General features: G+C 38.7%; 1 protein-coding gene across 2 annotated transcripts; it reads left to right on the top strand.

The window, feature by feature from the left end:
- Positions 1-3098: 3098 nt before the first annotated feature.
- On the top strand, positions 3099-48308 carry Dmtf1l2 (cyclin D binding myb like transcription factor 1 like 2). 2 transcript variants are annotated; one of them, XM_039100382.2, is made up of 3 exons: positions 3099-3253; positions 3515-3594; positions 45819-48308. In XM_039100382.2, exon 3 carries the CDS (start codon positions 46141-46143, stop codon positions 47596-47598), a length of 1458 nt encoding a protein of 485 aa, XP_038956310.1. In that variant the 5' UTR covers positions 3099-3253; positions 3515-3594; positions 45819-46140; the 3' UTR covers positions 47599-48308. The 2 variants fall into 2 exon arrangements, with proteins under 2 accessions (XP_038956310.1, XP_063136488.1); XM_063280418.1 differs by having other exon boundaries at positions 3118-3253; positions 3545-3594.
- The last annotated feature ends 23781 nt before the right edge of the window (positions 48309-72089 follow it).

Consider the following 72089-nt stretch of genomic DNA (forward strand, 5'->3'; position numbering starts at 1 on the left):
ATGTGTCCAGTTTGCATAACCAATAGTGAAGGAAACTGGAGCCAGAAGAAGTCACATGATAACAAGAACCTCAGAATACCACTGCAGACTGCTAGAATTCAGTCTTCAAATCTGCCAAGGAAAGCAGTTAGACCATCCAACTGCACTGACAACAATGTGAACAGAATTCCCTTTTTACACCGCTTTTCCTGAGCTCAGATTACCTCTTACGCCCCTGCCTGGGAAATTGCTATGATCAGGAAAATGTGGAATGGTAGTAAGCTCATCAGCTGTCAGTTGAAAGATGTCGACAACATATGAGAGTGTGATGTACGGACAGCCGATTGCATAACAATATTTCAGCAGATAAATGGATTGTCCATCTGCCAAAGGGACTTAAGATATGACCCACTGCCTTAGCCAGGTTCTTACACTACAGGCTTTTAAGACTTAATACACTTAAATGTCAAGCAGAAAGAAATATCCAGACCTACTAGACTGCCTGATTTTAAATTGGAAACCAACCTCTAAATATCATAAGATATTTCTAAATTAACATTCCTTAAAGAAAACAATTTCCTAACCCATTCAGAATGCAAGAAAAACATAATGCCTTAAAACGCACCTATAACTTACTTTGCGATGCATGACAAGCTTGGCGATCTACATATTTCTATCTACTGGTTTCACCTTATCTTGCCTCTTGCAAGTAAGAACTCAATAATATCAGATCTTATATCATGACATTCTTAATTCTTTTCAGTTATTTTTTAATTGCATAGTCTTCCTTTTTCTTCACATTATGGTACATCTGAGTTGACAGAATCTTGAGTAATTAATTAACCAAATTAATCAAGATGCCAGATGCTTAAATAAAAAAATACTGGATATTAGATACTGTTTTTGACAGTCACCAAAAATAGATTACAATGATCATATGGGAAACATGTTATTTATTTTCTTCCATAGTTTGGAGGCTATTTTAGATTACTTTATGTACAACTTCAGATGAGTTGGACAAGGAGAAATTATTAAGTTCAGCTATTGAAACCATGACTTTTAGCCAAGAAGTCTTGTGACAAAGACATTCTAGCTGTTTGATGCCTGGTCTGTGGTTATGGAGCCTGTGTCATTAAGGTTTTTCAGTGACACTTAGTATCACTGTTAAACATTTAAAATAACATCAAATGTCCTAGTTTATCTTGTTACTTTAATGAATTCAATAAAATATTGATTTGCAGTTTTGTGCCTGAGATTCCAAAGGCTCCTTAGGGTAAAGATCTATGCCAGAGAAATCAAGTCAGTGCTGCTTTTCCATTGTATAGTAAGAAATTGCCTCATACACATCACCATTTGCTTCAAACATGGTCATGGGAGATATTGATCATTGGTGATGGTAAAAGTCAGCCTTAGGAAAAATTTGAGTTCATGAAAATTTTCAAAATACACTTGTGTAGATGAATGCTGCTCTTTGTTTCTGTATTGAAATATGTTTCTAAAACACATTTACAAGAAACTTAGATTTGAGTCTTGTTGCAATCAAATCATCAAACAAAACTACTTGCAAGGTCAGAAAAACCAGTCACCCGAGTAGCCTGTTTCTTTCCAAGTACAGCACATGTTCATTTATGCAATGCCATTAATAAAAGCTATAAGAATCAACTATGACAGACAATTCAGACATCACTCTCATTTATCTATCAAATGGTATATTTTCATGTTCTCTTTGGAATAGAGACATAAATAGAGTTCTTTCATGTTACACTCTTCTATACATCCATATCATACGATTTTCCTCTTGATAACAGAATAATTACCAAGCCATAATGGTGGTTGTCAAAATACTATTTTCTTTCTAAAATTAGCAGGCATGAATTATGGATTATGAAAGGCAATCTTCTTCAAATGTAGGCTATGATATTCAAGGGTAAATAGATCCCACAGGAAAACTTTAAGGAAGTGGTGTTGTTTAGTTTGGCAAGGAAGAGACTAAAGGCTGCTCTGAGACTTGTGTTTGGAATATGATGATCTATTAAACAGAGGACAGGTGCCAGCTGCTCCTCATCTCCAGTGAGGATAGAGCAGGAGACAATTTCCATAGAAGTGAATCCAGTTAAAAGTACACATCTCTAATTAACCCGTTTTGTTTTTCTGAATGTTACTTTATTACTATTTCATCACAGCCCAGAGGCTTAGCATATAGCATAAGGTTTAATACCTAATGCACTTGATGCTTCCAAAGCATTTTGATATTTATCTCTCAAGAAACCAAAGCAATTTTGCTATGAGCTAAACTTGGTGTTGAAAATTTATTTTAAACTCTCAGCCAACAAAGAATGTAAAATGCTTTTTCCTGGTACTAGGGAGTGAACCCAAGACCTTCTACACGCTCTGACAAACACTCTACAAGTTTAGTTACATTTCTTTTTTTCCCATCTTTATTAAATTGGGTAATTCTTATTTACATTTCAAATGTTATTACCTTTCCCGGTTTCCAGGCCAACATTCCCCTAACCCCTCCCCCTCTCCTTCTATGTGGGTGTTCCCCTCCCCATCCTCCCCCCATTACCGTCCTTCCCCCAAGAATCCTGTTCACTGGGGGTCCAGTCTTAGCAGGACCAAGGGCTTCCCCTTCCACTGGTGCTCTTACTAGGCTATTCATTGCTACCTATGCAGTTGGACCCCAGGGTCAGTCCATGTATAGTCTTTGGGTAGTGGCTTAGTCCCGGGAAGCTCTTTCTTTTATTAATTTTCCTGTAGATGATAGGGATCTCATCTATATCTTAAATATATTTAACTTAAATTACAAAGAACTAATTTTCAGTTTTTTTATTATATCAAGTAATAATTGTATCACTAAATGGTTAAACTTATTCTATCATAATGGTATACTCTTTAAAAATTTAATTTATCAGGAATTTATTGCCATATATACATTATATATATGTATATATATATATATATATATATATATATATATATATATGTGTGTGTGTGTGTGTGTGTGTGTGTGTGTGTGTGTGTGTGGTTTCAATATCTATGCCCTAGACTTTGAGGAACTGGTGTAGAAAAAGAAATGGCCATCTGTATTGTCTACTGAACTATGACCTCAGGATTCTGTTGTCATGATAACCATGTTGTCTGAGTAAGGCCTAGCACAAGCTACTCTGATACTTTAGTCTTTATAGATCACAGGTTATTTAGACATCTACATCTCTTCATTAGAAAGTAACATTTCTGTGACTTGAAAGTTGCAGGGTATTAACGTTTTGAGGTAATTTTTCATTTCTTCTGAAAATATTTCCTTCTTCATTCCACTGTAAATATAATGACCTTTTATCAGCTCTCCTTTGTGTACTTTTCATTATATTATTGCTCTTTCAAACGATTTTCCTTATATTGTTAATATCAATGTAATCTACATGTAAATAGAAAATAAATTCTTTTTTAGTTTGGCTTTAATATTAATATCTTAGTCAATGGCCCATTCTAAAACTTGATTATAACTAATTAGATTTTCTTTTTCTTTGTGAAGTGAGAACTTACCTGAAAATTTACATTTTAGCTGTTCACCTTCCTGGGAACAGGGTATCAGTGATATCTGAGACTATTCTGGTAAGTCCCTTTCCATATTATATTACTCCTTTTTGGGGATTTTTAGATGATTTATTTTGTTACTATTGGTCAAATATTGATTTATTTCTTTTAATATTCTATTAATGATCTATTTATTTGACACATGCCTTCTAGTATAAAAATGTGTAAACCAATTTCAGTCAAGCTGCAATTAATTTATTTAAAAATATTCCTTTATGAATCTCATTTGACTGTCATGACTTTGAAAATGTAGTTTGTTTTCTGTAATTAAATTACCTTTTATATCCTATTATATGTCTTTGGTTTATTCTATTAGGGTTCTTAAAATGCATATTCTTTAGTTGCATATGTTTTGCTCCATTTTTAAGTCAAATCTAGCTTACTGCTAGTACTCTTATGTATATTGAGTGGTTAATAGCCATTAATACTATAAAGTTAATTTTATCCTTGTAAAACATGAAGACTTATTTGATTTTTTCTTCCTGTGATAAACACCGTTATCAAAAGTTACTTGGAAAAAGAAAATGTTAGTGTCCAATTACACTATCAGGTAATAGTCCATCACTGAGGGAATTGGGAAAAGAATCTCAAGACTGACACCTGGACCAGAATCAATTGAGGAATATTGCTTACTAGATTGCCATCAGGCTCACATTCAGGACACTTGCTATGTTTACCTCTATCTATCATCTATCTATCTATCTATCTATCTATCTATCTATCTATCTATCTATCATCTATCTCTCCATCCCTCCATCTCTATCATCTATCTTTGAATATTTTGCCCAATGTTCTGATTTACCAACTTTACACCAACCATGCCATATATACCCTCTTCCCTATTGACCCAAATTTGTATCCATTAAAAAGTCCATTCAAATCTAATTTCCATTGCCTAAATATTCCTGGATGTTTGTTGGTGTTCTAGTCATTATTCTAGAAGTAGTAGTACCTGGGAGAATGGAGATAATAAATAAAGTGGTCTAAAGTTTCATGCAAAAGCCAACTTTATTAGAGTATCTCAGACAATGCATACCCTGATGTTTAAGAAAGGTCACATGAGTAAAGTAATGATGAGAACAAGCTTTATACAATCTCAAGAAAAAACTGTATGTGGTAAAAATATGTTTTTCCCCCATAGAGCAATAGTTGAGTGAGCATAGCAAGTAAAAATGAGTAATCTGAAGTAAATTCAACCTTATCCACTAAATCTAGGAGTAGCAAAAAACACATTATAAAAAATATTAATATATTTTCAAGAAACGGAGATGACAAGGTCCTGTTTTCTTGAAGTGTTTTTACAAGTACTTAGAATATTCTTCACAAAACTCAATTCCTGGACAGTGTTTTGACAGATGTGTGATATTCTACTGGATGTTAGTCAACTTACTGGGGACACATTTTTAAGATGACTGTCTTCTTCTCCTAACAGCTAACAGTTGCAAAGAGGTCCAAGGTAGAATTGTGTGCCTAAACCCTCTACAAGCTGGAATTTGGTCTAGCTTGAACTGGTACATATTTTGTACATGCTAGTATAAAACCTGTAAGTTAACATGTGTAGGTTTTCTGTGTCCAGCAGATAATAATTGTCTTGGTTAGGATTTTACTGCTGTGAACAGATACCATGAACAAGGTGATTCTTATAAGGACAGCATTTCAAGTAGGACAGGCAAGAGCATGGCAGCATCTAGATAAGCATGGTACAGGCAGAGCTGGTGAGAGTTCTACATCTTCACCTCAAGGCTGCGAGTGGAAGGCTGACTTCCAGGCAGCAAGGATAAGGGTCTTAAGACCACACCCACAGTGACACACCTAATCTAAGAAGGTCACACCTCGTAATAGTGTCACTACCTGGGACAAGCATATATAAACCATCACATTCCACTTCCTGGCCCCCACAGGATTGTTTAAAACATGTGTCTATAGGGGCCATACCTGGATATACCATAATAAAAAAGGATATTTAGTCCAACTTCCAAAGTCTCTATAGTTTATAGCAGTCTCAACAATGTTAAAAGTTCGAAGTTCAAAGTCTCTTCTGAGATTTATCCAAATCCCCAAAGCAAAACAGGGAAGCACCTGGGAAAACTGCAAACTCTGCATCTTCATTCTGATGTCAAGGCAGTCTTCAGATTTGCACTCTTTTTTTCATCTTTGTTGACTCCAACAAGCTTCTTTTCGCCTGGGCTGATTTACTCTCTCCCTTTTAGCAGCTGTCCCTAGCAGGTATCCCACATCACTGGCACCATTAACATCTTTGTGTCTCCAACTCACTTTTAACTTCACAGCTTCTTGTTCCTAAGTCTGGGATTCACAAATTATTTTCTGGGTTCCTCCAAAGGGCTTGGGTCACTTCTCTAGCTCTGTCCTCTGTAGCACTCTAGGCTCTGTTTGACTCAACTCCCCTGCTGCTTTGGGTGACCATCCTGTGGTAGAGGCATCACTAATACCCTGGGGTCTTCAAATGCAACTAGGCCTCACCAATAGCCTGTCATAGACTTTATTCATACAGCTAAGCCTGAAATTCTTTTCATGACCCCTTCAGTCCTGGGCTGTTTGCTGCAACTGAGGATGCACTTTCATCAATGACCTTCTGTGGCCTCTACAGTGTCATGACAGTTCTCTATGGCCACTTCATACCTTCAAAACCAGTACCACCTGGGTGACTCTTACACATTACCAAGTTCAGTTGCAAGTTGAGATACAACCTTGACTACCACTGGAACACATCTTACTCCTCCCACTTCTCCTCCTCCTCTCCTCCTCTTCTTTCTTTCTTTCTTTCTTTCTTTCTTTCTTTCTTTCTTTCTTTCTTTCTTTCTCTTCCTCCTCCTCCTCCTCCTCCTCCTCCTCCTCCTCCTCCTCCTCCTCTTCTTCTTCTTCTTCTTCTTCTTCTTCTTCTTCTTCTTCTTCTTCTTCTTCTTCGTTTCCTTTTCTTTTATTGGATATTTTCTTTATTTACATTTCAAATGTTATCTCCTTTGCCAGTTTCTCTTCTGGAAATCCCCCATCCTATCCCCCCATCTCCATGAGAGTGCTCTCCACCATCTACCCACTCCCTCCCACCACCACTCCCTTCCACCACCCCTCCCTGGCATTCCCCTACACTGTTGTATTAAGCCTTCACAGGACCAAGAGATAGCTTCTTGGTGCTCCCAGAGAACACCTTCCCAGAAGATTTCACCTCAGTGATGCTGTCTCTTCTTTTATTTTTTGAAGATTTATTTATTTATTTATTTATTTATTTATTTATTCATTTATTTTTATTGTAAGTACACTGTAGCTTTCTTCATACACATCAGAAGAGGTCATCAGATCACATTATAGATGGTCATGAGCCACCACGTGGTTGCTGGGATTTGAACTCAGGACCTATGGAAGAGAAATCAGTGCTCTTAAGCACCGGTCTCTTCTTAATCACTGCTACAATATCCTTGGCTCTAGCTAAGCAGCATCAATTTTTCCAGTTGTACCTTCTGGTTTTGACTCTAAAGCCAGAGACACATGGCCAAAGATGCTCAGTTCTGCTGCATGCTGGGGCTGGAACATGGGTCCCTTTTTCTATAACATTGTCACCAACTTTCTGTTTTCCAACTCCTTCACTGCCTAAGCTTGCTTGTCCTGGTACTTGCTCTGAAGATTGACCTTGAACTCAGAGATCTGCATGGTTCTATCTCTTGTAATGTTAGGTTAAAGGCATGTTCCACCATGCCAGGGTTTAAGTTTTTGTTCACCTGGAACCTGCTCTTTCCCAGGCTGACATTGAAGTCAGAGATTTGATTGGATTGCTCTCCTGGGATTAAAAGTATATATGACCATACATGGATCTAAATTTAGCTGGGTGGTATCTTGCCTCAAGGTCATTACTTCCTTATTTCAATTTAATATCCTTGAACACAGGATTTCACTTCATGGTGCCTCTTTAACACTAGATCAATATAGTTTATATTTTCCTTTCTTAGCTTCCTATACTTGTTCAAAACATTCTTTAAGAGACTTAACAAAGTCTATGTTGGGCCTTTTTGAGATTTCCTTTGTCAGTGCAATTAATATAAATCTCTTTACATTATCCTCAGGTAGATTCTTCAGGCAAGGGCAAAAAGCAGTTACATTCTTCATTAAAATACCACAAATCAGTCTCTAGGCCATCTATTGAAATTCTCCACTGAAGCCTCTTAGGCCAGGTTTGCACAGTTCAAATCACTCTCAGCAATGAAGTTTTCCATATTCCTACTATGATGGCCCATGAAGCCCCAGTTAAAGCTTTCCACTCCTTTCCAAATCCACATTCTTCTAAATAAAACCCTGGTCAGAGAGGCTTTTTAGTGCAAAATCTCTGTCCCTAATACCAACCTCTGTCTTAACTAGGGTTTTACTGCTGTAAACACACCATGACCAAGGCTACTCTTTTAAGAACAACGTTTAATTAGGGCTGGCTTACAGTCTCAGAGGTTCAATCCATCAAGGAGGGAGCATAGCAGAGTTCAAGCAGATGTGGTGCAGGATGAGCTGAGTGTTGTAATTTAGGTCCAGGTGTGTTCAGAATGATAATTTCCAGTTGGGATTCTACCCAGTTATCTTATTATCTGTGCTTGTGCTTGCTATCTCTTTCTAAGAATCAGGGAGTTAGGGTTATGGGATGCTGATTCATGAGACTATCAAAACGGAACATGGGGTAATAACTGAATTGATATTTTAAAAGAAAACAAAACAAGAAAAAAAAACAAAGCAAAACTGGGCTTTGATCTGCAAGAGATGAGGGAATAAGAGCATTTTTTTAGTTTCTATTTCCATGATCTGTTCATCAATGAGAGTGGGGTGTTAATATCTCCTACTGATATTGTGTGAGGTTCGATGTGTGCTTTGAGCTTTAGTAAGGATTCTTTTATGAATGTGGGTGCGTTTGCATTTGGAGCATACATATATAGATAGAGATTTCATGTTGGTGGATTTTTCCTTTGATAAATATGAAGTGTCTTTCCATATCATTTTTGATAACTTTTGTTTGAAATTGCTTTTATTTGCTATTTAAAAGGCTACTACATCTTGTTTCTTCAGACCATTTGTTTGGAAAACTGTTTTCCTGTGTTTTACACTGAGGTAGTGCCTGTCTTTGCCTCTGAGGTATGTTTCATGTATGCAGCAAAATGCTGGGTCCTCTTTATATATCCAGTCTGTTAGTCTATGTGTTTTTATTGGGGAATTGAGTCCACTGATATTAAGAGCTATTAAGGAATAGTGACTGTTGTTTCCTGTTATTTTTGTTGTAGGGTGGAATTGTGTTTGTATAGCTCTCTTCTTTTGGTTTCATTGCAAGGAGATTACTTTTTTGGTTTTTCTAGGGTGTACTTTCCCTCCTCGTGTTGGAGGTTTCGATCTATTATCATTTGTAGAGCTGGATTTGTAGAAAGATATTGTGTACATTTGGTTTTGTCATGAAATTTCTTGTTTTCTCAATTTATTTTAATTGAGAGTTTTGCTGTATGTAGTAGCCTGGGCTGGCAGTTGTGTTCTCTCTGCGTCTGTATGACATTTGCCCAGGATCTTTTGCCTTTCATAATCTCTGGTGAGAAGTTTGGTGTAAATCTGAAAGGTCTCCCTTTATACATTTCATAACCTTTTCTCCTTATTGCTTTTAATATACTTTCTTTCTATTCTGCTTTTGGAGTTTTGACTATTGAGTGATGGGAGGAATTTCTTTTCTGTTCCAATCTATTTCATGTTCTGTATTGTTCTTGTATGTTTATGGGCATCTCTGTCTTTCAGTTAGGGAAGTTTTCTTCTATAATTTTTATTAAGATATATACCGGCCCTTTAAGTTGGGAGTCTTTACACTCTTCTATACCTATTATCCTTAGGTTTCATCTTCTCATTTTGTCTTGGATTTCCTGGATGTTTTGGGTTAGGAGCTTTTTGCATTTTACTTTATCTTTGACTGTTGTGTATATGTTTCCTATGGTGTTTTCTGCCCCGACATTCTTTCTCCTATCTCTTGTATTCTGTTGTTGATGCTTGCATCTATGACTCCTAGTTTCTTTCCTAGGTTTTATATCTCCAGGGCTGTCTCACTTTGGGATTTCTTTATTTTTTTCTATTTTAATTTTTAAATCCTAGACACTTTTGTTCAATTCCTTCATTGATTGTTTGTGTTTTCCTGTAATTCTTTTTGGAATTTTTGTGTTTCCTATTTAAGTCCTTCAACTTGTTTACTTATGTTATCTGTATTTCTCAGAGGGAGTTATTTATGTCTCTTAAAGTCCTCTATCATTGTCATGAGATTTTTTTTATCTTTATTAACATGAGTATTTCTTATATACATTTAGATTGTCATTCCCTTTCCCGGTTTCCCGGCCAACATCCCCTTAACCATCTCCCACTATTGCTCTGTAATATTGCTTGAGTTCAGGGATAGTGATTGCCCCTGAAGTCCTTTTATTGTTGAGAATAGTTTTAGCTATCCTAGGTTTTTTGTTATTCTAGATGAATTTGCAAATTGTTCTGTCTAACTCTCTGAAGAATTGCATTGGTATTTTGATGGGATTGCATTGAATCTGTAGATTGCTTTTGGTAAAATGGCCATTTTTACTATATTATTCCTGCCAATCCATGAGCATGGGAGATCTTTCCATCTTCTGAGGTCTTCTACAATTTCTTTCTTCAGAGGCTTAAAGTTCTTATCATAAAGATCTTTCACTTACTTGGTTAAAGTCACACTGAGGTATTTTATTTATCTGGGACTATTATGGAGGGTGTCGTTTCCCTAATTTCTTTCTCGGCTTGTTTCTCTTTTGTGTAGAGGAAGGCTACTGATTTATTTGAGTTAATTTTATACCAAGCCAATTTGCTGAAGGTGTTCATCAGGTTTAGTAGTTCTCTGGTGGAACTTTTGGGATCACTTAAATATACTCTCATATCATCTGCAAATAGTGATATTTTGACTTCTTCTTTTCCAATCTGTTTCCCCTTGATCTCCTTTTGTTGTCTGATTGCTCTGGCTAGAACTTCAAGAACTATATTGAATAAGTAGGGAGAGAGTGGGCAGCCTTGTCTAATCCCTGATTTTAGTGGGATTGCTTCAAGTTTCTCTCCATTTACTTTAATGTTAGCGACTGGTTTGCTGTATATGGCTTTTACTATGTTTAGGTATGGGCCTTGAATTCCACTTCTTTCCAGGACTTTTATCATGAAGGGGTGTTGAATTTTGTCAAATGCTTTCTCAGCATCTAATGAAATGATTATGTGTTTTTTATCTTTCACTTTTTTATATAATAGATTACATTGATTTTTATTTCCCATATATTAAATGATCCCAGCCTGCCTGGGATGAAGCCTACTTGAGCATGATTGATGATTGTTTTGATGTGCTCTTGGATTTGGTTTGCCAGAATTTTTTTTCCTGGTTGGTGAACATTATTTCTTTTTTCTTTTTCTTTTTTTTATTAATTTGAGTATTTCTTATTTACATTTCGAGTGTTATTCCCTTTCCCGGTTTACGGGCCAACATCCCCCTAACTCCTCCCCCTCCCCTTCCTTATGGGTGTTCCCCTCCCCATCCTCCCCCCATTGCCGCCCTCCCCACAACAATCTAGTTCACTGGGGGTTCAGCCTTAGCAGGACCCAGGGCTTCCCCTTCCACTGGTGCTTGTACAAGGATATTCACTGCTACCTATGAGGTCAGAGTCCAGGGTCAGTCCACGTTTAGTCTTTAGGAAGTGGCTTAGTCCCTGGAAGCTCTGGTTGCTTGGCATTGTTGTTCATATGGGGTCTCAAACCCTTCAAGCTTTCCAGTTCTTTCTCTGATTCCTTCAACGGGGGTCCTATTCTCAGTTCAGTGGTTTGCTGCTGGCATTCGCCTCTGTATTTGCTGTATTCTGGTTTGCCAGAATTTTATTGAGTATTTTGTTTCTATATTCATAAGGGAAATTGTTCTGAAGTTCTCTTTCTTTGTTGGGTCTTTGTGTGGATAACATATAAGAGTAATTGTGGCTTCATAGAAGGAATTCGGTAGCACGCCATATGTTTCACTTTTGTGGAGTAGTTTGGATAGTATTGTTATGAGATCTTCTATGAATGACTGATAGAATTCTGCACTGAACCCATCTGGACCTGGGTTCCTTTTGGTTGCAAGACGTCTAATGAGTGCTTCTATTTTGTTAGGAGTTATGGGGTTGTTTAAATGGTTTATCTGTTCCTGATTTAACTTTGGTACCTGGTATCTGTCTAGGAAATTGTCCATTTCCTGCACATTTTCAAGTTTGTTGAATATAGGCATTTGTAGTAGGATCTGATGATTTTTTGAATTTCCTCTGAATCTGTAGTTATGTCTCCCTTTTCATTTCTGATTTTGTTAATTTGGACACACTCTCTCTGTCCTCTCATTAGTCTGGCTAAGGGTTTATCTATCTTGTTGACTTTCTCAAAGAACCAACTTTTGGTTCTGTTGATTCTTTGTACGGTCCTTTTTGTTTCTACTTGGTTGATTTGAGCTCTGCGTTTGATTATTTCCTCCCTTCTACTCCTCCTGGGTGTATTTGCTTCTTTTTGTTCTAGAGCTTTTAGGTGTGCTGTCAAGCTGGTGACATATGCCCTTTCCTGTTTCTTTCTGCAGGCACTCAGAGCTATGAGGTTTCCTCTTAGCACAGCTTTCATTGGGTCCCATAAGTTTGGGTATGTTGTACCTTCATTTTCATTGAATTCTAAGAAGTCTTTAATTTCTTTCTTTATTTCTTCCTTGACCAGGTTATCATTGAGTAGAGCATTGTTCAATTTCCATGTATATGTTGGTGTTCTTCCCTTATTGTTATTAAAGACCAGCTTTAGTCACTGGTGGTCTGAAGGACGCATGGGATTATTTCTGTCTTTCTGTATCTGTTTAGGCCTCTTTTATAACCAATTATATTGTCAATTTTGGAGAAAGTACCATGAGGTGGTGAGAAGAATGTATATCCCTTTGCTTTAGGATAGAATGTTCTATAAATATCTGTTAAGTCCATTTGGTTCATGACTTCTCTTAGTCTGCCTATGTCTCTGTTTAATTTCTGTTTCCATGATCTGTCCATTGATGAGAGTGGGGTGTTGAAATCTACTACTATTATTGTGAGTTGCAATGTGGGTTTTGAGCTTTAGTAACGTTTCTTTTATGTATGTAGTTGCCCTTGTATTTGGAGCATAGATATTTAGGTTTGAGAGTTCATCTTGGTGGATTTTTCCTTTGATGAATATAAAGTGTCCTTCCTTATCTTCTTTTATGACTTTTAGTAGGAAATCAATTTTATTCGATATTAGAATGGCTACTTCAGCTTGGTTTTTCTGACCATTTGCAGGAAAAGTTGTTTTCCAGCCTTTCACTCTGAGGTAGTGTCTGTCTTTGTCTCTGAGGTGTTTTTCCTGTAGGCAGCAGAATGCAGGGTCCTCATTGCATATCCATTTTGTTAATCTATGTCTTTTTATTGGGGAGTTGAGACCATTGATGTTGAGAGATATTAAGGATTAGTGATTATTGCTTCTATTTCCATTTTTAATTCCTTCAACTGTTTGATTGTGTTTTCCTGCAATTCTTTCAGGGATTTTTGTCATTCCTTTCTACAGGCTTCTATTGTTTATTTATGTTTTCCTGCATTTCTGTAAGGGGTTTCCTCTTAGCACAGCTTTCATTGGGTCCCATAAGTTTGGGTATGTTGTACCTTCATTTTCATTGAATTCTAAGAAGTCTTTAATTTCTTTCTTTATTTCTTCCTTGACCAGGTTATCATTGAGTAGAGCATTGTTCAATTTCCATGTATATGTTTGGTGTTCTTCCCTTATTGTTATTAAAGACCCAGCTTTAGTCACTGGTGGTCTGAAGGACGCATGGGATTATTTCTGTCTTTCTGTATCTGTTTAGGCCTCTTTTATAACCAATTATATTGTCAATTTTGGAGAAAGTACCATGAGGTGGTGAGAAGAATGTATATCCCTTTGCTTTAGGATAGAATGTTCTATAAATATCTGTTAAGTCCATTTGGGGTCATGACTTCTCTTAGTCTGCCTATGTCTCTGTTAATTTCTGTTTCCATGATCTGTCCATTGGATGAGAGTGGGGTGTTGAAATCTACTACTATTATTGTGAGTTGCAATGTGGGTTTTGAGCTTTAGTAACGTTTCTTTTATGTATGTAGTTGCCCTTGTATTTGGAGCATAGATATTTTAGGTTTGAGAGTTCATCTTGGTGGATTTTTCCTTTGATGAATATAAAGTGTCCCTTCCTTATCTTCTTTTATGACTTTTAGTAGGAAATCAATTTTATTCGATATTAGAATGGCTACTTCAGCTTGGTTTTTCTGACCATTTGCAGGAAAAGTTGTTTTCCAGCCTTTCACTCTGAGGTAGTGTCTGTCTTTGTCTCTGAGGTGTTTTTCCTGTAGGCAGCAGAATGCAGGGTCCTCATTGCATATCCATTTTGTTAATCTATGTCTTTTTATTGGGGAGTTGAGACCATTGATGTTGAGAGATATTAAGGATTAGTGATTATTGCTTCTATTTCCATTTTTAATTCCTTCAACTGTTTGATTGTGTTTTCCTGCAATTCTTTCAGGGATTTTTGTCATTCCTTTCTACAGGCTTCTATTGTTTATTTATGTTTTCCTGCATTTCTGTAAGGGAGCTCTTCATTTCTTTCTTGAAATCTTCCAGCATCATGATCAAATATGATTTTAAATCTAGATATTGCTTTTCTGGTGTGTTTGGATGTTCAGTGTTTGCTTTGGTGGGAGAATTGGGCTCCAATGATGCCATGTAGTCTTGGTTTCTGTTGCTTGGGTTCCTGCGCTTGCCTCTCGCCATCAGATTATCTCTGGTGTTACTTTGTTCTGCTATTTCTGACAGTGGCTAGAATGTCCTATAGGCCTGTGTGTCAGGAATGCTGTAGACCTGTTTCTCTGTTTTCTTTCAGCCAGTTATGGGAACAGAGTGTTCTGCTTTCAGGTGTGTAGTCTTTCCTGTTTACTGGTCTTCAGTAGTTACTGTGGGCCCGTGTCCTGAGTCCACCAGGCAGGTCGCTTGGAGCAGAAAAGTTGGTCTTACCTGTGGTCCTATGGCTCAAGTTGCTCATGGGGGACTGCTTTTGCGCTCTCTCTGAGGGCAGCAACCAGGAGGGCCTGCGCCTTCTTTTCCGGGAGCCCCTGTGTACCGGGTTCCCAGATAGAGTTAGGTGTTTTCCTCTGGAGTCAGAAATGTGGGCAGAGTGTAGTCTCTTCTGGGTTCCCAGGTATGTCTGCCTCTCTGAAGGTTTAGCTCTCCCTCCCATGGGATTTTTGTGCAGAGAACTGTTAATCCAGTCCCTTCAGGTCCGGGAGGTGTGTGGAGCACAGGGGACCTGCAGCTCCAGTGCCCCTATCTTCCGGTTCCCAGAGGCCTTACACAGTTTCCTCTTGGGCCAGGGATATGGGCAGGGGTAGGCAGTATTGGTGGTCTCTCCTGCTCTGCAGTCTCAGGAGTGCCCACGTGCCCGGGCTGTGAGCTCTCTCTCCCAAGGTATTTGGGAGCAGTGAGCTGATGGCCGGGATCAACGAGGTTGGGGCTCCAGCTAAAAACTGGAAGTGTCTGGTCCCAGAGGAATTTTGCCTCTGAATGTCATGAGACCACCAGGCAGGTCGCTTGGAGCAGAAAAGTTGGTCTTACCTGTGGTCCTGAGGCTCGAGTTTGCTCGTGGGGGGTTGCTTTTGAGCTCTCTGTGAGGGCAGCAACCAGGAGGGCCTGCTTCACCTTTTCTGGGATTTCCCGTGCACCGGGATCCCTGATGGTGTTAGGTGTTTTCCTCTGGAGTCAGAAATGTGGGCAGAGTGTAGTCTCTTGTGGTTTCACAGGTGTGTCTCATGAGATATGATTTTAAATCCCAATCTTGCTTTTCCATTGTGTTTGGATATTCAGTATGTGCTTTGTTTGGGACTGGGCTCTTATGGTGCCAAATAGAGTTGGTTACTGTTGCTTAGGTTCCTGTACTTGCCTCTTGCCATCAGGTTGTCTCTGGTGTTAGCTTGTCTTCCTGTCTCTGTTGCTTGATCCTCCTGTAGTCTTGCATGTCAGCACTCCTATAGACCTGTTTTCTTTCAGCCAGATCTAGGAACAGATTGCTTCCCCTGGGTTTGTATGACCTGAAACCTCCAGGTGAATTGGTTGGGTTGCTTGACACAGAAGCATTCAACTTAACTTTGCTCTCTGGTGTGTAGGTCCTCCTGGTTACTTGCTTTCAGGGTTACTGGGAGGATATCGAAATATCCTGCCCCTGACTGCTCCTAGATCCCTGTGCTCAGAAGGCACAGATGGCACTAGTCATGACCCTTTTGGGTCAGGAATGCGGACAGAACTAGTTTTCTTCTCTGAGCTCTCAGGATTGTCACCACTTCTGAGTGTCCAGCTTTCTCCTCCATAGGATTTGGGTACAGGGAGCTGTGGGACCTGTTCAGTTCAGTTCTGGGTACAGGCAGAACCAGCTGGTTCCTGCCACTGACTGCTCCTATATTCTTGTATTCAGAGTCCACTAAGCAGGTGCCTCTTATGCCTGGAATGTGAGCAGATGTGGAGGTGTCCCCTGAGCTCTCAGGATTGTCCGCACTTCTGAGGGTCCAGCTCTCTCCTCCACAAGATTTGAATTTGGAGAGTAGGTTTCCTTTGGACTTTTTCTAGGAATCCTTTTTGTTACTTATTCCCTGTACTTCTTATCTTATTTATTATGCTTAGGTGGGGACTCAACACATTAATATGATCCTATGTGTTCTATTTATTTCCTGTGAACTTCTTATAATACTACCTCTTCCTTCTCAATTGAAAGTCGTTTCCCACGGCTTTAATAATTTGGTCATAATTACACATATGTGAAAATTGAAACAATTTCAGTCCATTTATATATATATATATATATATATATATATATATATATATATATCATATAAAAAAGACACGTGCTCCACTATGTTCATCGCAGCCTTATTCATAATAGCCAGAAGCTGGAAAGAACCCAGATGCCCTTCAACAGAATAATGGATACAGAAAATGTGGTACATCTAAAACAATGGAATATTACTCAGCTATCAAAAACAATGACTTTATGAAATTCGTAGGCAAATGGTTGGAACTGGAAAATATCATCCTGAGTGAGCTAACCCAAACACAGAAGGACATACATGGTATGCACTCACTGATAAGTGGCTATTAGCCCAAATGCTTGAATTACCCTAGAAGCCTAGAACAAATGAAACTCAAGACGGATGATCAAAATGTGAATGCTTCACTCCTTCTCTAAAAGGGGAACAAGAATACCCTTGGCAGGGAAGAGAGAGGCAAAGATTAAAACAGAGACTGAAGGAACACCCATTCAGAGCCTGCCCCACATGTGGCCCATACATATACAGCCACCCAATTAGACAAGATGGATGAAGCAAAGAAGTGCAGACCGACAGGAGCCGGATGTAGATCTCTCCTGAGAGACACAGCCAGAATACAGCAAATACAGAGGCGAATACCAGCAGCATACCACTGAACTGAGAATAGGACCCCCGTTGAAGGAATCAGAGAAAGAACTGGAAGAGCTTGAAGGGGCTCGAGATCCCATATGTACAACAATGCCAAGCAACCAGAGCTTCCAGGGACTAAGCCACTACCTAAAGACTATGCATGGACTGACCCTGGACTCTGACCTCATAGGTAGCAATGAATATCCTAGTAAGAGCACCAGTGGAAGGGGAAGCCCTGGGTCCTGCTAAGACTGAACCCCCAGTGAACTAGACTAGGGGGGGAGGGCGGCAATGGGGGGAGGGTTGGGAGGGGAACACCCATAAGGAAGGGGAGGGGGGAGGGGGATATTTGCCAGGAAACCAAAGAATTATTTTTAATTATTAAATAAATTAAAAAAAATAAAAAAAGAAAAAAATAATTTGGTCATAATTACACATATGTGAAAATTGAAACAATTTCAGTCCATTATTATTATAGCAGGAAGTATAGCATCGAGGCAGGCATAGCACGGGAGGAGCAGAGAGCTCTACCTCTTGCTCCCAAGACAGCTAGAAAAATACTGGCTCCTACATTAAGGGAAAAGTTTCAATGTCCAACCTCACAGTGACCCAGTTCCACCAACAAGGCCACACCTACTCCCATAAGGCCATACCTCCTAATAGTGGAACTCCCTGGGTCAAGCATCAAACAACTACAGTACCTTCATTCACTGACTTGTCAATTTCATGGCTTTACTTTTCTTAAAATGGAATAAAATCCCATTGAGTAAATATGCCACAATTTGCTTAGCAATTAATTTCTTTGGTGGAAATCTAGGCCACTTATATTTCCTGGATATTGTGAATAAATGAGTAATGGACACAAATGAGTATCCATCTCTAAAGTACAATCTAGAATAGTTTTAGTATATACTCAATAGCAGTATAGCTGTATCATATGTGAGATCTACTTATACCTTTTTGAGTATTCTCTGTCCTGCTTTCCATAGTAGCTGAACCAGTTTTCAATCTCACTAGCAATGAATTAGTGTTCATTCAGGAGTCATTTTACTAAATTCTTGCCATAATTTGATACTAATTGTTTTCTTAATTAAATGGAGGAGTTACAGAAGTGAAGGAGCTGAAGGGTTTTGCAACCCCATAGGAAGAACAACATCAAACAACAATCCTCCCCCCACCCAATGCTCCCCAGGACTTAAGCACCAACCAGAGTACACATGGAGGTATCCATAGCTGCTGCTGCATATGTAGCAGAGGTTGCCATTGTCTGGCTTCAATAGGAGGAGAAGCCCTTGGTCCTTTAATGGCTTGTTTTCCCATTGTAAGGGTATACCATGATGTTGAGGTGGGAGTGGGTGGGTGGGAGTTGCAGCATAGAAACAGGGGGAGGGAGATGGAAGAGGGTGATAGTGGGTGGCATTTGAAATGTAAATACATAAAATATCTAATAAAAAATTAAATGATGATCTAGTTTTATTTTTTATATGTACCTTTCAACTTTGACCAACACTGTCTGTTGAAAACGCTGTGTTTCTCTAATATGTGGACTTGGCTTCTTTGTCAAATATCAGATAGCTGAAGTGGCGTGGTCCCTAAATTCTGCTTCATTGGTCAACAAGTTTGTTTTTATGACACAACTCTGCTTGCTTTATTATTATATCTCTGCTGTGTAATTTGAAGTCTGGAATAGGTGATAATAATTCTATCTGTATATCTATTTGCTCAGGATTTTTTTTTTACATTTGGTCTTTTGTATTTTCAAAGTAAATTTAATATTCTTTTTCATTTGCTTTGAATTTTTGTGGATATTGTGATATATCTATATGTTGGATTTGGTTAGATGGCCAGTTTTCCTCATTATTAATTCTTTCAGTCCATGAGTAGAAGAGATCCTTCTTTCTTCTAGTATCTTCTTCATTTTCTTTCTTTGTCTTAAAGTTTTAACATTAGAAGTCTTTCAGTTCATTGATTAGATTTATTTCAGGAATTTTTTTGAGGTGATTGTAAATGATATGGTTGCCTTGATTTCTTTCTAAAGTGTACTTTCCAGTTGTATACATGCATTAATTTCTATCATGCTGCTTTGACGGATGTGTTTATCAGCTATAGGAATTTTGTGGTGGAATTTTTAGGGTATTTATTATATCATTTCCACATAAAGACAATTTGACTTCCCTTTCCAATTTGTATCACCTTTTTTGTCTTGATATTCTACCAAAGACTTTAAACACCATGTTGAACTGAAAGTGGGGAATGAAGACAAGCTTTTATTGTTCTTGATTTCAAAGGAAATGCTTTGAATTTTTCTCTTTTGGATGGCTTTAGCTGCGGGTTTGTTGGAAATTTCATTATTTTTTTGGTGTAAGTTAATTATTTCTAGCCTCTGAAGGAATTTTATAATAAAACAATGTTGGAGTTTTGTTCAAAAACATGTTCTCCTTCTAAGAGATAATGATCACATGGTTAGTATCCCTTATTGCATTTTCGGTGGGTTACAATATCAATTTATATATGTTGAATTATTCTTGCTTCTGGGAAGCAAGCCAACTAGGGCATGATAGACAATCTTTTAGTGTATTCTTGAATTCAGTTTTCAAATGTTTGTTGTTGTTGCTTTTTTGTTGTTTTGTTTTGTTTTGTCTGAGAAATTTTTATTCTATGGCTGTCAAAGTTATTGGCCTATAATTTCCTTTTTCCGACTACCATCTAGTATTGATACAAGTATAATACTGGCTCCATAAAAGTAATTTTATTATATTCCTTTTCTATTTTGGAAGATAGTGTAAGGATATTAATGTAAGTTCTTCTTGGAATGTCTAGAAGAATTCCACACTGAACTCATTTGGGCATCTGTCTCTTTTTTTTTTTTTTCCTTTTATTGGATTTTTTTAAATTTACATTTCAAATGTTATTCCCTTTCCCAGTTTCCTGGACATAAGCCCCCTATCCCATCCCTCTACCCTTCTTTTTTCTTTTTTTTATTAACTTGAGTATTTCTTATATACATTTCAAGTGTATACATTCCCTTTCCCGGTATCCGGGCAAACATTCCCCTCCCCCGTCCCCTTCCTTATGGGTGTTCCCCTCCCAACCCTCCCCCCATTGCCGCCCTCCCCCCACCAGTCTAGTTCACTGGGGGTTCAGTCTTAGCAGGACCCAGGGCTTCCCCTTCCACTGGTGCTCTTACTAGGATATTCATTGCTACCTATGAGGTCAGAGTCCAGGGTCAGTCCATGTATAGTCTTTAGTTAGTGGCTTAGTCCCTGGAAGCTCTGGTTGCTTGGCATTGTTGTACATATGGGGTATCGAGCCCCTTCAAGCTCTTCCAGTTCTTTCTCTGATTTCTTCAACGGGGGTCCTATTCTCAGTTCAGTGGTATGCTGCTGGTATTCGCCTCTGTATTTGCTGTATTCTGGCTGTGTCTCTCAGGAGCGATCTACATCCGGCTCCTGTCGGTCTGCACTTCTTTGCTTCATCCATCTTGTCTAATTGGGTGGCTGTATATGTATGGGCCAAATGTGGGGCAGGCTCTGAATGGGTGTTCCTTCAGTCTTTGTTTTAATCTTTGCCTCTCTCTTCCCTGCCAAGGGTATTCTTTTTTTTATTATTATTATTAACTTGAGTATTTCTTATATACATTTCGAGTGTTATTCCCTTTCCCAGTTTCCGGGCAAACATCCCCCTCCCCCCTCCCCTTTCTTATCTGTGTTCCCCTCCCCACCCTCCCCCCATTGTCCCCATCCCCCCAACAGTCTAGTTCACTGGGAGTTCAGTCTTAGCAGAACCCAGGGCTTCCCCTTCCACTGGTGCTCTTACTAGGATATTCATTGCTACCTATGAGGTCAGAGTCCAGGGTCAGTCCATGTATAGTCTTTAGGTAGTGGCTTAGTCCCTGGAAGCTCTGGTTGCTTGGCGTTGTTGTACATATGGGGTCTCGAGCCCCTTCAAACTCTTCCAGTTCTTTCTCTGATTCCTTCAACGGGGGTCCTCTTCTCAGTTCAGTGGTATGCTGCTGGTATTCGCCTCTGTATTTGCTGTATTCTGGCTGTGTCTCTCAGGAGCGATCTACATCCGGCTCCTGTCGGTCTGCACTTCTTTGCTTCATCCATCTTGTCTAATTGGGTGGCTGTATATGTATGGGCCACATGTGGGGCAGGCTCTGAATGGGAGTTCCTTCAGTCTCTGTTTTAATCTTTGCCTCTCTCTTCCCTGCCAAGGGCATTCTTGTTCCCCTTTTAAAGAAGGAGTGAAGCATTCACGTTTTGATCATCCGTCTTGAGTTTCATTTGTTCTAGGCATCTAGGGTAATTCAAGCATTTGGGCTAATAGCCACTTATCAATGAGTGCATACAATGTATGTCTTTCTGTGTTTGGGTTAGCTCACTCAGGATGATGTTTTCCAGTTCCAACCATTTGCCTACGAATTTCATAAAGTCGTTGTTTTTGATAGCTGAGTAATATTCCATTGTGTAGATGTACCACATTTTCTGTATCCATTCCTCTGTTGAAGGGCATCTGGGTTCTTTCCAGCTTCTGGCTATTATAAATAAGGATGCAATGAACATAGTGGAGCACGTGTCTTTTTTATATGTTGGGGCATCTTTTGGGTATATGCCCAAGAGAGGTATAGCTGGATCCTCACGCAGTTCAATGTCCAATTTTCTGAGGAACCTCTAGACTGATTTCCAGAATGGTTGTACCAGTTTGCAATCCCACCAACAATGGAGGAATGTTCCTCTTTCTCCACATCCTCGCCAGCATCTGCTGTCCCCTGAGTTTTTGATCTTAGCCATTCTCACTGGTATGAGGTGAAATCTCAGGGTTGTTTTGATTTGCATTTCCCTTATGACTAAAGATGTTGAACATTTCTTTAGGTGTTTCTCAGCCATTCGGCATTCCTCAGCTGTGAATTCTTTGTTTAGCTCTGAGCCCCATTTTTTAATAGGGTTATTTGTTTCCCTGCGGTCGAACTTCTTGAGTTCTTTGTATATTATGGATATAAGGCCTCTATCTCTTGTAGGATTGGTAAAGATCTTTTCCCAATCTGTTGGTTGCCATTTTGTCCTAACCACAGTGTCCTTTGCCTTACAGAAGCTTTGCAGTTTTATGAGATCCCATTTGTCGATTCTTGATCTTAGAGCATAAGCCATTGGTGTTTTGTTCAGGAAATTTTTTCCAGTGCCCATGTGTTCCAGATGCTTCCCTAGTTTTTCTTCTATTAGTTTGAGTGTGTCTGGTTTGATGTGGAGGTCCTTGATCCACTTGGACTTAAGCTTTGTACAGGGTGATAAGCATGTATCGATCTGCATTCTTCTACATGTTGACCTTCAGTTGAACGAGCACCATTTGCTGAAAATGCTATCTTTTTTCCATTGGATGGTTTTGGCTCCTTTGTCAAAAATCAAGTGACCATAGGTGTGTGGGTTCATTTCTGGGTCTTCAATTCTATTCCATTGGTCTATCTGTCTGTCTCTGTACCAATACCATGCAGTTTTTATCACTATTGCTCTGTAATACTGCTTGAGTTCAGGGATAGTGATTTCCCCTGAAGTCCTTTTATTGTTGAGGATAACTTAGCTATCCTGGGTTTTTTGTTATTCCAGATGAATTTGCAAATTGTTCTGTCTAACTCTTTGAAGAATTGGATTGGTATTTTGATGGGGATTGCATTGAATCTGTAGATTGCTTTTGGTAAAATGGCCATTTTTACTAAATTAATCCTGCCAATCCATGAGCATGGGAGATCTTTCCATCTTCTGAGGTCTTCTTCAATTTCCTTCTTCAGTGTCTTGAAGTTCTTATTGTACAGATCTTTTACTTGCTTTGTTAAAGTCACACCAAGGTACTTTATATTATTTGGGTCTATTATGAAGGGTGTCGTTTCCCTAATTTCTTTCTCGGCTTGTTTCTCTTTTGCATAGAGGAAGGCAACTGATTTATTTGAGTTAATTTTATACCCAGCCACTTTGCTGAAGTTGTCTATCAGCTTTAGTAGTTCTCTGGTGGAACGTTTGGGATCACTTAAATATACTATCATATCATCTGCAAATAGTGATATTTTGACTTCTTTTCCAAACTGTATCCCCTTGACCTCCTTTTGTTGTCTGATTGCTCTGGCTAGAACTTCAAGAACTATATTGAATAAGTAGGGAGAGAGTGGGCAGCCTTGTCTAGTCCCTGATTTCAGTGGGATTGCTTCAAGTTTCTCTCCATTTAGTTTAATGTTAGCAACTGGTTTGCTCTATATGGCTTTTACTACGTTTAGGTATGGGCCTTGAACTCCTATTCTTTCCAGGACTTTTATCATGAAGGGGTGTTGAATTTTGTCAAATGCTTTCTCAGCGTCTAATGAAATGATCATGTGGTTTTGTTCTTTCAGTTTGTTTATATAATGGATCACGTTGATGGTTTTCCGTAAATTAAACCACCCCTTCATGCCTGGGATGAAGCCTACCTGGTCATGGTGGATGATTGTTTTGATGTGCTCTTGGATTCGGTTTGCCAGAATTTTGTTGAGTATTTTTGCGTCGATATTCATAAGGGAAATTGGTCTGAAGTTTTCTTTCTTTGTTGTGTCTTTGTGTGGTTTAGGTATAAGAGTAATTGTGGCTTCATAGAAGGTATTCGGTTGTGATCCATCTGTTTCAATTTTGTGGAATAGTTTGGATAATATTGGTATGAGGTCTTCTATGAAGGTTTGATAGAATTCTGCCCGTCTGGACCTGGGCTCTTTTTGGTTGGGAGACCTTTAATGACTGCTTCTATTTCCTTAGGAGTTATGGGGTTGTTTAACTGGTTTATCTGTTCCTGATTTAACTTCGGTACGTGGTATCTGTCTAGGAAATTGTCCATTTCCTGAAGATTTTCAAGTTTTGTTGAATATAGGTTTTTGTAGTAAGATCTGATGATTTTTTGAATTTCCTCTGAATCTGTAGTTATGTCTCCCTTTTCATTTCTGATTTTGTTAATTTGGACGCACTCTCTGTGTCCTCTCGTTAGTCAGGCTAAGGGTTTATCTATCTTGTTGATTTTCTCAAAGAACCAACTTTTGGTTCTGTTGATTCTTTCTATGGTCCTTTTTGTTTCTACTTGGTTGATTTCAGCTCTGAGTTTGATTATTTCCTGCCTTCTACTCCTCCTGAGTGTATTTGCTTCTTTTTGTTCTAGATCTTTTAGGTGTGCTGTCAAGCTGCTGACATATGCTCTTTCATGTTTCTTTCTGCAGGCACTCAGCGCTATGAGTTTTCCTCTTAGCACAGCTTTCATTGTGTCCCATAAGTTTGGGTATGTTGTACCTTCATTTTCATTAAATTCTAAAAAGTTTTTAATTTCTTTCTTTATTTCTTCCTTGACCAGGTTATCATTGAGTAGAGCATTGTTCAATTTCCAAGTATATGTGGACATTCTTCCTTGATTGTTATTGAAGACCAGTTTTAGGCCGTGGTGGTCCGATAGCACGCATGGGATTATTTCTATCTTTCTGTACCTGTTGAGGCCCGTTTTTTGACCAATTATATGGTCAATTTTGGAGAAAGTACCATGAGGAGCTGAGAAGAAGGTATATCCTTTTGCTTTAGGATAGAATGTTCTATAAATATCCGTTAAGTCCATTTGGCTCATGACTTCTCTTAGTCTGTCTACATCTGTTTAATTTCTCTTTCCATGATCTGTCCATTGATGAGAGTGTGGTGTTGAAATCTCCCACTATTATTGTTTGAGGTGCAATGTGTGTTTTGAGCTTTAGTAAGGTTTCTTTTACATATGTAGCTGCCCTTGTATTTGGGGCATAGATATTTAGGATTGAGAGTTCATCTTGGTGGATTTTTCCTGTGATGAATATGAAGTGTCCTTCCTTATCTTTTTTGATGACTTTTAGTTGAAAATTGATTTTATTTGATACTAGAATGGCTACTCCAGCTTGCTTCTTCTGACCATTTGCTTGGAAAATTGTTTTCCAGCCTTTCACTCTGAGGTAATGTCTTTCTTTGTCTCTGAGGTGTGTTTCCTGTAGGCAGCAGAATGCAGGGTCCTCATTGCGTATACAGTTTGTTAATCTATGTCTTTTTATTGGGGAGTTGAGGCCATTGATGTTGAGAGATATTAAGGAATAGTGATTATTGCTTCCTGTTATATTCATATTTGGATGTGAGGTTATGTTTGTGTGCTTTCATTCTTTTTGTTTTGTTGCCAAGACGATTAGTTTCTTGCTTCTTCTAGGGTATAGCTTGTCTCCTTATGTTGGGCTTTACCATTTATTATCCTTTGTAGTGCTGGATTTGTAGAAAGATATTGTGTAAATTTGGTTTTGTCATGGAATATCTTGGTTTCTCCATCTATGTTAATTGAGAGTTTTGCAGGATACAGTAACCTGGGCTGGCATTTGTGTTCTCTTAGGGTCTGTATGACATCAGTCCAGGATCTTCTGGCCTTCATAGTTTCTGGCGAGAAGTCTGGTGTGATTCTGATAGTTCTGCCTTTATATGTTACTTGACCTTTTTCCCTTACTGCTTTTAATATTCTTTCTTTATTTTGCGCGTTTGGTGTTTTGACTATTATGTGACGGGAGGTGTTTCTTTTCTGGTCCAATCTATTTGGAGTTCTGTAGGCTTCTTGTATGCCTATGGGTATCTCTTTTTTTAGGTTAGGGAAGTTTTCTTCTATGATTTTGTTGAAGACATTTACTGGTCCTTTGAGCTGGGAGTCTTCACTCTCTTCTATACCTATTATCCTTAGGTTTGATCTTCTCATTGAGTCCTGGATTTCCTGTATGTTTTGGACCAGTAGCTTTTTCAGCTTTACATTATCTTTGACAGTTGAGTCAATGATTTCTATGGAATCTTCTGCTCCTGAGATTCTCTCTTCCATCTCTTGTATTCTGTTGATGAGGCTTGTATCTATAGCTCCTTGTCTCTTCTTTTGGTTTTCTATATCCAGGGTTGTTTCCATGTGTTCTTTCTTGATTGCTTCTATTTCCATTTTTAATTCCTTCAACTGTTTGATTGTCTTTTCCTGGAATTCTTTCAGGGATTTTTGCGATTCTTTCAGGGATTTTTGCGATTCCTCTCTGTAGGCTTCTACTTGTTTATTAATGTTTTCCTGTGTTTTCCTAAGGGAGTTCTTCATGTTTTTCTTGAAGTCCTCCAGCATCTTGATCAAATATGATTTTGAAACTAGATCTTGCTTTTCTGGTGTGTTTGGATATTCCGTGTTTGTTTTGGTGGGAGAATTGGGCTCCGATGATGCCATGTAGTCTTGGTTTCTGTTGCTTGGGTTCCTGTGCTTGCCTTTCGCCATCAGATTATCTCTAGTGTTACTTTGTTCTGCTATTTCTGACAGTGGCTAGACTGTCCTATAAGCCTGTGTGTCAGGAGTGCTGTAGACCTGTTTTCCTCTCTTTCAGTCAGTTAGGGGGACAGAGTGTTCTGCTTCGGGCGTGTAGTTTTTCCTCTCTACTGGTCTTCAGCTCTTCCTGTGGGCCTGTGTCTTGAGTTCACCAGGCAGCTTTCTTGCAGCAGAAAAGTTGGTCTTACCTGTGGTCCCGAGGCTCAAGTTCGCTCGTGGGGTGCTGCCCACGGGCTCTCTGCAGCGGCAGCAACCAGAAAGACCTGTGCTGCCCCTTCCGGGAGCTTCAGTGCACCAGGGTTCCAGATGGCCTTTGGTGTTTTCCTCTGGCGTCCGAGATGTGTATGCAGAGTGCAGTCTCTTCTGGTTGACCAGGCGTGTCTGCCTCTCTGAGGGTTTAGCTCTCCCTCCCACGGGATTTGGGTGCAGAGAACTGTTTATCCGGTCTGTTTCCTTCAGGTTCCGGCGGTGTCTCAGGCAGGTGTCCTGGCGCTCCTGGGCCCTCCCCCACGGGAGCCCAGAGGCCTTATACAGTTTCCTCTTGGGCCAGGGATATGGGCAGTGGTGTGCAGTGTTGGTGGTCTCTTCCGCTCTGCAGCCTTAGGAGTGCCCACCTGATCAGGCGGTGAGGTCTCTTTCCCACAGGGTCTGGGAGCAGAGAGCTGCTGCGGGCCAAGATACGCGGGTGTGGGACTTCCGGTAAACACTGGACGTGCCCGGTCCTAGAGGAATTCAGCCTCTGTGTCCTGATTTCACCAGGCAGCTTTCTTGCCGCAGACAAGTTGGTCTTACCTGTGGTCCCGAGGCTCAAGTTCGCTTGCGGGGTGCTGCCCACGGGCTCTTTGCGGCGGCAGCCCCTCTGTCTCTTTTTGATGAGTAATTATATTTTTGTTTTTATGTCTATGTACGTGGATATTTTAGGTCTATTTAAATTTTTTACTTCATCATAATTCACCCTGCTAGGCCACTCACTTCTTTTGAGGTTTTCAATTTTGTGGGATGTTGAATATTAAAATATGAAAATATGTGCTTAGGTTTCTCTGGATTTCCTCAATATCTGTTGTAATTATTCCATTAGTTACTCGTTTTTTGTTTGTTCATTTTAAGTTCATTAATTACAGCCTTGATTTTGATTATTTCTTCCCACTACATTCTTTGGTCATTGTGTTTCATTATTCTCTAAGATCATCATGTCATTAATTACAGTATTCAATTAAGACCTCACACATTTTCTGATATAACAATATAATCATATAAAATTTCTTTCTAAGAATGATTACATTATCCCATGTATTTTGGTACGTTGTATTTTCTTTCTTTTTTAAATATCTATGTATATCTATCTATCTATTACTTATTCATTTTATATGCTGCTCACTGTCCCCTCCTTGTCACTCCCTCTAGCAATCATTACTGCAATATCCCACTCCCCTTTTAGTCTGAGGAAGTGGAGGTTCCCTGGGTATCCCCCCATCCTGGCACATCAAGTCTCTGTAAGCTAGGTGCTTTCCTCTCCCCCTGAAGCCAGACAAGGCAGCTCAGCTAGAAGAAAATATCCAACATACAGGCAACAACGTTTAGGATTGCCCCCAACACCAGTTGACTAGCACTCACATAAAGATCAAGCTACACATCTGCTACACGTGTGCATGCCGGTCTAGGTCCAGTCCATGTATGTTCCTTGATTTGTGGTTCACTCTCTGAGAGCCCCAAGGGTCCAGGTAAGTTGACTCTGTTGGTCTTCCTGTGGAGTTCTGATCCCCTTCAGGACCCAAATCCTCCTATTTTTCCATAAGAGATCACAAGCTCAGTCCACTGTTTGGCTGTGGGTGTCTGCATTCATCTGAGTTAGTTGCTAGGTGAAACCTCTCAGAGGACAGACATTTTAGGCTCCCATCTGCAAACATAAAAAGTACCATTAATTATTTCAGAAATTGATACTTACATAGGGGATAGGTCTCAAGTTGGGCAAGTTATTGAATAGCAATTCCCTTAGTCTCTGCTCTATCCCCCATCCCTGCATTTCTTATAGAGAGGATAAATTTAGGGTTAAAAGATTAGAAGGTGAGTTAGTGTCTCTATTGCACCATTGGTGTTCCTGTCTGACTATAGGACATGGCCTTTTCAGGTTCCATATCTCCAGTGCTTTGAGTCACAGCTAAGGATACTCCCATTGATTCTTGTGTGCCTCCCTTATCCCAGATGATCCTGAACCACCACCACCCCCAATTGCCTTAGAGTTAAGGTTCCACTTTACATCAACAGAATAAATAAGATACAAAAACTCAAGAGATAGCACATGCTAGTGAAAATGTGCGGGAAAGGACAACACTCCTTCATTGTTGGTAGGAGTGCAAACTTGTACAAACACTTTGGAAGTCAATTTTTCTCAAAAACTGAACAGTCCTTCCTCAAGACTCAGCTATACCACTCCTTGATATATACCCAAAGGACACTCCACCATCCCACAAAGACACTTGAACAACTATCTTTATATGAGCCAGAAACTAGAAACAACCTATAGGTCCTTCAACTGAAGAACTGATAAAGAAAACGTGGTATAGCTACATAATGGAATAGTATTCAGCTATTAAAAACAAGGACATCATGAATTTTGCAAGTAAATAGTTGGATCTTGAGAATTTCATTGTGGGTGAGGTAATCCAGAGTAAAAAGGACATGTATGGTATGTACTCACTTTAAAGTGGATATTAGCTATAAAATGCAAAATACCTGTTATATATCCCACAGACTGAAAAAAGCTAAACAAGAAGGAAGGTACAAGCAAAGATACCTGAATGTCATTTAGAAGTAGGGGTTATAAAGTCATAAGAGCCAGATGGAGGGAGGGAACTAGGAGGAAAAGTAGATGGAGAGGGCAATGGGGGATTTCAGGATCAGGTCTTGTAATGGTTTGTATATGCTTGACCCAGAGAGTGGCACTATTAGAAGGTGTGCCCCTTTTGAAGTAGGTGAATCACTGACAGTGTGAACTTTAAGACCATTCTCTTAGCTGCCTGGAAGTCAATATTCTGCTAGAGACTTCAGATGAAGATGTAGCACTCTCAAATCTGCCTGCACTATGCCTGTCTGGATATTCAACTTTCCTGCCTTGATGATAATGGGCTGAAATCCTAAACCTGTAAGACAAACCCAATTCAATGTTGCCCTTATTAGAGTTGTCTTGGTCATGGTGAATTTTCACAGTAGTAAAACCCTAACTAAGACAGATGTGGTAAGGGACAGGAGGGATAACCTGATGCTAATGACGGTGAATGGAAATCTGCAACTGACAGGGTTGTCAATGTAGGGGGCATCTCGAGAATGAGACAGAGTGCTGGCATAAAGGAGATATCCAAGAATCAGTGGGGGTTTCTTTATCGGTGACTCAGATATTGGGGATATAGAACCTGAAAAGGCCATATCCTATAGCAAGGCAGGAACCCCAATGGAGCAATAGGGACACCAATTCACCCACAAAACTTTCAACCCCAAATTATCCTGTCTGTAAGAAATGCAGGGACAGGATTTTGAGCAGAGACTGGGGGAATGACCAACCAGTAACTGGCCAAAATTTTGACCCATCTCATGGGCAATCACCAGTACCTGGAAGTATTAATGATACTTTATTTTGTGTAAAGACAGGATAAGAGGCTCCACCCAGAAGCTGATTCAGATGCTGAAACCCACAGCCAAAAAGTGAATAGAGCTTGGGAACGTCTACGGAAGAATAGGAGGAAAGATTATTGGTGCCAAATGAGATAGAAACTTCTTGGGAGTATTTAATCTTATCTTTAGGCCAAATCATTCCTTCCAGCGATTAGGGTTATCCTAATCATACATTTTTAAAACATGTTTTTTAAGGTCTAGATGTCCTAGTTAGGGTTTCTATTACTTTGAAGATACACCATGACCAAGGCAACTTTTATAAAGAGCAATATTTAATTGGGACTGATGGACAGATTCAGGGGATCAGTCCATTATCATCATGGCTAGACAACATGGCCATGTCCAGGAAGGCATGGCTCTGCAGGAGGTAAGTGTTTTAAATGTTTCTCTGAATGCAAAAAAGTTAGAAAACTTGCTGCTGGGTAGACAGGGGAAGGGACTAAAAGTCTACCCTCAATTTTACACAATTCCTCTAACAAGGCCACATTTACTCTGTGACCACCGGTACAAATACTGTCACTCCCTGGAACAAGCATATTTAAACCACAACATTTCACTCTTGGGTTTCCATAAGTTTGTTCATACAAATGAGCCTAGCCATATCATATTTCAAAATATATTTAGTCCAACTTCAAATTTAGTCCCTAGAGTCTATAACAGTTTCAACAATGTAAAAGTCCAAAATCTCTTCTGAAACTAATTAACTCTAATGTTCTATAAAAGCAAAAACAAAAACAAACAAACAAACAAACAAACAAGCAGATCACATACCTCCAACATCATAGGATATTTATTACCATTCCAAAACACCTCAATGAGGAAATTCTGGACTAGAATGAGACCAAAACCCAGCTCAGCAAATTCCAACCTCTGCATTTTCATGTCTGATGTCCAAAGCACTCTTTAGATCTCCAACTCCTTTTATCACTGTTGACTGCAACAAACTTCTTTCTCTTGGGCTGGTTCCATTCCCTCTTAGTACTTTTCCATAGCAGGCATCTCATGGCCCTGGAATCTCTAAAATCTTGGGATCTCTAAGGCAACTTCAAGTTTATACCTTCTTGTGCCTATGTCTAGGATCAACATATTATCTTCTGAGTCACATCTTCGGCTCTATATTCTGCAACACTCTAGGCTCTGGTGAATGCCACTGCACTGTTGCTGCTGTTTTTCATGGTTATCCCATGGTACTAACATCTCCCATATGCTGGGGACTTCTGCTGCAACAAGACTTCACCAATGACCTTTCATATGTTCCTTAAATGGTTCCAAGATTAAAATTCTTTGCATGATCCATTCAGTCGGGGCCAAAAACCAAAACTAAGACAACACCTTCATCGGTATCGTTCCCTGGCCTCTCATAAGGCTAATTCTCACCTGTTATCCATCACCCATTCATGCCTTCAAACCCAGTATTACCTCCATGACACTTACACATTCACAAGTTCAGCATCAGCATGATGTAAAACCTTGCCTACCTCTAGAACACAGCTTCTTTGTGCTCTCGGAAAACACTTTCCAGATTTCTTGTCAGTGATGCTGGTCTTTTCTTAATCACTGCTAATTTCTTAAGCTGCAGCTATCCAGCATCAATTGTCCCAGTAGTCCCTTCTGTTCTTTACTATAAAGCCAGAGCCACATAACTGAAGCTGCAGAGTTCTGCTGCTTGTTTTGCCTGGAACATGGGCCCCTTATTCCTTTGAATCTTCACTAGCTTTCTGGTTTTTTATTCATTTTTTTAATGTAAGGTGTGTTTATTTAAAAATATACAAAATAAACTACAAGTATGTCTTTGTTTATGGCCTTTCCTTGTTTTCTTTTTACCAAAGTGGGATTTTCCTTTCCTCCTTTCAGTTCTGGCCAGATCACAGAGGACTTGTAAAGAAAGCAGAACCCACCCCCCACCCCCATAGTGAGAGAACACAGCCTTCAGGGAGCAAACCCCAGGACAGCTAGTGGCTCAGTCACTTGATCCTGGCCTGAAGATGCTAAAGGCTTTGTGAGGATATTAAGAGGACAGAAGGTGTGGGGGGAAAAGGGAATATCCCCATGTACGGAACCTTTAAGTAGCATTCTGGCCACCCCTTGGCTGAGATTAGCGGGGACTTAAACAGTTCTTCAGTCCTAAAAGTTGAGGGGTACTTGAGGGTTGGTCAGAATGGATTTGTAGAAAAACTCACAAGGTCTAAAACTGACAAAACCTCAAGGGCTCATGCTTTGCTCATTCTACTGCTCTTTTCCCACACAAAATACAAAATGTTAATTTTTTCTCTGATTGTGCCCAAATTGTACCTTCTTTTTCTGTTGCATAGGCATTACACCACCACAAATTCATTTCTATCTTTGCTGAGAGAAGGGTGCACTGGTTATAAAGTAAGCAAGCAACACAACACAGTGAAAATTCTCCAGGGATAGGTAGAGCCAGCTATACCAAGAACACAATCTGTAACACTGAAGTGGACTGTACCACAGAAATACATCCATTAAGAAAACCAAGACCTCAGCTCCTTGTTTGCTTCATGCCATGGCATTAAATGGTTAACTGACGTCAGCCAGTTAGAAGCTTGGTGGCTGGTCCTGGATGCAGCTGAAAAGAAAATAGTAAAACCTCTGCACTTGCACTCGTGCAACTCCTCTGCCAGGAGCTCTTGCTAGCACCGACAGGCTACCCACATTTAATGAGCACATTTAATAGGAAAGCACAATTGCACAATTTTGGTTGACTTGACAATACTCTCTTAGGAATGTGCCTCATGAGACTAGAAGAAAACATCCAACTTCCATATTCTTACTAGAGTTCAAAACCTGAGTTCAGGCTATGAAAGCACCAGTTTGGGGTTTTTTTCTGCTTATGTTTTTTGCCTTGATGCAACATCTCAGGTGCTGGGTACCCATTGTCAGCTTTCTCACTGGAAACAATGCCATGAGCAAACAAGGCCTTGGCTACCTGACCTACCTTCTCTAGTGCTAGCAGGACTAGTTGAGAAGCCACAGAACCTGTTACATCCTAAGAACTAAAAGGAAGTGTGTAAGATGGTCCAATGAGGAACGTAGACGGTTACAGTAGGGTATGATTGTTCACCAAGAAACCAGGTTATCACTAAAGCCAAAGTGTACCCTTTTCCAACAAGGGATTAATAAAGTGACCTTGTTCTGTTTGGGAAGGGCACATGACTGGTGAAACCTGATTTGTTATAGTAAGTCAGTTGGGCTACAACTAATCTGTGACATTGTTCAGAATTTGTAAGGAAAACTGCAGCAATCTGTCAAGATTAGGTCTGTTCTGGTTTCTACTGGCATGACAAAGAACTGAAGTCATCTAGGAGACCAGGTTATCTGCCTTGCTCCAAGCCCTGGAGAAAGGGGCCCCAACTCAAGCAGACATAGGTGGATACATTAACACCCACTGAAGTTAATGCTATAGAGCAGTGGTTTTCAGCTTTCCTGATGCTGCAACCCTTTAATACACTTTCTCATGCTGTTGTGACCCCCAAAATAACATTATTTTGTTTTCATAACTATAATTTTGCTACTGTTATGAATTTCAATGCAAATATTTTGAAGGATAGAGGTTTGCCAAAGAAGGATAGAGGTTTGCCAAATATGTTTTGACCCACTGGATTAGCCCAAACTGGATGAAGTCACCCGTTGCATCAAGCAGGCAAGCCCTAACAGTTATGCTGTGCTCCTAGCCTTCCAGTTGGAGCTGAGGGGATGTCTATGTTGGAGCCAGGACTACACAGGCGACTTCTCGGGAACTGAGACTCCTACTTGAAACAAAGCAGGCTGCAGGAGTGATCTGCTTACCAGTGGGTTGGTCTAAGAGCAGAGACAGCACTGGCATGCTCTATGCCTTCTTGCCTTGGGACTTTTCACAGCAGTACCTCCAGTTAGCACTGCGGACATTGGGCAAGTTAGAGGAAGATAGTTATAGTAAGAGACACTATCTAGCCCACCTGTGTTTTGTAGCTGTGTTTGTGTCACAGAAGAAGATATTTTAAAATCCTGCTCCTTCTCTACTTAGCTTTCTGTTTTCAATGGTTTCATTAACTCCCTTACCCTTGTTATCTTGGAACATGACACAGTAGACTCACAGATCTATCTGTATGCCTCTGCATTCAGAGTTCTAGGAATAAAACCATGGACCACAATGCTTCGGCCTAAGTTTTTCTTTCTCTAGAAATTGATCTGTACCTGGCTGGCATTGAATTCAGAGTTCTCTTTGACTCTGTCTCCTGGGATTAAAGGTGTATACCACCTTTCCTAGATCTAAGCTCTTAAGGGCCTCTGTACCTCAAGATCTGGATCAAAAGCCTATATATTTCAGCATTGATATTTGTATCTTAGGTGTGCCATTCATTTTCTGGTTTGTTGTTCATATAAGTTTAAAAGTCCAAATGAAAATAACAACCAAGTAATGATGACTAACATGCTATAACTATCCTTTTTTTTCAATTGCAGACACATAAACAAGCTTTACTGGGTAGGATCTTGCCCTGAAGTCACCAGTCCCTTAATTTGTTTATCTCCTTGAACATATGATTCATCTCCATTTTACTTTCTAGTGCCTCTTTATTGTTTGAATGATATATTGTGTATTTTCCCTTTCTTGGTTTATTATGCCTCATCAGTATGCTTTTCAAAAGAGTAAGCCACAGGGTAAAATCTATGCTAGGATTTTTTGAGACCTCCTTCCTCAGTGCAACCAACCTGAATCTCTTTACCTTAGCTTCAGGAAGACTCCCCAGAAAATGCTGAAAAGGAGCCATATTCTTCACCAAAACATCATAAAAGCAATCTCCAGTCAAGATGCTAAAATTCCTCTCCTTTGAAACTTCAAGCAAGGGCCAAACAATTCAAATCACCCTCAGCACTACTCTTTCATAGTCCTACTAGCATGGTGCATTTAGCTCCACTTAAAGCATCCCATTGTTTCCCAAATCCAACGTCCCCAAATACATTTCCCCCCAAACAAATAACTGCTCAGAGATGTCACAGCAATGCTGCAGTCCCTGGTACCAAACATCTGTTTTAGGTAGGGTTCCCACTTGCTCTGAAGAGACACCATGAACAAAGAAACTCTTATAAAAGGACAGCATTTAATTAGCTTAGAGTTTCAGACGTTCCATCCATTATCATTATGTCTGGAAAGCATATGGCAGTATCCAGGCAGGCATGGCACTGGAGGAGCTGAGACTTCAACACCATGTTCTAAAGGTAGACAGGAAAAGACTGGCTTCCAGGCACCTAGAAGAATGGTCTCAAAGTCCACCTCTAAAGTGACATACTTCCTCCAACAAGTCCACATTTACTCCAACAAGGCCACCTATACTACTAGTGTCACCCCCTGGTCCAAGCATATTCAACCTACCACAGAATATTTTCCATTCTCCTTCAATTATGACTATTGTTTTCTTGGTATAATAGTCTGGCCTAGTAGCACCTATGTGCTTTCAGAACTTGTAGAACCCACTCCCTTCTGGTTTTCACAGTCTCCAGCAGTGGAAAATCCACTATTATTTTGATGGGCCTCCTTTTATATGTGACTCAATCATTCCCTTTGTAATGTTTATTATTATTTCTTTGTTTCATACACTTAGTGTTTTGAATATTTTGCAATATAAAGAGTTCCTTTTCAAATTCTGACTATTTTGTGTTTTGTATATCTCTTGGGCATTGGTTGACATTTCGTTTCTTACCGTGGGGATGTTTTCTTCTATGTTTTTCTTGAAAATATATTCTAAGCTTTTGAGCTGGATACCTTATCATTTAAAACTTATTCTTTTTTTTTCTAATTATTATTTTTTTTATTAACTTGAGTATTTCTTATATACATTTCAAGTGTTATTCCCTTTCCCGGTTTCCGGGCAAATCCCCCTCCCCCCTCCCCTTCCTTATGGGTGTTCCCCTCCCAACCCTCCCCCCATTGCCGCCCTCCCCCCATAGTCTAGTTCACTGGGGGTTCAGTCTTAGCAGGACCCAGGGCTTCCCCTTCCACTGGTGCTCTTACTAGGATATTCATTGCTACCTATGGGGTCAGAGTCCAGGGTCAGTCCAGGTATAGTATTTAGGTAGTGGCTTAGTCCCTGGAGGCTCTGGTTGCTTAACATTGTTGTACTTTTGGGGTCTCGAGCCCCTACAAGCTCTTCCAGTTCTTTCTCTGATTCCTTCAACGGGGGACCTATTCTTAGTTCAGTGGTTTGCTGCTGGCATTCCCCTCTGTATTTGCTGTATTCTGGCTGTGTCTCTCAGGAGAGATCTACATCCGGCTCCTGTCGGTCTGCACTTCTTTGCTTCATCCATCTTGTCTAATTGGGTGGCTGTATATGTACGGGCCACATGTGGGGCAGGCTCTGAATGGGTGTTCCTTCAGTCTCTGTTTTAATCTTTGCCTCTCCCTTCCCTGCCAAGGGTTTTCTTTTTCCTCATTTAAGGAAGGAGTGAAGCATTCACATTTTGATCATCCGTCTTGAGTTTCGTTTGTTCTAGGGATCTAGGGTAATTCAAGCATTTGGGCTAATAGCCACTTATCAATGAGTGCATACCGTGTATGTCTTTCTGTGATTGGGTTAGCTCACTCAGGATGATATTTTCCAGTTCCAACCATTTGCCTACGAATTTCAAAAGTCGTTGTTTTTGATAGCTGAGTAATATTCCATTGTGTAGATGTACCACATTTTCTGTATCCATTCCTCTGTTGAAGGACATCTGGGTTCTTTCCAGCTTCTGGCTATTATAAATAAGGCTGCGATGAACATAGTGGAGCACGTGTCTCTTTTATATGTTGAGGCATCTTTTGGGTATATGCCCAAGAGAGGTATAGCTGGATCCTCACGTAGTTCAATGTCCAATTTTCTGAGGAACCTCCAGACTGATTTCCAGAATGGTTTTACCAGTCTGCAATCCCACCAACAATGGAGGAGTGTTCCTCTTTCTCCACATCCTCGCCAGCATCTGCTGTCACCTGAGTTTTTGATCTTAGCCATTCTCACTGGTGTGAGGTGAAATCTCAGGGTTGTTTTGATTTGCATTTCCCTTATGACTAAAGATGTTGAACATTTCTTTAGGTGTTTCTCAGCCATTCGGCATTCCTCAGCTGTGAATTCTTTGTTTAGCTCTGAGCCCCATTTTTTAATAGGGTTATTTGTTTCCCTGCGGTCGAACTTCTTGAGTTCTTTGTATATTTTGGATATAAGGCCTCTATCTCTTGTAGGATTGGTAAAGATCTTTTCCCAATCTGTTGGTTGCCATTTTGTCCTAACCACAGTGTCCTTTGCCTTACAGAAGCTTTGCAGTTTTATGAGATCCCATTTGTCGATTCTTGATCTTAGAGCATAAGCCATTGGTGTTTTGTTCAGGAAATTTTTTCCAGTGCCCATGTGTTCCAGATGCTTCCCTAGTTTTTCTTCTATTAGTTTGAGTGTGTCTGGTTTGATGTGGAGGTCCTTGATCCACTTGGACTTAAGCTTTGTACAGGGTGATAAGGATGGAACGATCTGCATTCTTCTACATGTTGCCCTCCAGTTGAACCAGCACCATTTGCTGAAAATGCTATCTTTTTTCCATTGGATGGTTTTGGCTCCTTTGTCAAAAATCAAGTGACCATAGGTGTGTGGGTTCATTTCTGGGTCTTCAATTCTATTCCATTGGTCTATCTGTCTGTCTCTGTACCAATACCATGCAGTTTTTATCACTATTGCTCTGTAATACTGCTTGAGTTCAGGGATAGTGATTCCCCCTGAAGTCCTTTTATTGTTGAGGATAGCTTTAGCTATCCTGGGTTTTTTGTTATTCCAGATGAATTTGCAAATTGTTCTGTCTAACTCTTTGAAGAATTGGATTGGTATTTTGATGGGGATTGCATTGAATCTGTAGATTGCTTTTGGTAAAATGGCCATTTTTACTAAATTAATCCTGCCAATCCATGAGCATGGGAGATCTTTCCATCTTCTGAGGTCTTCTTCAATTTCCTTCTTCAGTGTCTTGAAGTTCTTATTGTACAGATCCTTTACTTGCTTGGTTAAAGTCACACCGAGGTACTTTATAGTATTTGGGTCTATTATGAAGGGTGTCGTTTCCCTAATTTCTTTCTCGGCTTGTTTTTCTTTTGTATAGAGGAAGGCAACTGATTTATTTGAGTTAATTTTATACCCAGCCACTTTGCTGAAGTTGTTTATCAGCTTTAGTAGTTCTCAGGTGGAACTTTTGGGATCACTTAAATATACTATAATGTCATCTGCAAATACTGATATTTTGACTTCTTCTTTTCCGAACTGTATCCCCTTGATCTCCTTTTGTTGTCTGATTGCTCTGGCTAGAACTTCAAGAACTATATTGAATAAGTAGGGAGAGAGTGGGCAGCCTTGTCTAGTCCCTGATTTTAGTGGGATTGCTTCAAGTTTCTCTCCATTTAGTTTAATGTTAGCAACTGGTTTGCTGTATATGGCTTTTACTATGTTTAGGTATGGGCCTTGAATTCCTATTCTTTCCAGGACTTTTATCATGAAGGGGTGTTGAATTTTGTCAAATGCTTTCTCAGCATCTAATGAAATGATCACGTGGTTCTGTTCTTTCAGTTTGTTTATATAATGGATCACGTTGATGGTTTTCCGTATATTAAACCATCCCTGCATGCCTGGGATGAAGCCTACTTGATCATGGTGGATGATTGTTTTGATGTGCTCTTGAATTCGGTTTGCCAGAATTTTATTGAGTATTTTTGCGTCGATATTCATAAGGGAAATTGGTCTGAAGTTCTCTTTCTTTGTTGTGTCTTTGTGTGGTTTAGGTATAAGAGTAATTGTGGCTTCATAGAAGGAATTTGGTAGGGCTCCAACTGTTTCAATTTTGTGGAATAGTTTGGATAATATTGGTATGAGGTCTTCTATGAAGGTTTGATAGAATTCTGCACTAAACCCGTCTGGACCTGGGCTCTTTTTGGTTGGGAGACCTTTAATGACTGCTTCTATTTCCTTAGGAATTATGGGGTTGTTTAACTGGTTTATCTGTTCCTGATTTAACTTCGGTACGTGGTATCTGTCTAGGAAATTGTCCATTTCCTGAAGATTTTCAAGTTTTGTTGAATATAGGTTTTTATAGTAAGATCTGATGATTTTTTGAATTTCCTCTGAATCTGTAGTTATGTCTCCCTTTTCATTTCTGATTTTGTTAATTTGGACGCACTCTCTGTGTCCTCTCGTTAGTCTGGCTAAGGGTTTATCTATCTTGTTGATTTTCTCAAAGAACCAACTTTTGGTTCTGTTGATTCTTTCTATGGTCCTTTTTGTTTCTACTTGGTTGATTTCAGCTCTGAGTTTGATTATTTCCTGCCTTCTACTCCTCCTGAGTGTATTCGCTTCTTTTTGTTCTAGAGCTTTTAGCTGTGCTGTCAAGCTGCTAACATATGCTCTTTCCTGTTTCTTTCTGCAGGCACTCAGCGCTATGAGTTTTCCTCTTAGCACAGCTTTCATTGTGTCCCATAAGTTTGGGTATGTTGTACCTTCATTTTCATTAAATTCTAAAAAGTTTTTAAATTCTTTCTTTATTTCTTCCTTGACCAGGTTATCATTGAGTAGAGCATTGTTCAATTTCCACGTACATGTGGGCATTCTTCCCTTATTGTTATTGAAGACCAGTTTTAGGCCGTGGTGGTCTGATAGCACACATGGGATTATTTCTATCTTTATGTACCTGTTGAGGCCCGTTTTTTGACCAATTATATGGTCAATTTTGGAGAAAGTACCATGAGGAGCTGAGAAGAAGGTATATCCTTTTGCTTTAGGATAGAATGTTCTATAAATATCCCTTAAGTCCATTTGGCTCATGACTTCTCTTAGTCTGTCGACATCACTGCTTAATTTCTGTTTCCATGATCTGTCCATTGATGAGAGTGGAGTGTTGAAATCTCCCACTATTATTGTGTGAGGTGCAATGTGTGTTTTGAGCTTTAGTAAGGTTTCTTTTACGTATGTAGGTGCCCTTGTATTTGGGGCATAGATATTTAGGATTGAGAGTTCATCTTGGTGGATTTTTCCTTTGATGAATATGAAGTGTCCTTCCTTATCTTTTTTGATGACTTTTAGTTGGAAATTGATTTTATTTGATATTAGAATGGCTACTCCAGCTTGCTTCTTCTGACCATTTGCTTGGAAATTTGTTTTCCAGCCTTAAACTCTGAGGTAGTGTCTGTCTTTGTCTCTGAGGTGTGTTTCCTGTAGGCAGCAGAATGCAGGGTCCTCGTTACGTATCCAGTTTGTTAATCTATGTCTTTTTATTGGGGAGTTGAGGCCATTGATATTGAGAGATATTAAGGAATAGTGATTATTGCTTCTCATTATATTCATATTTGGATGTGAGGTTATGTTTGTGTGCTTTCATTCTCTTTGTTTTTTTGCCAAAACAATTAGTTTCTTGCTTCTTCTAGGGTATAGCTTGCCTCCTTATGTTGGGCTTTACCATTTATTATCCTTTGTAGTGCTGGATTTGTAGAAAGATATTGTATAAATTTGGTTTTGTCATGGAATATCTTGGTTTCTCCATCAATGTTAATTGACAGTTTTGCTGGATACAGTAACCTGGGCTGGCATTTGTGTTCTCTTAGGGACTGTATGACATCAGTCTAGGATCTTCTGGCCTTCATAGTTTCTGGCGAGAAGTCTGGTGTGATTCTGATAGGTCTCCCTTTATATGTTACTTGACATTTTTCCCTTACTGCTTTTAATATTCTTTCTTTATTTTGTGTGTTTGGTGTTTTGACAATTATGTGACGGGAGGTGTTTCTTTTCTGGTCCAATCTATTTGGAGTTCTGTAGGCTTCTTTATGTCTATGGGTATCTCTTTTTTAAGGTTAGGGAAGTTTTCTTCTATGATTTTGTTGAAGACATTTACTGGTCCTTTGAGCTGGGATTTTTCACTCTCTTCTATACCTATTATCCTTAGGTTTGATCTTCTCATTGCGTCCTGTATTTCCTGTATGTTTTGGACCAGTAGCTTTTTCCACTTTACATTATCTTTGACAGTTGAGTCAATGATTTCTATGGAATCTTCTGCTCCTGAGATTCTCTCTTCCATCTCTTGTATTCTGTTGGTGAAGCTTGTATCTACAGCTCCTTGTCTCTTCTTTTGGTTTTCTATATCCAGGGTTGTTTCCATGTGTTCTTTCTTGATTGCTTCTATTTCCATTTTCAATTCCTTCAACTGTTTGATTGTCTTTTCCTGGAATTCTTTCAGGGATTTTTGTGTCTCCTCTCTATGGGCTTCTACTTGTTTATTTATGTTTTCCTGGAATTCTTTCAGGGATTTTTGTGTCTCCTCTCTATGGGCTTCTACTTGTTTATTTATGTTTTCCTGGAATTCTTTCAGGAATTTTTGCAATTCCTCTCTGTAGGCTTCTATTTGTTCTCTAAGGGAGTTCTTCACGTCTTTCTTGAAGTCCTCCAGCATCATGATCAAAAATGATTTTGAAACTAGATCTTCCTTTCTGTTGTGTTTGGATATTCCATGTTTGTTTTGATGGGAGAATTGGGCTCCGATGGTGCCATGTAGTCTTGGTTTCTGTTGCTTGGGTTCCTGTGCTTGCCTCTCGCCATCAGATTATCTCTAGTGTTACTTTGTTCTGCCATTTCTTACAGTGGCTCGACTGTCCTATAAGCCTGTGTGTCAGGAGTGCTGTAGACCTGTTTTCCTCTCTTTCAGTCAGTTATGGGGACAGAGTGTTCTGCTTCGGGCGTGTAGTTTTTCCTCTCTCCAGGTCTTCAGCTCTTCCTGTGGGCCTGTGTCTTGAGTTCACCAGGCAGCTTTCTTGCAGCAGAAAATTTGGTCTTACCTGTGGTCCCAAGGCTCAAGTTCGCTCGTGGGGTGCTGCCCACGGGCTCTCTGCAGCAGCAGCAACCAGGAAGACCTGTGCTGCCCCTTCCGGGAGCTTCAGTGCACCAGGGTTCCAGATGGTCTTTGGCTTTTTCCTCTGGCGTCCGAGATGTGTGTGCAGAGAGCAGTCTCTTCTGGTTTCCCTGGCTTTTCTGCCTCTCTGAATGTTTAGCTCTCCCTCCCACGGGATTTGGGTGCAGAGAACTGTTTATCCGGTCTGTTTCCTTCAGGTTCCGGTGGTGTCACAGGCAGGTGTCCAGCCGCTCCTGGGCCCTCCCCCACGGGAGCCCAGAGGCCTTATACAGTTTCCTCTTGGGCCAGGGATGTGGGCAGGGGTGAGCAGTGGTGGTGGTCTCTTCTGCTCTGCAGCCTCAGGAGTGCCCACCTGACCAGGCGGTTGGGTCTCTCTCTCACGGGGTCTGCAAATCTTATTCTTTTTAGGTTTGATTTTTATAGTTTCTCAGAGATCCTGTGGGGTTGTTTGTTTGTTTGTTTGCTTTGTCTATATGAAGTTGTTTTCATTTTGACTAAATGACCCAATCCCTTTAACTTGTGTTCAAAGCCTGATATTCTCTATTCATCTTGGTAAAAGAAATCTAACAGATGAGTCTTTCCTCTGAGTAATTCGAATTGTTGTTTTTTGTTGCTTGTTTTGGTTCTTTTTTTGTATTTCAATTCTTATTTAGTTCTTGCTTTTTACAGATATTTTAGCTCTTTGTTAAATTATGTTTTAGAATGTTGAATTGTCTACATTATTTCATTCAACTGTGTTCTCTGTCATTATTATGGAATTTGTTTATATCCTTCTTTCTTCTTTATCAATATTCATTATTGCTATTTTGAAATCATTGTCTTATAAAAAATTAGGTCACTTTGCTCAGGACTATTACTATGAGAAGATTGACTTTTGGTATATATTTAGTGTTCTGATCATTTGTGATTGTGTATTTACAGTGAAATGTTTTCATCTGGAGTTAGGTCAGTGGTGCCATTCCTTGGTATGGAAATCGTATCCTTTTTAGTTGAATTGGCATTTTAAGGTCTGTGTCCTATTACTTCAACTAGTCACATGGTTGTCAAGCTATATGAATCTGAGATTTCAGTTTCTAGGTAATTCTATGTTGATTTTTCAATTGCATTTCAGAAGTAGTAATGATTCACCCCATGCTAGTATAAGTGTAGTACCCTTTCTGGATAAGAAAACTGCTCTAATTTCAGGGATGGGTACAGCTGGCAAGGATAGTTTAGGGTCAGCCTAGTGATGGGGCCCGGTGTGTGCTTTGAGTAAGAGTTAAATTAGTGTAAGAAATCTCAGCTTTCTAATGTAAATATGAGATCTGTTGGTAGGTTACATGGAGTTAGCAGCATGTGTTATGGTTTCAACCAAAGGAGTGTAGCAAGGATCATAATATCATGGACTTAAACATGGTCTTCTGGAATGTCTCATGGTTGAGTGGATTTTCTGGTATAGGTGTAGTGATCCTCTCTAGAGAGGGACCATTTTCGTATTTTAGATGGGTATTGTTGGTGGTAAAAACTTACGTCTCCCTAAGAAAGGATCATCATGTGTGTGAACCAGGGATGGGTGTAGTATTCTGGATAGATGAAAATCAGCTGGGTGGAATATTTAGGGCTTTCTGGATAGGGATAAAAATATGATTTTTCTTTGCAGTGGATGGGGTTGGTGGAATAAATTAGAGTACCCAACCTGAAGTAAGGATGTAAAAAAAGGCTTAAGGATCATGTATAGTTTCTTTTTTTTTTTTATATAATCCACATGGATAGGAATGACACTGCCCACAGTGAGCTGGGTCCTCTCCCTTCAGTCATTAGTTAAGATAATTTCTTAAATACATTACAACCGGAGAGTCTGATCTGAGGAATCACTGAATTTAGACACTCTTCCCAGGTGTCTCTTGATGGTTCTCAAGTTAACAATAAAAATTAAATTATACAATCTCCAATCAAAAAATATTTCACAACATACTAATGTATTTCCTTTTCAATACTATGATAGATTTGATAAGGTTACTTCATGTATACATTTAGTGCTATATTTGTTTCACTTAGGAATAATTCTTATAATATCCTTTCATTAGTTTCTCACATATAGTATAATCATTTTATTACTTATAATATTTTTACTCTTTAATTTTATTACATATATTTTAATCTCATAATAGCTTAGTAAATATGACACCATGTTTACAATAAATATATTCAATCTCATAGCATCTTTATAATTATAACAGTGTTTAATATTATGTTTAAATTTATATATAACAACAGCATATGTGTTATCTGAAACTAAGCCAATCCTAGTATTTCAAAGAAATGTTTGTCTTGTTTAATTAATTTTTCAAGGTGTGGTCAAAAATTTTTGGAATTGTAAGTTTACTAGGAATCCTTCCTTTAAAAATGACAGTCATCTTAGGCGTGTCTTTCAGATTCCCCAGACGTCACCTATCTCCATCTTCACTCTCAACATATTTCAGGTTCAACTATGAACTGCCGCACCCTGATTATTTGTTCACTATGTAATTAATCCTCTCAAAGCATTAATATAGAAATTCTTTGTGGCATTATACTGTAATATGCATAATTAATAATTCATCCAATATTATTGTCATTGTGATTAGTATTTTCATAATATACATGAAATTAATATGGATATTTATTTTGTACATAAACATATTTAAGGTTTTATATTATACACCACAATTAAATTTCCATCTATACTTTGAGAAGGCTGTATACTTTATATGTTATAAAGGTCTAATATCTCCACTGTGAGGATGTCTTGAAATTGACTGCGTTTTAGTGTCAAATTGAAATGTCCATAATTTATTTCTTACAGAGCTAATAGTATTTGGACAATAACTTACATAAATATATAACACAAATTCTCACATTGATTAATGTAGTACTGAAGTATTCAGTGTTCCTTTCACTCAAATGATAAGTGGAGACTGAAAATATAAATATCAAAATGTGTTATAAAGTGTTAGTTAACAAATAGGCAACATATCAAATACATTATGAAGACTCAAAATACAGGTAGAACACATAAACAATGGCATAAAAATTTCATCTTCCTACATAACAGAAAAAATGAAAATAATACCCTAAAAATGTTTTAAATGTTGTGATATAAATGCCAATAAAACAAGACAAAGTATTGCACTCATCCACATTAGTTTTGAATACACGTTATCAAAAGATCATCAGAGAAACATGAAATTGAATAATTTATGTTATGATTTTTAGAAAAGGTGTTTATACATGCACACACATATAAGAGCATGATTAACTACAAGATAATGCTAGTGAAATATTAAACTCAGTATGAAGGCCACTGTCTTTTTTATTATAAATAAATATTTGTCGTATTAAATCAGTGTCAGATACATTCAACATACATTTACTTTTTGTAACACTGTTACTTGTCAGACTACAAGGTTTTATGGTATCTTTCCCACTTTCTGTGGTTTGTTTTGTGCATATCCTTTATTGTGCAAAAATGCGAAACAAAAAGCACACTGCTATTAAACTCTTCCACATGAACAAGTTAAATTACAATATTTTTTAAATATTTTGATGAACTTGGGTACTGTAATGTTCTATTATCTGAGGATCCTTGGTTTCTGAAAGTCAGACTTACCTTCCTTCAGGAGGTCACTGGTGAAATTTTTACATTTTTATAGAAGTGAAGTGGGAAAGTCTCTTAGTACCTAAATTTTTCTATATTCTAAATTCAGTTGACAGAGATGCCAAAGTTCATTTTAGTGTTGGTATATGTTTGGTAAATAAATACAATGAAAATATAAAATCTTTCTATGCATCAATTAATGGATAACTAATATTTTTATTTTTCAGCATTGAAAGGTATATTGAAATAAATCAGCAGTTCTCTGAAGTTTCTGTACTTAAATATTGCAGAGACACTTGAACTTGTCCTATACTCTCAGGACATTACCATTGGGCATTGACAACTAGACCAGAAGAAAAGATAAGGTCAACATCACTAATGCCAGCAATTTTTACTGGGATATCAGACTCTCAATTCTAGCTAAATGAGTGCTCACTAATGTCAAACAGGCAAGTGCTACAAATAGCACCATTTTTATATTATCCAGATTAAAGGAATGAGGCTTGATTCTATGGAAAGCAGCTGATCTACCTGTGACTAGATTTGAGGATGAGCACATGTGAAGAGGTTTCTGAGGAAGTAGCACATCAGGTTGTGAAATCTGTCTTTGTTATTGAGGACACAAGCAGGAACCTCATTCCTTGCCTTCAAAATGGGGCTGATGAAAGGGAAAATCATACTGAACCTCTGCTTAAGAGGCCTTGTTTGTCTCCAGAAGTTGATTCAACTCCTTGCATATCAGCTGTTGCATTCCCACTACAGGAAATACAGCAGAGCTTTGATTTGGTCACAAGCACAGTCACACAAATGGCAGGTGAAGAGGTTGCTGCAGCATCTATGATGCCATTCCAGATTATACAGAATGTCACTCCACATGAAGTATTTTCATTGGCTAATGTGGAACAGTCAATAGTTAGCCAAACATGGTTCACAGGTAAAGAAGTTAAGGATGCTCTAGCTAACCAAGGACATAAATGGAAGCAGGGGATGTGGACTAAGGAAGAAACAAATATTTTGATGAGCAACATTGAACAGTATATGAAGGAACATGGAGTAGAGAATCCTGCAGAAATCATTTTTAAGATGTCAAAGGGTAAAAGAAAAGATTTCTACAGGTCTATCTCATTTGGTCTGAATCGACCTTTGTTTTCAATATATAGAAGAGTAATCCGAATGTATGATGACAGGAACCATGTGGGTAAGTACAGCCCTGAGGAAATAGAGAAGCTTAAGGAGCTCTGGCAGAAGCATGGCAATGACTGGATAACAATAGGGGCCGCCATGGGAAGAAGTCCGTCTTCTGTCAAAGATCGGTGGCGACTAATGAAGGATGCTTGCAACGCGGGGAAATGGACCGAAGAAGAAGAACAGATTCTTGGAGATGCGGTTCATGAGTTGACAGGCACGGAGGTGGATGAGAAAGTCACTCAGGGTGTGTGTTGGGCAACAGTGGCTCAACAAGTGGGTACTCGCTCAGCAAAGCAGTGTCGTGCTAAATGGCTCAATTATCTGAACTGGAAACAGACTGGAGGTATTGAATGGACAAGGAAAGATGAAGTCACTCTCATCCTCAGGCTAGCAGAGCTTGATGTAGCTGATGAAAGTGAAATTCGCTGGGATGAATTAGCTAAAGGATGGGAGAGTGTTCGTTCACCACAATGGCTGCGAAGTAAATGGTGGAACATCAAAAGACAAATTACAAATCACAAGGATTTTGCATTCCCCGTCCTAGTAAGATGTCTTCAACAAGAATATGAAAGACAAAACGCAAGCCTCAGATTTTGGAAGAATAAATCTGGATCTGACATGTCAGAGAGCAACCCTGATATCAGTGTTCAACAAGTCTCCTTTGGAGTCACAAGTATAGAAGATAATAACACATCTATCTGTCCAGTCCCCATGACAGGATCGCAAATTACACTCCAACTCCTTCCCAGGTCCTTAACAGACTTACCTGCTGCTGTTGGTGACTCTGAATCTGTAACCCTGCCCACTGGACCACAGTAGATATTTGAGATTCTCCCCTATTTCCATTTTTGTTCCCTCACCTTGCACCTATTGTCTTCAAACAAGTTCAACTCATTGTCTTCTATTAACTCTGACCACTTGTACCACAGTAAACATAACAGCTGCTGCACCTGCATCTCCTAACTGATCACATTTCACCCTTTATCCCTCAAGCATCCTGTGGAGTATTCCAGTCAAATTTACCTGAAATGTCATATACAAAGAATCATCTGTTGCTGAAAAGTGACATTGCTTTTTCCACATCCCAAGCAGAATTTTCAGTCCATAGTATCACCTACATTTTTTTCTGATTTTCATGGACTACTGCTCATTCAAAGCAAAAGATAAATCACTGAAAGAATTATTTAACTATATGGCTCTGTTGCCATAATTTGATGATGCTCTTATTTATAAATTCAGAGGCCCAAACAGCATAGAATTAATGAACTGTGCTAAGAGTTCAACAGAAGAATTCCCCAACACCAACCAATATAATAAATTCACTCAGATTTATTGGGTGCTTGTGTTTCTGAGGAGTTAGTCACTCAGCATAGTAGAGCAAGTGCATTAAACAAGTGATACCAAAACCATGGTTTGTGCTCCTTCACTTCATGGCTTGATCAAGGCAGGGGATTTTACATGTACTAAATCAGTTTTGCCTGTCAGAGCACTATGTCTCATAATAAAAAACTACTAAATATCAAATACGATTGATTCTCCTTGGGCATCCTTCTTTGTATAGACTTTTAAGGATATTGGACTTGTCTAATGTTACTAGTGTATGCTTATGAACATGCAAAGATGTCAAAGATATGTTATAGTGTCACAGAGGAACAAAAGAAATGCCCAGGAGACATCATTGACAGCAATGAACATTATGTCTATGCCCTTTTTTCACTATTTTCAATATATTTCACATCTAATTTTATGACAGTTTGTGAATGGACAGATTAATTGCACATATCCCTGTGTTAATGCCATCAGCAGGAAATTACTTTTTATACCAGCTATTGGAAATTGTTCAAGTAACCAAAGCTTAACTGCAGTAAAATTTATTCCTATATCTCTGACATGGTAGTAATTTGAGGCTAAATGAGGTTTGATTAAATTTCACACAAGTCCTAACAACATAGGTTAGTGCTTACTGTTTATAAATACAGGGGTTTGTAGATATAATTTGTGGTAGTTACTCTTAGTTAACCCATTGTTGACAGCTGGAGCTGATTTATGTAGAAAAAAGTAGAAAGTTAGTAAAGAAAAGTCATTACAGTTTTGCTGTTCCTTAAGAGAACATGAGTTACTAACCAAATCCACTAGTAGCTAAGAAGTTTCCAACCTCTCATCAAAAAACACTAGTTTATACTTAGCACACTGAACTAAAACTAAGTGGAAAAAGAGGTACACTATCTGTACCTGATAACCAGGGCACTTTATTACATGTTATATATCATATTATATATTTTATACATATCATGATATTACATATCATATACATATTATATATCAATTACACAGAATTTAAAGAAGGAACTTGAGTTGTACCTTCAGGCAATCTGCTTCATTGATGTCATCTTTAAAGACAAAGTTTACATCTGTAACAAATGGAACAGATCAATATTCATTCCTACTGGTTATGCTTAAACTGTCTTCTACATTCTAATAGACATGATTGCTGTAAAAATTCAGAAAAGTATAGTAATATAATTTTATTATTTTTAATTACAGGCATAATAAACTATTTCACATTAACAGACTATGAAAAGTATAAGAAATGTTGGCTGGATATTGAACAATTTGTGTGTGTTCAATTTAAGAAGAATTGAAACTATCTTCTTACAATGAAAATATTTAAGATACGTTTTTGGGTGTTTGTTGAAAATTTTGTTCTACATGAAGGGATGATTAGAACAATCATGTAGACTTCTGTCATGATAAAATGTTCAGTATTTTAGGACACAGAATTTGTTAAGAAAATTGAAGGTCATTGGGCTGTTTCCTCCTCTATACTGCCCACACAATGCATTGTTCAAAAAAATTCCCTATTATATATCAATGAGTAATGTAGAGTGGGTAGAGTAGGGCATACACTGATCTCAATAAAATTACTGGTCATTTCTGAGTACTAAAATACTTTTAGTCATGTATATTCCTGAGAGTCTTCTCTTTACCTTGGTATCTCACCTGACGCAAATGATTATATGTTTTTACCAATGTTTATGGATATTGCCACATATATCAAAAACATAGTAAATATATATTTTCTTTCTTTTTTCTCCTCTCTCTCTCTCTCTCTATATATATATATATATATATACATATATATATATATGTGTGTGTGTGTGTGTGTGTGTGTGTGTCTGTGTGTGTGTGTGTCTGTGTGTGTATGTGTGTGTGTGTTAAAGAATGAATGCAGGTTAAAATGACTGCAGTAGATTACAGATGCGTCAGAATCAATCTAATATAAGTCCAAGTTCTTATATTCAGTTGACAAGACAAATAAATGAGGAGCAACCCATTGAAATTGTTGCTATCAGCTTTAAATATGATTCTGAAGAAATCAAGGTAAAAGGACAGAGCATGATCCAAAGCAAGAAATGGATCATATGCTGGTGTATACATACAAAATGAAGAAAGGTAGACAGATGATTCTGCTGCATCAGCACAAAGGAATACAAGGGATTGTGGAATCTCTTGTCCTTTATCTTCTTACTGGTATTAAATGCTGGATGAAGGTGGATCCATGACAATACAGTAGTTACATGTCCCTCACTTAATGGAATCTTGGTGATATAGTTTGACCTTTTTCTCAATCTGGTGTGTCTAGTGTTTTCTAAAACTGAGTTTCCTTGATAGAATTTCAGGATGCTTATATAGCTTCACGGTTCTAAGATGGTCCAAATATTATGTAAGTTAGCTAACTTTCTACTCACATAAATAAGCAATTAAAAAATCTTTACTGAATGGACGGTGGGGCCTAAGTGATGCTGCAGGTTTTAGGTCTACCCGTGTGGTTCAGTCATACTTACCCTTAAAACAGACTCAAACATGTTTTAAAAACATAGTCTTTGAGGGCAATGCCACAGACTGAAATGGCAATATTTTATACAATATGGATTAACTTAGAGTAGGGCAGAGAATGACCTCAGCAAAACTACTATTTCATGTATTAAAAGACCTGTGATCTATTCAGAATAGGACAGAGAACAGACTCAAGCAATGTTTGAGGAGAATTTATTAATTTTTTTAAAGAAAAAACTCCAGAATGGACAAGCTGCATATTTAATAGGAGATTGGGATTTACAGTAGGAGAAGGAATATGATTTATTTGTGAATCTATGTGACTTATTCTGCTGTGAATAAAGACAATGTTTATTTTAAAATTGATGTTATCTAGAAATTCAGGAATAGGACTTAGTTCTCTAAGTAATTAAAATGTAGACAAAAGTGTTTTTGCAAATTCTTCTTGAGAGTTGTCTTAGTCAGGTTTTTTATTCCTGTACAAAACATCATGACCAAGAAGCAAGTTGGAGAGGAAAAGTTTTATTCAGCTTATACATTCACATTGCTGTTAATCACCAAAGGAAGTCAGGATTGGAACTCACACAGGGCAGGAAACAGAAGCTGATATAGATGCCATGGAGAGATATTACTTACTGTCTTATTCTCTTATAAAATCTAAGACTACCAACCCAGGGATGGCACCTCCCTCAATGGGCTGGGTCCTCCCCTGTTGATCACTAATTGAGAAAATGCCATACAGCTGGGTCTCATGGAGGCATTTCCTCAACTGAGGCTCCTTTCTCTGTGATACTTTCAGTTTATGTCAAGTTGACACATAAAACCAACCAGTACAGGAACCTTGCCAGATATAGCACATGATACTAGACAAATTAGGTTTTCTTAAGGTCCTTAGTCTTACAATAGAAGAATTTTAGAAAGAACTCTCAAGGACAGAGAACAGACTCAAGCAATGTTCGAGGAGAATTTATTACTCTTTACAGAAAAAACTCCAGAATAGACAAACTGTAAATTTAATAGGAGATTGGGATTTACTGGAGGAGAATGTATGTGATGATCTGGCATGGAGGTTAGTCACTTTGTTGCAGGCAGCCCAAAGGTAGCAGCCATGAGAAAAAGAACAAGGAAGCTTATATATAGGACTATAAAATACTTAGATTTTGGCTAGCATCTAAAGAAATAAAAAACAAAAGGAAAAAAATAATAATTATGACTTTCCCAGTAAGAACTCAGAAATATAGACAGACTTGGGAAGGCCCTGTGATGTTCACAACTATTTCATAAGAGCCCAGGGAATTGGGGAGGAAAAGTATTCCATCATTCCAGGAATAGTCTCCTACTCATTCCTGACATATTAATAAGCCTTATGGAACATGTCTCTACCTAAAGATAAATTCCATTCGTTATAAGATTCACCAGTATCACTCTCATTGACTCATGTATTGAGCTTCACAAAATGTGCTAAAACATCACATCATTAAGGGAGAAATAATTTAGACTAGCACTAATTCCCCATGCCATATGTTGGTGTATTGTGAGGTGGTTACTGCTGTGCATTAAGATTATTTATTCCACTGATTCCAAGAAGTACTTGGTGACAGGAATCTGATTTTGTTGTCTCCTGAAAGGCTCTACCAGAGCCTTACCAATACAGATGCAGATGCTAGTAGCCACCCATTGGAGTGAGCACTTTGACAACAATGGAGAAGTTAGCTGAAGGACTGAAGAAGCTGAAGGGATTTGCTATCCATAGGATGAACATCAATATCAACTAACCACACACCCCAGAGTTCCCAGTAACTAAACCACCAACCAAAGAGTACACATGTATCGAGCTGTGGCTCTAGCTGCATATGAATCAGAGGATTGCCTCATAGAGAATCAATGGGGAGGGGAGGCCCTTGATTCTGTGGTGGCTCAATGCCCCAGTGTAGGAAATGCTAGGTTAGTGAGGCAGGAGTGGGTAGGTGGGTGGGGAGCTCTCTCTTAGAATCAGGGGTCGAAGGCAGGACACAGGATGGGATTTGGAGTTTGTGGAAGGAAAACCAAGAAGGGGGATAATTTAAATAAATAAAATAATCATATATGTATGATTTATTCCTCCTGCCTGGGATCTTTCTTGCCTGAGAATATTCAGATTCCTTGCCCCCAAGTTTCCACTTGACTTATGTCGTAAGAGTAACCAGAGAAATTTTCTTCCTGTTTTAGGAGACAAGGGTCACTAATGGAGAAATACAGAATATGCCCTGTAGCCATGTTTGTGATAGCAATAATATAAGGCTTCTCAATGTAGAGGTAGTGTATCTGACTTTTGCTCTTGTAAAACCCTACACAATAAGTAAGTCTTTTCTTGTATTATGCTAGTTAGTCTGTTTGCTTATATGCTTATATTTAACAGTCAGTTATATTGTTTAATTGAAAGCTTGTACAATATACATTTAGTAAAATTGTAGTCTATGAAATTATAATATGGGCTAGAGATATGGTCAGCAATTGAGGACATTGGCTGCTCTTCCAGAGGACATAGGTTCAATTCTCAGAATACATACTGTGACACAAAACTATCTATAACTCCAGTTAAAGGAGATCTAACAATCTATTTTGCCTTCACTGGACATTGGACGTACACAAGCTGCATAAACACACATGGAAATTAAAAAACACACAACTGAGGTACAATGCTGACAGGCTATTCATGCAGTGAGAGCTCCTAAACTCAGGAGTCAAAGTGCTCTCTCGACTTGACTCATCCGGTCTTTTATTCAAATCATACAAGGAAGTTAGGTTACAGAGCTCCTAGGGGTATGGTTAAATGCTTCTCTATTTTCCTGTGCCAACATTTTCTTGTGATTTAGAGTAATACATATGTAGAACAATAAAAAAGAACCATAAATTATCAAAGTAAGAGTTTTGTAGCAAGCACTTTTTTTTAAATCTCCTGACAAATAACTCCAGTGAGGTTGAACGCAGCAATATTGCAGTTACAAAGTCAGTATCTTTCAGACATGTGCAAGACAGTATGCTTTCATAAAAATTCAAACATGAGGTCTTACTGCTAGCCTGCAGTCTTTGTAATTCTTCCTGGGCCTAACCTACACACCATCTATTTATTCCCCCTGGCTGTTCTAACTTTCTATATTTTAATTCTACATATAGATACTTAATTCTCTTTTATTTGGGAATACAGTTCCATGGCAATGTGCTCCATGGTGATCCTAAAAATAAGACAAGGTCATGTTCCTTCACCAACAGCCCTTTCTAATACTGAATCCCATACCCTAATCTCACAAGATCTCCAATCTGGGTCAAACATCCAGGACCCAACCTGTCTGTCTACAAAAACATTCTCACTTAACCTGTTTGGAGAAATCTTAGGGACCTGCAACCATCATCCCTAACCCAAAGGAAACTATTGCTGACTTTGTGGGAACTATCTCTATGTTATTCTATCCTCAGTTTTGTGATAAAAAATGGCCCGGTTTTATTATACGTAATTGAGACTAAGACTAGGGGAACAGCTGCAGATTTATTCATATCTGCCAGTGGCTCTAGGATACTTTTATTTCTACTTCAAACGAGTGATGAACCATAATATATCAAACTTTCTCAAGATGTTGTAACTATCACCATATCTAATTTTATATTGAGTGGAATTTCCCAAAAGCTATAGAGCTTCTTCTATATTTATATTTCTCTTGAATTCATAAACAACTTTTACTTTAATGAAACTGATTAACATCTATTTCCTGGATATCAAGCAGGCTCCTACTAGGTGTTGCAATGTCACTAAATACTAGTTTAATCAAGGAAGGAGGAAATAGAAGGAACATTAAATAGATAAAGAGAAAGCTAAGTTCTAAGAGTAGTTGCCAAAATGACATCATGAGGTGCTTGCACCAAAGAAGCAGGCCTTGGGACCTCACAGTACTCATACTGGCTCTCACAAGATGCCATAACCTTGTGCTCTGAAACATCTGGGTATCTACCATTAGAAGAGCAGAATTGTGAGAGTAAAATAATACATCTCTAAGAACAGGTAAGTTGCTAGCCATTACAAGTCATTTCAAGTTCATATCATGATTGTCTTTAATGACATAATTTTATGTAATTTTGATAACATTATTCATATGAATAGAAATGAAAAGCTAGTATCAAGAAGATAATATTTAAATAGCTTAATGTAATATAGTAAATATCCTTTGTGATGGTTTGAATAAAAGGGCCCTTATAAGCTAATGTATTTGAATGCTTGGTCCCAGTGGGTTAAAAATTTTTGTGAAGGATTTGGAGGCATGGCTCTGTCGGAGGGTTAGGTGTTGAGGTTACCAAGGATCATGCCATTTCCAGTTAGCTCCTTCTCTTCAGCTACTGCTTCAATGACATGCTTGGCTGCTGTCATGTTCCAAATCATGATGATCAAGGACTTAGCATTTGAAACTGTAAGCCCTCAATAAAGACTCTTTTCTGTAAATTGCCTTGGTCTTGCTGCTTTGTCCCAGTAATTTAAAAGTAACTAAGATATTCCCTCAAATAATATCGGCATATCTGATTCACAGAGAGACATAGGCTAAATAGAGTTGTAGCAACATTCAGAGGCTATTATTTGATGGAAAAATTCATTGCCTAGTTAATCCTCAAATTAGGTTATTTGCTAATCCAGAGTTGCTTGTTCATATTTGTTATGATCTATAGATATATGTATTCTGTGCTTCATCAATAGGTATATTCTCCATTAACAACCCAAACATTCATATAGCCATGAGACCCCATTAAGTGCTGATTTAACACTTTACTCCATTTTTCTTGTATATACTGTTAATATCTAAGATTATTGTTTTAGTCATTTTTCTTTTGCTGTGATAAAAACTGCGACAGATGAAATGTATAGAAATGATTTATTTGGGGCTTATGGTGCAAGCAAATTAGAGTCTATGATAGTAGAGTAGATATAACAAGTGGCTAGAGCCATATCTGAGAAGTCACATCTTGAACCAAAAGCAAGAGGCAGAAAGAGATACGTCAAAATGACATGAAGTCTTCAAACACACCACCACTGACATACTTCCTCCAGCAAACAGCCATAAACAAGGGATCAAATATTCAAGAGTCCAAGACATACAGGCGTATCTTATTAAGACTGATGCATTCCACTTGCTAAGCCCCACAGTCTTATGACCATATCATAATGTAAAATTCAATTAGTCTAACTTCAAAAGTCTCCATAATCTTTTAAAGTCTAAAAACTGTTTAAAGGTCTATAGTCCAAGTCGATTCTGAGACTCAATCCAAAAATCAACTGTAATCCCCCTGTAAAATACCATGAATTACATATTTCCAACATAAAATAATGCAGAATATATATTAGAATAAACAGAATACAAGAGTAGTGAGGGAGGACTAAACAAAAGCAAAATGAAACACACTGGAGCATACTTCAAATTCTGTGTCTCCATGTATCTCAAAGAGTTGAGATGGCTCAGCCCTTCCAGCTTTACTGCAAGCAGCATATTGCTCTTGGACTGGTTCCATTGCCTGCATTCAGTTTCCTCGGCAAATGTCTCATGGCTCTGGCTTTACTAACATTATAGGGTCTCTAAAATACCAAACTAATTTTAAGGCAGCCTTTTGCCCTCTCAGGGCATTCATTCACAGACTGTATTGACATCTACCTGGCATCAACATATTTCTTAAACTATGGAAAAAATGACTCATGTAGTTTGTATCTTTAATGGTACTATACCAAGACTATATGGATAGCACTGCTGAATTTTCCTACCAGTTTGTCATACAGCCTATTCTCCTTGAAGTAACTTTTGTTTTTTTTTTTTTTTTTTGTTACTTTCTCAGTGCAGAAAATCTCTTAGCCTTCTGCCTTTCCAAAACTAAAAAGCTAGCTGGGTGACTTCTTGTATTAAGAACATTTTCCCTTTATTCCAATGCACATTAGGCTCATCATTAATCATATCATTCTCCTGAATAGTGTCAGACTTTCTACCAGCAAAAACTTTACATGTTGCATTAACCTTATCAGTGTCTGTTTCCTATGCAAAATGTACATTTGTATTTCTTTCACTTCTATCAGATTCTTTTTACTGTAAAGCCACATAAGAGTTAATTCTAAAAACCATGAAGCAGAGTCAATATTAGATTGTCTTAAAATTTCTGCCACAATACTAACTTTGGTGATGGTTGCTTTTTTGTGGCTGTGATTAAAACAGCATAACAGAGGCAATTTGTAAAAGGAGTGGATTCTTTAGGGATTATGGTACCAATGGATTAGTCTGTTATTGTAGAGTTCAGTGGGCAATAGGCAGCTAGATTAGCAGCTGAGAACTCACATGCCAAACCACAAACAAGCGGCAGAGAGAGCAAATTCAAAAAGGTGTAAATCTTTTGAAAACTTAACTAACTCCCCAGGGACATACGCCATATATCTCATACATCTTAATCCTTGCCAAACACTAGTTTGGGAACCAAATCTTGAAGTGTCTAAGATTCATGGAACCATGTCTTTCAAACAACCACAGAGATATCCTCGTATTAATTCTTCTACTATACCTCTTTTGTGATTTTATCTTAAAAGTTAAGCCTTGTTTTGGGAGTAACAGAAGGGAAATGTTTCCTATAGCTACATATATTTGCAGACATAATACCCACTTTTTGACACTATTTGGAAAGGTTATGGAAACATTAAGAGGCCAAGAATCAATGGAATAAGTCTATCACTCTGGTAAGATTTAAAGTTTTAGAAGCTGTTCCTACTTCCTGTTCTTTCCTTTTTGCTTCCTGTGTGTGAAAGAAAACTAGGGAATTATATTTGAGCTATAATAAACAAACAACTGAAAAAAATCGCATAGCATACAAGACATAGTTGTAATACTAAAACAAGTTATTTCAAATTACTTGCATGCATATCATCATGTCTTTGACCAGTCACATATATAAAACTTAGCTCTGATGGTCTTTATCTTTCAAGTTTCTTTCACCCACTCTCTTTCATTCAAAATCTTCGGAATATTTATATTGCAGTCATTTGAATTGATCTTGACTATACAGCTGATCATGTCATATAGAATAAATTAGTTCTTTCTTGCATTTCTTTTTTGAGCAGTGAGTGAATTTATCTGGTCCAGTAGGAATCAGAAAAATGTAGCTAGAATGTCTAATGTGCTGAAAATCCCTTCCCTGATGGCAATAAATGAGGATTTACATAGTCTATTAGAGAGCTTTTAGCAGAAATTTTAGGATATCCTTTAAGAAACATGTCAGCTTTTGTGGTTAAAATTCTTACCTTAGTTGATAGCCTGCTTGTGATTCCACACTGTTCTTTTAAACTACTTCTCAAGTTTTTATTTTTTTATTTTATTTTTATCTAGAGAACATATCATGAGCAAAGATATCCTTATAAATTTTTTATCATTTTTGTTAGATATCAAGAGCTTGCTGTATATGCCTTCAGTAAAATAGTGAGATCTAGGACGATGAATAATTGTGTAGTCTTGTAATCTTGAAAAATGAGCTGGGGGGATGAATTGGAATCATGCCTCAGACATGTAAACATAACAATAGTGAGATTGAAGCAATAAGGCTGTTATGAATTTCAGATCAGTCTGGAGCATAGAGTGAATGAGTTCCAGATCTGCCAGAGATACACACACTAACACCCCCTCCACACCACACACAGGGACACATGGAAGATATTTTATAAACATATCAGAAAAAGGTGATTTCTTTGCCATTGGTTTGGTGCATGCACTTAGGATCAATTAATTTGAAGTAAATTTAAGGTAGCTTTTATAGGAGTGAAAAATCACAAATTAGGCTAAAATAACTGTATCAATATTTATAATATATAATTTACCATATTTAGTAACTGATAGAATCATATATGAATAACATATAAGAGTTTTAGGAAATGAAAAATTCCATTTTCTAAATAAGTGAGAGGATTTTAGAAATTAATATGTGATGCCATTTAGCTTTATTCGGCTTTCTTTTTTTTTTTATTTTATTTTTTTTTTATTATCTTGAGTATTTCTTATATACATTTCAAGTGTTATTCCCTTTCCCGGTTTCCGGACAGACATCACCCTCCCCCCTCCCCTTCCTTGTGGGTGTTCCCCTCCCAAACCTCCCCCCATTGCCACCCTCCCCACATAGTCTAGTTCACTGGGGGTTCAGTCTTAGCAGGACCCAGGGCTTCCCATTCCACTGGTGCTCTTACTAGGATATTGATTGCTACCTATGGGGACAGAGTCCAGGGTCAGTCCATGTATAGTCTTTAGGTAGTGGCTTAGTCCCTGGAAGCTCTGGTTGCTTGACATTGTTGTACTTTTGGGGTCTCGAGCACCTTCAAGCTCTTCCAGTTCTTTCTCTGATTCCTTCAACGGGGGACCTATTCTCAGTTCAGTGGTTTGCTGCTGGCATTCGCCTCTGTATTTGCTGTATTCTGGCTGTGTCTCTCAGGAGCGATCTACATCCGGCTCCTGTTGGTCTGCACTTCTTTGCTTCATCCATCTTGTCTAATTGGGTGGCTGTATATGTATGGGCCACCTGTGGGGCAGGCTCTGAATGGGTGTTCCTTCAGTCTCTGTTTTAATCTTTGCCTCTCCCTTCCCTGCCAAGGGTATTCTTTTTCCTCATTTAAAGAAGGAGTGAAGCATTCACATTTTGATCATCCGTCTTGAGTTTCCTTTGTTCTAGGGATCTAGGGTAATTCAAGCATTTGGGCTAATAGCCACTTATCAATGAGTGCATACCATGTATGTCTTTCTGTGAGTGGGTTAGCTCACTCAGGATGATATTTTCCAGTTCCAACCATTTGCCTACGAATTTCATAAACTCGTTGTTTTTGATAGCTGAGTAATATTCCATTGTGTAGATGTACCACATTTTCTGTATCCATTCCTCTGTTGAAGGGCATCTGGGTTCTTTCCAGTTTCTGGCTATTATAAATAAGGCTGCGATGAACATAGTGGAGCACGTGTCTCTTTTATATGTTGAGGCATCTTTTGGGTATATGCCCAAGAGAGGTATGGCTGGATCCTCAGGCAGTTCAATGTCCAATTTTCTGAGGAACCTCCAGACTGATTTCCAGAATGGTTTTACCAGTCTGCAATCCCACCAACAATGGAGGAGTGTTCCTCTTTCTCCACATCCTCACCAGCATCTGCTGTCACCTGAGTTTTTGATCTTAGCCATTCTCACTGGTGTGAGGTGAAATCTCAGGGTTGTTTTGATTTGCATTTCCCTTATGACTAAAGATGTTGAACATTTCTTTAGGTGTTTCTCAGCCATTCGGCATTCCTCAGCTGTGAATTCTTTGTTCAGCTCTGAACCCCATTTTTTAATAGGGTTATTTGTTTCCCTGCGGTCTAACTTCTTGAGTTCTTTGTATATTTTGGATATAAGGCCTCTATCTGTTATAGGATTGGTAAAGATCTTTTCCCAATCTGTTGGTTGTCGTTTTGTCCTAACCACAGTGTCCTTTGCCTTACAGAAGCTTTGCAGTTTTATGAGATCCCATTTGTCGATTCTTGATCTTAGAGCATAAGCCATTGGTGTTTTGTTCAGGAAATTTTTTCCAGTGCCCATGTGTTCCAGATGCTTCCCTAGTTTTTCTTCTATTAGTTTGAGTGTGTCTGGTTTGATGTGGAGGTCCTTGATCCACTTGGACTTAAGCTTTGTACAGGGTGATAAGCATGGATCGATCTGCATTCTTCTACATGTTGCCCTCCAGTTGAACCAGCACCATTTGCTGAAAATGCTATCTTTTTTCCATTGGATGGTTTTGGCTCCTTTGTCAAAAATCAAGTGACCATAGGTGTGTGGGTTCATTTCTGGGTCTTCAATTCTATTCCATTGGTCTATCTGTCTGTCTCTGTACCAATACCATGCAGTTTTTATCACTATTGCTCTGTAATACTGCTTGAGTTCAGGGATAGTGATTCCCCCTGAAGTCCTCTTATTGTTGAGGATAGCTTTAGCTATCCTGGGTTTTTTGTTATTCCAGATGAATTTGCAAATTGTTCTGTCTAACTCTTTGAAGAATTGGATTGGTATTTTGATGGGGATTGCATTGAATCTGTAGATTGCTTTTGGTAAAATGGCCATTTTTACTATATTAATCCTGCCAATCCATGAGCATGGGAGATCTTTCCATCTTCATAGGTCTTCTTCAATTTCTTTCCTCAGTGTCTTGAAGTTCTTATTGTACAGATCTTTTACTTGCTTGGTTAAAGTCACACCGAGGTACTTTATATTATTTGGGTCTATTATGAAGGGTGTCGTTTCCCTAATTTCTTTCTCGTCTTGTTTCTCTTTTGTATAGAGGAAGGCAACTGATTTATTTGAGTTTATTTTATACCCAGCCACTTTGCTGAAGTTGTTTATCAGCTTTAGTAGTTCTCTGGTGGAACTTTTGGGATCACTTAAATATACTATCATGTCGTCTGCAAATAGTGATATTTTGACCTCTTCTTTTCCGATCTGTATCCCCTTGATCTCCTTTTGTTGTCTGATTGCTCTGGCTAGAACTTCAAGAACTATATTGAATAAGTAGGGAGAGAGTGGGCCGCCTTGTCTAGTCCCTGATTTTAGTGGGATTGCTTCAAGTTTCTCTCCATTTAGTTTAATGTTAGCAACTGGTTTGCTGTATATGGCTTTTACTATGTTTAGGTATGGGCCTTGAATACCTATCCTTTCCAGGACTTTTATCATGAAGGGGTGTTGAATTTTGTCAAATGCTTTCTCAGCATCTAATGAAATGATCATGTGGTTCTGTTCTTTCAGTTTGTTTATATGAAGGATCACGTTGATGGTTTTCCGTATATTAAACCATCCCTGCATGCCTGGGATGAAGCCTACTTGATCACGGTGGATGATTGTTTTGATGTGCTCTTGAATTCGGTTTGCCAGAATTTTATTGAGTATTTTTGCGTCGATATTCATAAGGGAAATTGGTCTGAAGTTCTCTTTCTTTGTTGGGTCTTTGTGTGGTTTAGGTATAAGAGTAATTGTGGCTTCATAGAAGGAATTCGGTAGGGCTCCATCTGTTTCAATTTTGTGGAATAGTTTGGATAATATTGGTATAAGGTCTTCTATGAAGGTTTGATAGAATTCTGCACTAAACCCGTCTGGACCTGGGCTCTTTTTGGTTGGGAGACCTTTAATGACTGCTTCTATTTCCTTAGGAGTTAGGGGGTTGTTTAACTGGTTTATCTGTTCCTGATTTAACTTCGATACCTGGTATCTGTCTAGGAAATTGTCCATTTCCTGAAGATTTTCAAATTTTGTTGAATATAGGTTTTTATAGTAAGATCTGATGATTTTTTGAATTTCCTCTGAATCTGTAGTTATGTCTCCCTTTTCATTTCTGATTTTGTTAATTTGGACGCACTCTCTGTGTCCTCTCGTTAGTTTGGCTAAGGGTTTATCTATCTTGTTGATTTTCTCAAAGAACCAACTTTTGGTTCTGTTGATTCTTTCTATGGTCCTTTTTGTTTCTACTTGGTTGATTTCAGCTCTGAGTTTGATTATTTCCTGCCTTCTACTCCTCCTGGGTGTATTTGCTTCTTTTTGTTCTAGAGCTTTTAGCTGTGCTGTCAAGCTGCTGACATATGCTCTTTCCTGTTTCTTTCTTCAGGCACTGAGGGCTATGAGTTTTCCTCTTAGCACAGCTTTCATTGTGTCCCATAAGTTTGGGTATGTTGTACCTTCATTTTCATTAAATTCTAAAAAGTTTTTAATTTCTTTCTTTATTTCTTCCTTGACCAGGTTATCATTGAGTAGAGCATTGTTCAATTTCCACGTATATGTGGGCATTCTTCCCTTATTGTTATTGAAGACCAGTTTTAGGCCGTGGTGGTCCGATAGCACACATGGGATTATTTCTATCTTTCTGTACCTGTTGAGGCCCGTTTTTTGACCAATTATATGGTCAATTTTGGAGAAAGTACCATGAGGAGCTGAGAAGAAGGTATATCCTTTTGCTTTAGGATAGAATGTTCTATAAATATCCGTTAAGTCCATTTGGCTCATGACTTCTCTTAGTCTGTCTACATCTCTGTTTAATTTCTGTTTCCATGATCTGTCCATTGATGAGAGTGGGGTGTTGAAATCTCCCACTATTATTGTGTGAGTTGCAATGTGTGTTTTGAGCTTTAGTAAGGTTTCTTTTATATATGTAGGTGCCCTTGTATTTGGGGCATAGATATTTAGGATTGAGAGTTCATCTTGGTGGATTTTTCCTTTGATGAATATGAAGTGTCCTTCCTTATCTTTTTTGATGACTTTTAGTTGAAAATTGATTTTATTTGATATTAGAATGGCTACTCCAGCTTGCTTCTTCTGACCATTTGCTTGGAAAATTGTTTTCCAGCCTTTCACTCTGAGGTAATGTCTGTCTTTGTCTCTGAGGTGTGTTTCCTGTAGGCAGCAGAATGCAGGGTCCTCGTTGCGTATCCAGTTTGTTAATCTATGTCTTTTTATTGGGGAGTTGAGGCCATTGATATTGAGAGATATTAAGGAATAGTGATTATTGCTTCCCGTTATATTCATATTTGGAAGTGAGGTTATGTTTGTGTGCTTTCATTCTCTTTGTTTTGTTGCCAAGATGATTAGTTTCTTGCTTCTAGGGTATAGCTTGCCTCCTTTTGTTGGGCTTTACCCTTTATTATCCTTTGTAGTGCTGGACTTGTAGAAAGATATTGTGTAAATTTGGTTTTGTCATGGAATATCTTGGTTTCTCCATCTATGTTAATTGAGAGTTTTGCAGGATACAGTAACCTGGGCTGGCATTTGTGTTCTCTTAGGGTCTGTATGACATCTGTCCAGGATCTTCTGGCCTTCATAGTTTCTGGCGAAAAGTCTGGTGTGATTCTGATAGGTCTGCCTTTATATGTTACTTGACCTTTTTCCCTACTGCTTTTAATATTCTTTCTTTATTTTGTGCGTTTGGTGTTTTGACAATTATGTGACGGGAGGTGTTTCTTTTCTGGTCCAATCTATTTGGAGTTCTGTAGGCTTCTTGTATGCCTATGGGTATCTCTTTTTTTAGGTTAGGGAAGTTTTCTTCTATGATTTTGTTGAAGATATTTACTGGTCCTTTGAGCTGGGAGTCTTCACTCTCTTCTATACCTATTATCCTTAGGTTTGATCTTCTCATTGAGTCCTGGATTTCCTGTATGTTTTGGACCAGTAGCTTTTTCTGCTTTACATTATCTTTGACAGTTGAGTCAATGATTTCTATGGAATCTTCTGCTCCCGAGATTCTCTCTTCCATCTCTTGAATTCTGTTGGTGAAGCTTGTATCTACAGCTACTTGTCTTTTCTTTTGATTTTCTATGTCCAGGGTTGTTTCCATGTGTTCTTTCTTGATTGCTTCTATTTCCATTTTTAATTCCTTCAACTGTTTGATTGTGTTTTCCTGGAATTCTTTCAGGGATTTTTGCGATTCCTCTCTGTAGGCTTCTACTTGTTCTCTAAGGGAGTTCTTTATGTCTTTCTTGAAGTCTTCCAGCATCATGATCAAATATGATTTTGAAACTAGGTCTTGTTTTTCTGGTGTGTTTGGATATTCCGTGTTTGCTTTGGTGGGAGAATTGGGCTCCGATGATGCCATGTAGTCTTGGTTTCTGTTGCTGGGTTCCTGCGCTTGCCTCTCGCCATCAGATTATCTCTAGTGTTACTTTGTTCTGCTATTTCTGACAGTGGCTAGACTGTCCTATAACCTGTGTGTCAGGAGTGCTGTAGACCTGTTTTCCTGTTTTCTTTCAGCCAGTTATGGGGACAGAGTGTTCTGCTTTCGGGCGTGTAGTTTTTCCTCTCTACAGGTCTTCAGCTGTTCCTGTGGGCCTGTGTCTTGAGTTCACCAGGCAGGTTTCTTGCAGGGGAAAAGTTGGTCCTACCTGTGGTTCCAAGGCTCAAGTTTGCTCGTGGGGTACTGCCTAAGTCCTCTCCGCTGTGGCAGCAACCGGGAAAATCTGTGCCGCTCCTTCCGGGAGCCTCCGTGCACCAGGGTTTCAGATGACGTTTGGTGTTTTCCTCTGGCGCCTGGATGTGCACAGAGTGCAGTCTCTTCTGGTTTCCCAGGCGTGTCCGCCTGTCTGAAGGTTCAGCTCTCCCTCCCACAGGATTTGGGTGCAGAGAACTGTTTATCCGGTCTGTTTCCTTCAGGTTCCGGCAGTGTCTCAGGCGCAGGGGTCCTGCCGCTCCTGGGCCCTCCCCTATGGGAACCCAGAGGCCTTATACAGGTGCCTCTTGGGCCAGGGATGTGGGCAGTGGTGGGCAGTGTTGGTGGTCTCCTCCGCTCTGCAGCCTCAGGAGTGCCCACCTGATCAGGCGGTGAGGTCTCTCTCCCACGGGGTTTGGGAGCAGGGAGCTGCTGCGGTCCGGGATCCGCCGGTGTGGGACTTCCGGTAAACACAGGAAGTGCCCGGCCTTAGAGGAATTTTGCCTCTGTGTGTCCTGAGTTCACCAGGCAGGTTTCTTGCAGGGGAAAAGTTGGTCCTACCTGCAGTTCCAAGGCTCAAGTTTGTTCGTGGGGTACTGCCTAAGTCCTCTCCACTGTGGCAGCAACCGGGAAGATCTGCACCGCTCTTTCCAGGAGCCTCCGTGCACCAGGGTTCCAGATGGCGTTTGGTGTTTTCCTCTGGCGCCTGGATGTGCACAGAGTGCACTCTCTTCTGGTTTCCCAGGCGTGTCCGCCTCTCTGAAGGTTCAGCTCTCCCTCCCACGGGATTTGGGTGCAGAGAACTGTTTACCCGGTCTGTTTCCTTCAGGTTCCGGCAGTGACTCAGGCGCAGGGGTCCTGCCGCTCCCGGGCCCTCCCCTACGGGAACCCAGAGGCCTTATACAGTTGCCTCTTGGGCCAGGGATGTGGGCAGGGGTGGGCAGTGTTGGTGGTCTCCTCCGCTCTGCAGCCTCAGGAGTGCCCACTTGATCAGGCGGTGAGGTCTCTCTCCCACGGGGTTTGGGAGCAGAGAGCTGCTGCGGTCCGGGATCCGCTGGTGTATTCTGCTTTCTTAATGTAATCTAATGCTTCTGAGTTTAAATATGTATACAAAAATTTTAATCAGTTCAAGAAAAAATAATATCTTATCTTAAAAAAGATATTGAATCTGATTAAGATTCAAAGGTAACAATAAAGGAATTGGAGAGTTTCATCACTGCTTTTAAAGATCCACTATAAATACCCAACCAAGGGGGGTGGGCATTTGAAAAGGTTTCCATCAAATTGTCATCTTTAACAAAACCTTATTGCTTTCATAGATGTCACCACCTTTCATCAGCAATAACTTAGGAGCTTCATTTCCACATCATTAAATTCCCAAGAACTGCAGAAAGATCACTACACAGAAAATGATTCTGATTTTGAGCTTCTTCCATCCAGATGCTATAATTTCATTTAGAATGTAGTTTTATTTCAAACTGTGCCAGGCCATTTAGTAGATTCAGTGCCTGCCCTTGCAGCCTATGACCCAATACAGCTATTAAGTTAACAAAGCATGTAAAATTTTTAGTAGCATGCATCCAAGCATGCATATACTGTCCTATTTGATGCAGTAAGTTTAATGGAGTTAGGATGAAAATCTAAATCATTTTATAGGCTGGTTGGTATGTATTAGAAATTATAGCTCAGAATGAGGTTTGGATTTCAGTTAATTTAATGTTTAGTGTCTGTCCACTAAGAAATGTATAGTTATACTCTATGTATAGCAAAATAATCTCATTCTCAATTATCTGTCCATATAGTAAGCCTTCATTAAATATTTCATTTTATACTAAAAACATTAGAAATGTGCATTTGCTAAGAGAAAGGTGAAAGCCTATTATTTGAGTTAGAATTTTATAAATAAGTTTCTGATATTTATCAGGTGATACATGTGCTTTGAATGTAAAATGTTTCTGATAAAATTTTGCATAAACATTGGTTCCAAACTGATGGCACTATTTGGTAACCTAACGTGGCAGCATTGATGGAACAAGTGTGTCTCTGGAGATGGGCATTCAAGTTTTACAATACAGCTCTTTTATCTTATTTTCTCTCCTCCTAACTGCTGATAAAATATTGGGAGCTGGCCCCTTGCTCCTGCCAGCATATCTTCCCTGTAATGTTGGATTCTATCCTCTGGAACTGAAAGCTGAAATAAACATTTTCTTCATTAAATTGCTTTTTGTCAGGGTATTTTTTCATACCAAAGGAACTGAAATTATAACCATTCCCTATACCTAGCAGTTGTTTTCTAAACTATGTCTACAAATTGCTGGTCATTACTATTTGCACATTTCAAAAAGAATATTCATTTGAATTCCATATTCAGAAGGCATACTACCTCTTTTCCTTTGAACAAATGATAATCCCATGAATACAAATGTTTCCTTTCACGACACAATTATGTGCATAGTGAAGTAGGAAATTAAATAAGTTTATTAACTTTGACTTTTATTTATATCTTCAAATGATAAGATATTGGTGCAATGATCATAAAACAGGGATATATTATTAGAAGAAACTAGAAATGTGCACTGAAATTTATATAGTGATTATGCTTCTTATAAGCAAAATATAAAAAATGAAAAGAAATTATACAGTAGAATAATTTCCTAAACATGAAACAAATATTTAAATTTGTTTACTCACCAAAAATGTATAAAATACTTTTGTCAAAACTGAGCCTAGGAATTCAATATAAACATGTATCAATAAATTAAAATAATTGTTACCTCATAGATGATAGTGAATATTTTGGACCTTCCAAGGAGAGTAAATTGATATCACAGTTTCCTTATTTTATTACTCATGTGTACAAAAGTGCATTTAAATGTCTTTGTACCTGGAAATTTAATGATAGACAAGTTTTTTTACACTGAATGGAAACCTACAATCACATAAGAAATTTTGTACCCAAATAAAATTCCTTATAATAATTTCCACAAGAAAAAAGATCATATTATGTTGTATAGGTATACCTTTACATTGTATTGAAATATTGGTAAAGCTTATATAATAATATATAGTATACAAAATGATACATGATGAATCTACACTCTAGATTTACTTTTCTATATGTTAGAGGGAGTTGAAGTATATATGGAAATATTTGCATGCATATTGAAATTGTCTTATTCAGTGTGCCATTTCTGTGAAATTACCATAGCAACTCTTATAAAAGAAAACAGTTAATTGCTCTCTTATAAAAGAAAACAATTAACATGGTACTGGAGAAATAGCTGACAGTTCTATATTCTAAATCTATAGGTATCAAGAAGAGAGAAAACTACTGGACATAGTTTGGACTTTTGAATGCTCAAAATCCATCCTCGGTGACATACTTCCTCCAAGAAGGCCACATCTACTGTAACAAGAGAATACCTTCTAATCCTTTTCAAAGAGTGTCATTGCTTAATAACGTTTCATTCAAATCTATGAGCCATGGGGCCACTGTTATTCAAACCACCAGAAAATACCCTCAAGCTTTTTCTCCATGTACTGTCTGCTTCTTTTGAAACAGGTTCTTTGACTGTCCTGGACATTGTCAAATTGGTTAGATTCACTGGATAGGGAGCTACTACTCCTTACACTATAGATTTGGAAACAAACATTATGACTACTAATTAGTGACTGAGATCCACAAAGAAGCAAAGACAACAAAATAATGGGCTTGAAAATGAAATACTTGAAGTAAAATCTATTTTTTCTTTCATAGATAGATTTATGTCAACTTGACACAAGCTAGAATTAGCTGAAAAGAAAAGGAAACCACAATTGAATAAATGCCTCCAAAATATCCATCTCTAAGACATTTCCTTTTTTAGTTATTAATGGAGGATGGCCCAATCCAAATAGTACCATCCCTGGCCTGATGGTTCTGGAGTCTGAAGAAAGCAGGCTGAGCAAAGGCAGGGTAGAAATCTAGTAAACAATACCTCTCCATGGCCTCTGAATCAGTGCCTGCTAATAAAATGTGCTGAAAGTATGACCCAACTAATCACTTTCCTGCCAAGTTTCTTTGGTTGTAGTATTTTGTTGCAGCAATAGAAACACTAAAAAGAGACCTTTTTTTTTGGTAGATTTCCATTGCTACAAATAACTTTACATGATAAATTTTCACTCAAAAATTAACATACTTAGAATAACACCATTCTATATCAATATAATGAACTGAAGCAAGACATACTAAAGAAAAACTGCAAAATAGTGGAAACTAAATTTTACCCTTGCAGGTAATTACACAAGGTACCTCCCAGGAAAAAGCAATAGCCACTACCTGCTGCGCCAGGTATAGCAAATAATGTACCTGCTACCCTCATGGCTCTGCTCCAATCTGCCTGCTTCTACCCTATCTCTTGGCTCTTACTTCCTACCCATTCCCCAAATACACCCTCTTTTTGCAAGATCTGTTCCATGGTATAATTTCTCAGGGGGACACCTTGGCATGGGTGGACAGTATCCCTTTATGACATTATATTTCAGAACATCGGTATTTCTACACTCAGTAGGCTCTCCTTGTGCTTGTGCTTCTTATTGGTCTAAGCCACACACTGGGACCCTATTTCCAACCCAACAGTACCTGCAAGAAATACGCTTTCAAGCTCCCCATTCTCTTATAACCTCATCCATCTACCAGCAGAAATTAGGTAATTTACCTTTTGGTCTTTTTAACATCTCCTTTTAACATACTCCCAAGGAAGTAACCTTTCTATATCTGTCATTTCTGTGATACTGTTGGACGTAGAGATACTATCCACAACAGCCTTTAGGGTGAGCTCTCTTCACTTATCTGAATACTGCCATCCACATAGCTGTAATCCTACAGTTTCCCTAGGCCCTACTGGGGAATTGCACTTCTTCCAGCTCTCTTTTACCAACTCCATTTGGAGACTCTTTTGGTCAAACCTTTCCTGTCAATGAGATCTTACAACTAGAGCTCAGTTTTCTTCCTCTCTTTCTGGACGCTATAAATGCTGTGGTACCAGACTCTGAGTCTCTGCTCTGGCTTAGTCAGGCTAAACCACTAACCCCATTTGGGAGTAGTGATGACCATTGAATGGTCTCATTCTTGTTTTGTCTTGTCCTCCCTGACTATTGGGGATGCTCATGACTGTGGGCTGCAGGCACATTACCCCCTCACTCACAGGAACAGGTGGAATATCTTCTCATTCCTCCTCTGGATCACTCTTTTTTCTTTTTTCTTTTTCTTTGCTTTTCTTTTTTGGATATGTTTTATTTATATTTCAATTTTTTCTTTTTCCCTGTTTCCTGTCCATAAGCCCCCTATCACATTCCCCTCCCAGTTCTTCTACAAGGGTGTTCCCGCTCCCCAACCGCCCCCACCCTTCCAGCCTGCCTGCCCTGACATTCCCCAACACTGGGGGAATAGCCTTGGCCAGACCAAGGGCTTGGTTGACCACTATTGGAAAACACCTGAAGTATGACCTAAAAGGACTTAAATGTATTCACCTTTCCAGTCAAATTTCTAATATTATTTGAGACATTTATAAATACTACAAGAGATCTGGAGAAATGCAAAGAGATTCCTTATTCCCTATTTGTTTTTCTTTTTCTCCTAGTTGGTCTCTCTCCTATCACCACTTAAAGATCTTGTCTATAAATTGCAAGATATCAGGGTGGGGTAGGACCAGAGATTAACACAGGCACTGGATTTAAACAATCCTGAGGTATGTGGATCATTTGTTTGTTAATTTGTTTCCAAATTCTAGCTAGAATATGCTTCCTCCATGTGGTTCTGATTCCTGGTATTTCCATGTGGACCAACATGCCTCTCCCCATTCCTACTCCTGGCTTCCTGTAGAAATCCTGTAGGCACAAAGCTAACCGTGTTGTCCTTTTATGGACTCAGATTTTATTACAAATTGCATTCCTGGTTTCTCGTCACCACAGAAAAAAATGATTTCTGAGTGTTTTATAAGTAAACTTGTTTTGCTGTACACTTAAAGTTTCAAGTCCCAGTTCTTTAAAGATCTCTTATCTTTGATTTCTTTGCATTTTGCTCTCAAAGAAAAAATATATATCCTAAAATTATGCTGTAAATGCTTATTTAAAAGTTTATAAGTAGCTTGTTATGAATAGGTTAAAAATCTATATAATTTGCAACAATATTTGGCTTTCTTCAGCTCTTATTAAGGACATGTGTGTGTGTGTGTGTGTGTGTGTGTGTGTGTGTGAGAGAGAGAGAGAGAGAGAGAGAGAGAGAGAGACAGAGAGAGAGAGAGAGAGAGAGAAAGAGAGAGAGAGAGAGAAAGAGAGAGAGTATGTAATTAAATCAATTCCACATTGGAATATGTACATGTAACTTAGATACAACTCACTTTTTAAAAGACATCTATAAAAACACAATTTTTTAATTAATAAATTTATTTACTTTACAACCCAATATCAGGTACTCATTTCCTCCCAGACCTGCTTCATGTAAATCATCCCACATTCCACTTTCCCCTTCTCTTTTGAGAAGGGAAGACCTACCTCTGGTTATCACCTCCCACTACCCCCATGAACTTGTGCACATCAAGTAGCTGCAGGATTAGATACATCCTACCCACTGATTAGAGACAAGGTAGTGCATTTAGGGTACATAGGGGTGTAGTATCCATAGGCATGCAGGCAACAGGCTTAGGGACAGACCCTGTTACAGTTGCTGGGTAATCTGCGTGAAGACCAATCTGCCCACCTGCTACATATGTACGGGCACCTTAGATCCAGCCCATGATTGCTCTTAAGTTGGTGATTCAGTCTCAGGAGCCCTCAAGTGTCCAGGCTAGATGACCCTGTTGGTCTTCCTGTGGATTCTCTGTCCTCTTTGGGTCCCTCAATGCTTCTCCCATCTCTTGAATAAGACTCCTAGATTTCCGTCTAATGTTTGGGTATGAGTTCCAGCATTTCTTTCTATGGGCTACTGTGTGGTGCCTCTCAGAGGACAGTGATGTTATTTCCAGTATACCAGCATAATAGAGTATCACTAACAGTGTCAGGAATTGGTTCTTGCCTGTGGGATGGGTCTCAATTTGGGGCAGTCATTGGTTGGCCAGTCCATCAGTCTCTGCTCTATCTTTGTCCCTGCACATATTGTAGGTAGGATCCATTTTGGACTGAAGTTTTTATGGATGGTTTGTTGTCTTTATTCCTTCACTGATAGTCCTGCCTGGCTACATCCAGTTGACACTTCAGGATCCATATCCCCCTCTGCTAGGAGTCTTATCTGGGCTCATCTACATAGACCCTCTGAGGCCTACATTTCAATTTTGGTTTCTAGCACATCCTAGAGATTGCCCACTCCCATCTCCTTACCTTCTCCCCTGCTCTCTCTATGTATGATCTGCCTTTCAAACCTGTTTGCTTCCCCATCCTGAAATCCATGCAGTTTCCTCCTTACATAATACTTATTTTGATTCTGTTTCTGAGGATGATTCAGCCATCTTACATTGGGTCTTCCTTGTTATTTGGCTTTTTTGGG

This window comes from Rattus norvegicus, chromosome X (assembly GCF_036323735.1).
Source record: "Rattus norvegicus strain BN/NHsdMcwi chromosome X, GRCr8, whole genome shotgun sequence".
In the NCBI taxonomy this organism is placed as follows: Eukaryota; Metazoa; Chordata; class Mammalia; order Rodentia; family Muridae; genus Rattus; species Rattus norvegicus.

Bases quoted from the DNA above. Each gene is read 5' to 3' on its own strand.
- Dmtf1l2 (XM_039100382.2), top strand. From the start codon at position 46,141: ATGAGCACATGTGAAGAGGTTTCTGAGGAAGTAGCACATCAGGTTGTG.